This window comes from Pimephales promelas, chromosome 10, assembly GCF_988280905.1.
Source record: "Pimephales promelas chromosome 10, fPimPro1.hap1.1, whole genome shotgun sequence".
NCBI lineage: Eukaryota > Metazoa > Chordata > Actinopteri > Cypriniformes > Leuciscidae > Pimephales > Pimephales promelas.
Window position 1 is genome coordinate 15,625,108 of NC_142778.1, and position 71,797 is coordinate 15,696,904.

The window sequence follows — 71,797 nt, forward strand, 5'->3', positions numbered from 1 at the left end:
AGACAAGCAATAAATCATTGTACAGTAGGGATGGGAATCTTTAGATAGCTCATGATCCGATCTACTTTTTTTCTTATTAATTAATCTTAATAACTCTTAAAATATGTATTTAATTACATGTGTAAAAACACATACTTTAAAAAATAAATATAAAAAAACATTTAATTAAACCAATTACATGTTAAGAATTTTAAATAGGCTATATAAAATAATATAGCTTAAAAATATAAAAGCTAGAAAATAAAGAGAAACAAAAAAAAACATTAATACAAGCAATAAACAAAGAGTGGTCTCAGTATTTAAAAGTAGGCTGTCTGAATGTTTTTCATTCAAGAGCTGGAGTGATTTTCCCTCAGTTTAGATACGATAAGCTGCATTCACACTAATGCATATATCTCTTTTGAAATTGTAAATGTGGTTTGTCCTGTTGGTTTAAGATATAACTGACCGTGTTTACATCAATTTTGCGTCATAAAAGCATTTTGACATGCAAGTACATTTACCAATGAGTCGCTCACAGCCGCATGCACGAGCGCTCTTCACAAAGCATGCGTTAGTATTTTAAAATGAAAGCAGCCTTCTCAGTGATTTTCATGGTGTTAATATAAGCCAACTGCATTCCAAAATACACAAATAATGCCTCTGTGAAGCATTTGTAAAGAAAATACCCGCGGGAGAGAACGCGCACTGCAAGTGTAACGTTATAACATCAAGCAAAGCGGCAAAACCTGTTCAATGAAGCCCGCGAATGTCCTTGTAATTTGGTTCAACCCCGACCTTTATAAAATAACGTTACTATGTTTTGGAAGGTTCGAGCGGTGTCGTGTGTGTGAGTGAGTGAGGAAGAGAGAGAGCGAGAAAATAGAAGCAAGCAGATTCAGAACACGGTTCGTTTCTAAAGCACGCGCAGAGTCATCACGCATCTGTGTTTAAAAACTAAGCTCATACACGATTCTGAAATTCTCTGAATCGATCCAGGATTGTTGAGGAGAGGAGAGAATAAATAACACAATAAACTGTTCTTTTCTGGACGCCAGACCGCATAGCGTGGCAAGTTGATGCTTTATCTTGCAGACTGCTTTTCTCTCGCGTGTCAAGTGACCAGTGTAATCGCAGCTCTTGCGATTACAAAATCGCGTTTCATCATATCGCGATTTTATCGCAAATGCAATTAATCGTTCAGCCCTACTGTCCAGTACGTGCACTCCGCACCTACGTCGACAGAACGCGGTGTTTTAGGACCTCAGACCAGCTCTTTGTCTGTCTTGGGGGGAGCCAGAAGGGAAGGGCTCTCTCAAAGCAACGGCTGTCTCACTGGATAGTGGATGCCATTGCTTTGTCTTACCAGCAGCAAGGTCGCCTTGGTGTGACGGCCCATTCCACTCGGAGTGTGGCCTCCTCTTGGGCTCTAGCGCATGGCGTCTCGCTAACAGACATTTGCAGAGCTGCAGGCTGGGCGACACCAAACACCTTCGCGAGATTCTATAATCTTCGAGTCGAACCGGTGTCCTCTCACGTACTCGCTTCCGCCAGTACTGGACCCGCTTAGGTGTCTTCGCTCGTTCGCCATTCCACTCCTCGGACTGGATAAGTGCGATATTCCTCAGTAGTCTTCCGTTGAAGCCTTGAGTCCTCCAGCACCCATGATGCGGGCACCACTGCTGTTGCTCTGGATGCCGGCTAGGTGCCTCCATGTGCACGGTTCCCTATGGTAACTGTCTCATGTGTATTTCCACTGTAAGCCTCTCTGAGCATGTGTCTTCCCTTGGCAAGCCATCTGCCACCCCTGGAGTTAAATTCTAGTAACCACCTGCGGTTGGTGCTCCAGTGATCTCCATATGCGTCCCTATGCGGCCATATGTGTATTCGTAAGTCCTCCCTACGGTAGGCATCTGGTAGCATGTCCCTCCCGGGATATGTTTCCCAGTGTACCTTGGTATTCCTGTGTCAAAGTAGGATCTCCTGGTGATACCTGGTTTCAGGGGTCTAGACTTTCGCAGGGCACTGGAAGACAGCTATATTATATTATATCATATGGAACCGATCCAACTGATATTGATATTATACCGCAAAGCAATGATGTCACTGATCATTACATGGTGACTTGCATAATACGTACTGCTGAAATATGTCATGTTGCGCCACGTTATAGACCAGGCAGAACAATCCTTCCAACCACTATAGATGTATTCTCAAATAGCTTACCTGATCTATCGAAGCTGCTAAGTGAACCCAAACAAACAGATGAATTAGAGGAAATGACTAGCAGTTTAAGCACCATTTTTACTAGTACATTAGATATTGTTGCACCAATTAGATTAAAAAAGGTTAGAGAGAAAACTAAAGCACCATGGTACAACAGTGCTACGCATGCTATCAAGAGAGAAACTCGCAACTTAGAGCGTAGGCCTAAATGGAAACAAACTAATTTAGAGGTCTTTAGAATCGCGTGGAAAGACAGTATGTCACGTTATAAAAAGACACTAAAAACAGCCAGGGCTGAGCATCTCCGCAAACTAATCGAAAATAACCAAAATAATCCAAGGTTTTTATTTAACACCGTGGCTAGACTAACAAATAAACAGACATCACCAGAGCAAAATATACCGTTACAGTTTAGTAGTAATGATTTTATGAATTACTTCAATGAGAAAATAGAAAGCATCCGAAACACAATTATAAATGTACAATCCTCTATGGTGTCTTATGATTCAGCTTCAATTATGGCCCCTCTAGAACAACTACACCGCGTTACAACGATAGGACAGGAGGAGCTAAATAAACTTATCATTGCTTCTAAACCAACAACTTGTTTATTAGATCCAATACCCACTAAACTACTGAAAGAACTATTACCTGTAGTGGAAGAGCCTCTCCTCAATATTATTAACTCGTCTTTATCTTTAGGTCATGTTCCAAAAATATTCAAGCTGGCAGTAATAAAACCTCTCATTAAGAAACCGCAATTAGATACAAATAACTTGGCAAATTACAGACCATTTCAAATCTTCCATTTATGTCCAAAATACTAGAAAAAGTTTTGTCCGCTCAATTGTGCTCTTTTTTGCAAGAAAATTATATCTATGAAAAATTCCAGTCAGGATTCAGACCGCATCATAGTACAGAAACTGCGCTAGTTAAAATTACAAATTATTTACTTTTAGCTTCTGACCAAGGCCGTATCTCAATACTAGTCCTACTTGATCTTAGCGCTGCGTTCGACACTATAGATCATAAAATACTCTTGGATCGACTACAAAACTACACTGGTGTTCAGGGACAGGCATTAAGCTGGTTTAGATCGTACTTATCGGACCGTTATCATTTTGTCTGTTTAAATGGGAAAAAATCTAAGATAACGTCAGTAGACTATGGAGTACCGCAAGGATCGGGTTTAGGCCCACTGCTATTCTCAATATATATGCTGCCACTTGGTAATATTATAAGAAAACATGGAATTAATTTCCACTGTTACGCGGACGACACTCAATTATATATTTCATCACGACCAGATGAAAACACTAACTCATCTAAAATGACAGAGTGTCTCAAAGATATAAAATGCTGGATGACGTGTAATTTCCTGCTATTAAATTCAGATAAATTCAGAGGTATTACTTATTGGTCCAAAAAACTACTCTCAAAACCTCTCGCAATACAACTTTAATATAGACGGATGTCCTGTTACTTTATCCACTACAGTAAAAGACCTGGGTGTTATACTAGACCGCAACTTGTCTTTTGAAAATCATATTTCATATGTTACAAGAACAGCCTTTTTCCACCTTAGAAACATTGCTAAGCTACGTAACATGCTATCTATCTCTGATGCATAAAAATTAGTTCACGCATTCATGACCTTGAGACTAGATTACTGTAATGCTTTACTAGCCGGTTGTCCTGCATCCTCAATAAACAAGCTACAGTTAGTACAAAATGCAGCTGCTAGAGTTCTTACTAGGTCAAGAAAATATGATCATATAACACCGATTTTATCATCTCTACACTGGTTACCTATTAAGTTCCGCATCAATTACAAAATACAGCTACTAACCTATAAAGCCCTAAATGGTTTAGCACCTATGTACAAAGTACTTAACGGACCTTCTTTCGCCCTACAATCCACCGCGTTTCTTAAGATCACTAAATTCAAGGCTTCTGGCCATTCCTAGGATATCAAAGTCCACTAAAGGAGGGAGGGCGTTCTCGCATTTAGCTCCAAAACTCTGGAATAGCCTTCCCGATACGGTCCGAGGCTCTGACTCGCTGACACAGTTTAAAACTAGATTAAAGACGCATCTCTTTAGTCAAGCATTCACATAATGCTTACTTTTTAGTCCTCTGTTATGCCATACGGAACCGTTTGCCACTGAAACGCATTTCCGCGACAGTGGGGCTCGACAGCCGTAGTCAAACGGGTCGGCGCGTATGGTTGGGTTACGGAGAGTTTGTGAGATAGTGGTTTTCTAACACCGACTCCCGTATAATGGAAATCATTATGAACATCAGCTATGCTAATTATTTCCCATCTGCCTTTCTGCTGTTATCTCGGGACCCTTGTCCCGAGAAAAATTGCGTTCGTCAGGTCCAGTTTTGTCTCCAGCCTCTCACGGGGATTCGGATGCCCCAACGCCTGCGATGAGAGGACCAACGCCTGTGAGGAGACAACTCAACGCCTGCGATATGTTATGGCGCCGTTTTATGCATAAACAATATTTATATTTATTGTTTATATATAAACAATATAAATGTAAGCCAGAGGAGAACTGGCCCCCGACTGAGCCTGGGTTCTCCCAAGGTTTTTTCTCCATCCAATCTGATGGAGTTTGGTTCCTTGCCACTGTCGTCTTGCTTTTGGCTTGCTTTGGGCTTGCTCAGTTGGGGTTATTTAGTGTTTAGCAATATTATTGATCTGTGTTGTACTACTTTCATGTTATCACTGTGAAGCTGCTTTGATACAATCTGTATTGTGAAAAGCGCTATATAAATAAATGTGACTTGACTTGACTTGACAGCTGTAAGATGGCGTGATGGCATTGACCCCCAATCTCCGTCACTTCTGACGTAACTCGAAGTGACTACGAAAAGGAACGTCTCGGTTACGGATGTAACCCTCGTTCCCTGAGTAGGGAACAGAGACGTTACGTCTCCCTGCCACGTCTGCTGTACCGCTGGGTAGACGCCTGAGTTCAGTCTTGGCTCCTCAGCGAAGACATACTGCGGTTGCGTTCACTTCCTCCTTTTATACTCACGGAGTAGGGCGGAGTACGCTATGAAAATTTCCGCAGCCCCAAGGCATTTCATGCCATTGGCTCGTGATTAAATACTCGAAGAGGATTGGCTTTCTATGCGAAACCCCCAATCTCCGTCACTTCTGACGTAACGTCTCCGTTCCCTACTCAGGGAACGAGGGTTACATCCGTAACCGAGACGTTTTCCTGTCCAAAAATCTGCAGCTGTCAAAGGAGCTGTCAAAAAAATAAAGACTGAAAAGATGTGAGATTTTTCCAGAAAACCAATTTAACCTATGTTCCCTGTAGTTTTTTTGTTGTTGTAGTCACATTTTCAATTTCTCTAGTCTGACAAGATATGAAGATATTAGCCTATTTTATTTTTTTCCAAAATCAAAAGTGAACTTACTGTATGTTCCATGACTGTAGGTTTATTTTTTTTATTTATTTATTTTTTAAATTTTTATACTTTTTGTTTGCACATTTGGTACTGCAGAGAGCAGACAGAGTTTCAAGGAGTGTTTTATTAATAAAATTGTTTCAATTCGCTCAAATTTTGAGGCTGGTTATTTGTCACCTGTGGTATCGATTTAGTATAGATACCGAGGTATTCGATTCTGGTATCGTACCGAAGCCAAAATTGTGGTATCGAGCCATCCCTAGGACTCACCGAACGTGAACTGGCAGAAGGTCGGGTTGGGCATGTGAATTTTATGTGCCCCGGCTGCCCGCAATACATGCACAAACCGTGTTGTCTCCGACGTTCTCTCTCCTCAGCAGTGATGTGGGAAAATCCGATCTGCATGGGTACATGTTCGGTGGGTATTTCATGTTGAAATCGCTGTAACGGCCGAGCTGATCGTCGAGAACGAATAAGGGTATCAACTTGGATGGCCAGATCGATAGATTCAGATAAAGTCTTCCCCTCATCTCGACAAGCCAGTTCGGATTGTAGTTCGATGGTAAGACCCTTGCGGAAAAGAGTTTTCAACATGCTCTCGACCCAGTCAGTTTGTGCTGCAAGAGTGCAGAAGGTCAATGCAAAATCGGCTGCTGTTCGTTTCCCCTGAGTGAGAGATAGTAGTTGTTCCCCGGCGTCAGACGAATGTTCAAAAACATGACGGAATTGTTGAATGAACTCACTGAATGAAGCGGAAGATGATCCAGATGGACTCCAGACAGCAGTTGCCCATTCCAGTGCTCGCCCCGTTAGAAATGAACAAACAAACGCAACCCGGCTTGCGTCGGTGCTGTATAATAATGGTTGTTTCTCCACAAAGAGAGTGCACTGAAGAAGAAAACCCTTTCATTTCATCGGATTACCGTCAAACTTCTCCGGAGCTACTGATGAAGCGGGGCTTGCTGGAGGGTTTATCACCGGAGTGCTGGCAGGTGTAACAGGTGGATTCGCTATGGCTGATTGTAATTCATTCAAACCTTGAACCAGTTTCTCCGTGAGTGAAGTCAGGTGACTGAGTTGTTGGTGGTGGAGGTCCAGACGGGAAGTTTGAGATGTGAGTTCAGAAGAGATTTGTAGTACAGCTGCTGGATTCGTTGAAGGTGAAGTATTCTGTAATGAGACGCTAGTCGGAGTGGAATCCATGTGCAGCTTTATTAGAGATTGGTCAAACAGGCAAGGGTCAGAGAACAGCAAAACAGGGTTTTCAGAGAGCAGGCACAGAGAGTAGTCAGTGAACAGGCAGTAGATCAGGGCAGGCAGCAAACAACGATAATCCAAGACAATCCGAATCAAGACAGGTAGCAAACAGGCAGAGGTGATAAAACAATCCAAGGTCAATACACAGAACAGGCAGATCAGGGAAATCCGCTCAGTCATTACAGGCCATGGCAATGCAATACTTCGCACTGAGTCCGTATTTGAGTGTGGCTTATATAGAGAGTCTGATGAGGTGCAGGTGTGTGTGTAATCAGTCCCAGGAATGAAGCATTATGGTAAACGTAGTTCTAAAGAGAATTAGTATTCTGGAGACGGCTCCCTCTGCTGGCGAAGAGGAGGCGATGCGGGAGCCTGCTCCGTAACAAATACGAATACATGTACCGAATACACGTATCCTCACTCTCATAAGCCAACTTAATAATAAGTTTAAATAGGATTTCAGTAAGTTGGCTCTCACAAGCCAACTTGATAAAAGTCTGATTAATTTTGAGTGTTGAACTGGAAACTCTCCAGAGTTGGCTTTCTAAATATGTGTGTTCAGTATCTATTCAGAATGACTTATGAGCAGAAACCTTTTTATGTTGGGTATGTTATGAATGCATCACTTGCCAAAATTGGGGCTGACTTGCAAGGATTATGAGCCCATGCAATCTTGTATACTGCTAATTATTTTCTCTTAATTCTACATTGTGGTGGTGAAGAAAATCCAGAGATTAAACTTTGAAAGTAGTTTTTCCTGTTTATTTAAATCATATTGTTTACTGAGACACAATACATTAAAAATACACATATACAAATATACAAGCCAAACACTAATAACATTTAGAGTAGAATGGTTTGATGTTGTTGTTTTTTTTTGTTATTGTGATAATAAATGTTGCCTTCTCACAAAAGTCTTTCATTTGTAAAACTTATCTTGCCATCATGTTCTTTTTACTATTTTTCTCAGGTTTAAGCAGAATGATATAACATTTTGGGGTGAATATACACAACAACAGGCCATAACTGGAAGCTAAAATGGCGAAAATCTCCACAGCTACAGTGTATTTCCCCGGTGAGCTGATATACGCCGGCACAAATGCAATCCATACAGTACAGAAGATCAGCATGCTGAAAGTGATGAATTTAGCCTCATTGAAATTGTCTGGGAGCTTTCGAGCAAAGAAGGCCAGCAGGAAGCAGACCACTGCTAACAGACCGATGTAGCCCAGCACCAGTACAAACCCCACAACAGACCCTACTGTGCACTGCAGGATCACTCGAGCGCCAAGCTCACCTGCACTCTCTGTGGGTAGAGGGGGGGCTAGCAGAAGCCACAGCAGACATATGACAGCCTGAACCAGTGTGCAAAGGAAGATGCCTGCCCTCTGCTGGATGGGCCCAAAGTACTGCATCAGGTTAGATCCAGGCAGAGTGGCTCGAAAAGCCACCAGCACCACCACAGTCTTACTAAGGACACAGGCGATGCAGATCACAAAGCTCACTCCAAAAAGGGTGTGCCGTAGCATGCAGTTCCATGGCGCAGGCCGACCAATGAAAACTAGGGCGCACAGGAAGCAGAAGGTGAGCGACACCAATAACAGGAAGCTCAGCTCAGAATTGTTGGCCCGCACAAGGGGTGTGTAACGATGACGGAAAAAGGCAGCCAGAACAGTTGTGGTCAGTGTTGCCCCAGTCACAGATAAGACTGTCAGGACAATTCCCATGGTATCTTGCAAGGACAGAAACTCCACAACCTTTGGGATGCACCTTGTTCTTTCATTGTTTGACCAGAACCGCTCAGGACATCTTGTACACGCTGTAGAGTCTATGGAACATTATGCTACAGATGAAGAAATGTAACCTTACATTTAATAGACCAGCATTTCTCAACTGGTGAATCTTGACCCATAACTGCAATCTTGCCATTATTTAGAAACTGAATGTTTTTACATATGTGATGCGATCTGGGCAAACCCGTAAGGATGTCGCATTGGTACGTTTTCAGTAAGGTCTAAATATAGATTGAATGTCAGTTTTTTTGTCAAAATTGGGTTTTTATTAAATTATTATTCTATAACAACTTGTTTATCATGTCTGAATATATCTTGGGAAAATTCACAAGTTTAGTGCTGAAAAATACTAATTTATAATGGGTAGCTGAAAAAACTGTGTTTCTCTTTAAGAACATGCAGGCGGAGCGGAGGGACAAAAAACAATATCTCCCGTTTGGTTGTCCTTCTCTTAACACTACAAAGACAGTTCACCTATCAAAAATAAACAACTGAACAGAATAAAGTCCAGTCATGGGTAAACTACAACAGCCCGCAAGGTTGTATTTATTTATTTTTATCCAGCGTGTTATCATGTGGTGTGATGCGGAGCACAAGAGAACAACAGAGTTTGAAGCTGCTCTTTTAAAAAACCTTGCTCTCCTCTCAATCGACCAATTTCAAAACGGTTTTCACAGGTTGAATTTAGAGTTTGTAAGCTTTCGAATCACACCTAATCTATGATGATTACTGAAATATGTGATATGAAAAAAAGGTAATAAAAAGGGAGCGGCAGTCGTCCCGCTAGCACATGACCGTTAATTAAACCTGTTTTTCTCAAAATTCAATTTCTGAAAATCATAGCGATCAGCCGACTTCAGATAACCATAACTTTTGTTACAGACAAACGATAAAAGAAATAAAAACAGATTTTGAAAGGGCTTGAACCCAGCTTTAATATGGTCTCAAAACCTGTAATATGTCATATTTCACAATGTGGTGGGTTTTCCCAGATCGCATCACATATGTTAATAATACCTGTCTCATTGCTGATTTCCCCTGCTGCACAAGAGAGGCAGTCAAAACAGCAGATGGGTTTTCCTTTTTGTACAGCCTTTCTAGTGCCCGGAGGACAGCTCACACTGCACACTGACACAGGAACCTGAATGATGGAGGAAGAAACTTAATCAGACTTAAAAGCAGCCCTCTACCAATACTATTTCTGTCACATCAGCACAACAAGCACATAAAGAACAGCGGAAAGATCACACATATGCAATACAGATACAAAATCATAGACTCATTCCCATAGCATATCTCTAATTTCACACCAGAGGTCTGCCCATTGAAGAATTTGACTATGTCATATTGACTATGTCCCTTACATAAAGAATACTGGGTAGACAAAAACTAAGTAATTAGGGTCTTGGCTCATGATAATAAGCATGTACACCTCATACATAATACCAACACTCAAGAAATACCACAAACAGATTAATTGTTTTAATTTAGGAGGAGATGCCTGCCATTAAATCTGTTCTTTTGTTTATTAAGTGCTGATTTGTTTACCCTTTTTTCTCAAGATTGCAAAAGAGTCATGCAGACCCTTCATGAAAAACAAAACAATAATAACAAAGCAACAGTCGTCTTCTTACATTTCACACAAAATAAATAAATAAATAAATAAATCTAAAATATTTATAAACACAGCCAACATGCATTGAGACTCTTTCTTTGCTCTATTTGCATCTACTAAGCCACAAACTTTATTTGCATAGGTAACAGCATATCAAACCAAAATTCTAAACATATTCTCAATTAATACATAAATAAAATATAATAAATATTTTTTGTCATAATTTTGAATATTTTGTCTATTGTTTCATATTTTTCAACAACTGTCTTTTACTGCTTGAGAATCTGATTGTGTAATTAAATAATTGTCACTTGACAATATATTATTTATACAGTATGACTTAGGTGTGCAAATACTTTTTTGGGGCATGCCCACTGTATTTGAGAAAAAAAGAAAGAACCAAGGTCACAGGACTCTTACCTGGTCCGCCCAGCCCCCACCCCAAACCACTTTCTCAAGGTTTATGTTCAGCTCCTGGCCTGGTCCTTTGGCAGCATCAAACTGTCCAACCTGGACGAAATCCACTGCACCACTTTCATCTACATACCAGTTCATAATGTCATAAGAGGCAGATGGCTCGCCATTATCTTCAAAATAAAACAGCTCACCCACTGGTGTTGTAAAGTTTACTACATTTAAGTAGTACAGAAGCTGTGAAAGGAAAATGTACAGTAATTTAAATTATTAATTAATTAATTATTAAATAAATAGCCTATCTATAACAAATCATTTAAAATGATTTACTGATGATTTAATTTTTTGTCTTTTGTCTGTACCTGTCTGGGCTTTATTTGAGTTATATCAGGACATTCTCCATCTTTGAACGGCCCTCTACCAGGCTGACAGGCCATCATGTTGTGAATAGCATTGGCAATAGCATACACAGCCTTATACACATTGTATGTGACTCTCAGCTGTGAAACATCTGTGTAGATGTGACCATGTTTCTCCACATTCTCTGAGCCTGTGCACTTTGGTCTTTTAAATGAAGGCTGCCAGTCCTGTGCCAGCGAGCAACCAAATATTTCTTCCCATACATCTTTTACAAATGGTTCATTTGGTTGCTTCACAGGGCTCAGCTGGGCAAGATAAGCACCAAGACCCCAAATATCAGCTCGGCGCAGGGCAAAGCCAATGGTACCGGCTAGAAAAGGAATGCTTGCTGGGTCAGAGTACTGAATGGAGGTGCTCCAGGCCTCTGTGGCTATCCACTGCCTATTTGTCACATTCTGCACCACCACTTCTTTGAACACAACTTCAAGGTCTGGGCCGATGGCAAATGTCACCACCACACGAGCTGTGGAACTCTGGATCCTCTCCACAGTCCGCCTGATCCTACTCTGGGAATGGGATTTAGGAATAATTTCCACATAGTCCACACATATGCCTGTACCTTCAAGCTCTTTCAAGAGCAGTTGCAAACCACTTTTTCCATATTCATCCTCCCCTGCGACCACCCCTACCCAGGTCCAGTCCAGCAGGCGTAGCAGACGGGCCATGGCCTTGGCCTGGAAGGCATCGCTAGGAACAGTGCGCAGGAAAGAGTGAAATCTGTGACTGTCACTGAGACAAGCACAGGATGCAAAATAACTCACCTTAACAGAAAAAAACACAGGACAAGAGTTGGGAGGAAAGGGCATCATTTTACTAAAATGTATGAATTTCTAATATAATAAAAAAATTCTGCAAAATCTCAGCAGTAAAATTTAGAACATTTTATTATACCATTGGGATATCAAACGCTCCCAGCGTGTCAGCCACCACTATTGAGGCAGAGGAACGAGCATCACCGACAATGACAGGCACCATTGGATGTCCGTTGCACTCAGCACTCGACACTCTCTCCTCCTGCCCTGTTACCAGAGCTAAAGCAGCACTCAGTGTTGTGCTCTCAGCTAGGCATGTATCGGCTACCAGGTATCCCAAAGTAATGTTTGGTAGCAGAAAGGGGTCTCGATTAATCTCCTCCACGGTGAAGATCATAGCTTTGAGCCAGCGGTATGAACGAAGGTCAACACTGAGGGAGGAATTTAAAAAAAAAAAAAGTGTTATATTGCATTCAAGGAGGAACTGAATAAATCTCACAGTTTGTTAATATATGATGAAGGAGATATTCTTAACATTATGTTAAAATATACACTAAACATGTTTTGGCAAGCAACCCAATTTGTAACTGGCCTATAAATGAACTGGTTTTCAAAATAAAATTGAATCAACTATACTGCATTAGATATCACAAAAATATACATGAATTCATAAAAGAAAATAAAAAAAATAAAAAACAGAAATTGTTGTGTTGGAAATATTTTACTTTTAACAATTTATTATAGGTGAATTATAGCTAGAAAAAATGGTTAACAGTTGCTCTACAACATTGCCTTTTAGTTCATTTAAACACTCACATTATACTCACCCCTGGCAGCGAGCACCATGCTGTATTTCAGTAAAAGCATGATCAGGCTCTGGTGATTCAACATGAACTGGAAACAGACCACCTATTATTACATCTCCCTCTCTATACAAGCTCTCTGAAACAAATCTGTTCTGCATACTACATGTCAGGCCTGCATCACAAACCCTGTCCATCTCAACTATGAATCTCACCAGCCACAACCATATAATCAATCCCATCACTTTACACAATCAAAGATAGAGAGAGTGAGTGTGTGCAGAAGAGCAGACTGACACGTTTTCTCTGCAAAGGAATAAGGTTTGGAAGGTAACTCCCCTTTTGTAGACTTTAATTTGCCTAGGGCAAAAGACCATGGAACATGAAAAAAAAAAGTGTGTGGGGGATAATTGCTTAAAGCCCTTGCTGAGAGTGATTTTCCTGGAGGATGAAAACTTCTAGAACAATTTTTAGAACTGATATTTTGAAGATGGATAACATTAGAGCAAAGCAAGACATACACTTTAACAACAGATACAAGTGTTTGCCTTAAAGGGAAGGGTGTAGGAACAGATAGATGGTATCATTGGTCACAAGTTAAACTCGCTTAGTGAAGGAACAAAATGATGAGATTGAGCAATGTTCATCGATTAATTTTAAAGATTGGGAACAAAGAAGTGATGTTGGTCCCACTTTATATTAAGTGGCTTTAAGTACATTGAACAATAAGTACAATGTATTATTGTGTCCCTGTTGTATTTTAAAACACTTTTGCTGCTATTGAGGTGTGATACTGGTAAGGTTAGGGACAGGTGTGGTGGTATGGGTTGGTTTAAGAGTAGGTTAAGGTGTGAGGGATGGGCCAGCTGTGTAATTACAGATGTAATTACATAAAGTATTTATAGCTGTAATTACATGCTGGTATTTTTAAAATATAAGTACAATGTAAAAGCATGTATGTACACAATAAGTCCATTGTATTGAAGAAATACAAATTTATTCAATGTTTCATTAAGGTTTAACAGTATTTTGAACTGAAAAATGTATACAGTGTTTACCATTTTGAGGCCAATAAGATTAAGCCAAGCATTCCAGGTGTCACACATTAGCTTTTGTCTTTATGCGCTTCCTGGCTATTAAGTTCAAGATTCAGCTTTGCTTTTGTAATGGTAAAAGTGTGACCACGCTGGTCAGACTGATTAGATTAGCGTCTCTGGTAATCTGCTGAATCATTTACATTTGCTTTGTTTCAAGAGACTCCTCCTCAATGTAACTCCTCCAGATTAGCATCTCAAGGCACAGAAAACTGCTATGCTGATGAACTGAGGTGTCTGTTGAATCATATACATTTACTTTTGTTTCAGTTTCTCCCCCCCTCAATGTAAACTCCTCCCCTCTAAATGTATAAATTGTAAGGGAATGTTTTCCCTTAGTTAGACTATCTTAGACTATCTTTGAGATGACTACAGCTACGCAATAAAGAACTTCTGCGTGTAAGATACCTCAAGAGTCTCCTGGTCTGTTGCGTGGAAGAAGAAAAACTTCACTACAGATGGTGCCGTGACCCGGATAGAGAAATCTTACCTGAATCAAGAACTGCAACAAAAGATTTCAACAGAGAAATCTTACCTGAGTTCCAGAACAAGATCAACAAAGTGAACTGAGTTCCAGAACAAGAACAAAAAGAACTTTTCTGACTGAGTTCCAGACTGAATCTTTTCATACAAGCAACGATTCGGTGAGTTTCACTCTATTCAAAGAACCAGACCAGTACCAAAGTTGTGCCTCTGCGCCGTCAGAGAAAGAGTTTTCAGGCAGCTGTAGTGTTTGATTAACTAAAGTTTATCCTTTAAAAGTTGTCTTTTAAAGATGATAGATATCCTCTGTTGTCAGGCAGGGAAGATTGACATTAAATGTTAATATTTTGGGATCCTCTGAATAAGTCAGGGAAGTTGTAAGATATCCTCTGAATGAGTCAGGGAAGTTTTGTGTAACGGAATAGTGCCTCTACGTTGCTAGAGAAGATATCCTCTAAACTTAGGGAAGATTAACATTACGTGTTAATATTTGGTGATAACCTCTGTTCACAGAGAAGGATTAGCATTTTTGTGCTAGTTATTGTGGTCTTATCCTCTAAAAGTTTAGGAAGGTGAAAGATCCTTTCCATTTTCTTTCAGGGAAGATTAGCGTAACATGCTAATAGTTTGTGTTGTTTGTTTGTTGTTGTTTTGTGGTGTTACCCTCTAAAAATGTACTTTAGAGATGAAAGTTTGAACCTCTGTACAAACAGGGAAGTATTAGCATAAAGTGCTAGTAATATTGTGGATTTCCTTTGCTCTGTCAAAGAAGGTTTACAAGGGGGTTTTCCGGATGCAGCGGTTGAGTGCAGACGTGTATTCGTGAGCTCCCGGTAGTGGTACCTAGCATCTGCCTTTAATTTGATTTAACCATTCATCAATTTAATTTGTTTGCGAGAGGCAAAGCCATTAAGATCACTTTTGTATGGCAAGCTACAATTTTCGACATAAAAAGCAAAAGAAAACCACAACTCAAACTTCACGGCCCTCGCACGCGGTAATCACAGGAAACATGGCGGACGGGGAAGAAGAAACATCTTTCAGCAAACTTCTCGCTGCCATTCAAGAAACTAAAGACGATCTCACAAAGCATATTGACAAGAAAACAGCCGACATACAAACGACACTGACGAAAATCGAGTCTTCACTCTCTACGCTGGCGGAACAGGTCGAGGAGATACAGACGCGAGTGAGTACAAATGAAGACAATATCAAAGATACGCGCGACCGTGTTGGCGAAATGGAGAAACTGATAACGCATCTCAAAACCAAAACTGACGACTTGGAAAACCGCAGCAGGAGGTCTAATATTAGGATCATAAATGTTCCGGAACAAGCAGAGGGTCGTGATACTGTGGGATTTTTGGAAAAGTTTATACCGGAAATTTTGGGGAAGGATAACTTTACCTCACATGTCACTCTGGAAAGAGCACATCGAATCGGGAAGAAGTCTGACAGACCGCGGCCCATCATCGCCAAATTCTTAAACTTCAGAGACAAAGAAAAAACCCTTCGACTGGCCAGAAGTAAAGGAGACTTGACATACGAGAACAAAAGGATATCATTCTACCCAGATTACAGCGCAGACCTGCAGCGTAGAAGAGATGAGTTCCGTGACGTGAAGAGGACATTGCGAGAGAAGGGAGTGGAATACGCGCTGATCTTCCCAGCTCAGCTTCGCATCAAGCATCTTGACACAATTAAGTTTTTCTCCACTCCAGCAGAAGTCCAATGCTTTTTGAAAGCCCTTCCAAGTGAGTAATACAGCTATTCAAAGTGACAGCAGTACACAGTCCATCCTTATAGACTGATGAGAAATGTTGTGATTCAAGCTACGATATGATAATCGAATCCGGTTGTCTTCAAATATTTAAAGTAACTTGGACTTTGACTGATTGTAAACCACGTGCAGGCTAATTTACGTGATGTTATGGTTTGTATCAGAATGGTAGAATCAGATCATACTTTTAATTTTCTCTATAACTTGCATATTTCTACCTTATTTCTCATACTGTAAAAATGCAAACGAGCCTATATACAAACTGTTATGAGTGGCCAGTTTTTTATTTTTTATTTTATTTTTTATTTTTTTAATGAGCCACACCTGTTGCTTAAGAGAGTTAACGTTACCTACCTAATGTGTTTTTGTTACAAGGGTTTTATTAGGCGGGTTTTTACTTTAATGTTTTGGGGGTTTGTATGGTTTCTCACTAAAACTCAAATTTCTGCTTACTCACGTAATCTAGATCACTCTCAGGTTCAGATTCCATCCTTAGAACTGGTTAGAATGATAATTATCCTTCTGAGACATCTACATGAAAAATTTATATTATGGGTAAACTAACATGCATATCTTGGAATATAAGAGGGATCAACTCACCAATTAAAAGGAAGAAAATGTTGACATATTTAAAGAGGCAAAAGGTGGACATTGCTTTTATTCAAGAGAGCCATCTCACTGACTCTGAACATTTAAAACTGTGCAGAGACTGGGTGGGTAATGTTTTCTATTCCTCTTTCTCCTCAAAAGCAAGAGGTGTTGCTTTGCTCATTAATAAACACCTGAACTTTAAATTAAATTCGGTTGAAAAGGATCAAAACGGCAGATTTTTACTTGTAGATTGTGAAATAAATAGGAACAAGATGTCCTTAGTGAATATATATGGGCCCAACTATGACGACCCGTTGTTCTTTAACAATCTGATTATGAAACTGGCTACAATTGGGGGTCAATGTGTTGTGGGAGGAGATTTCAATCTGGTTTTAAATCCTCTTTTGGATCGATCATTACCCAAAACATCTTCACTATCAAAGGCAGCAACAGCACTAAACCAAGGAATGAAAGACATAGGCATAATTGACGTATGGCGAAATCGTAATCCAAACCAGAAGGATTTCTCTTTCTTTTCACCTACCCACAATACACACTCTAGAATTGACATGTTCTTGATGTCACAAGGTATGATAGCTACAGTTATAGAATGCTCCTATTTACCAGCTACCTTCTCAGATCATAATCCCATAAAACTCTCATGGTTGGTTGACACTCCGCAACCCACAACCCGCAGGTGGAGATTTAAAAATTACATGTTGAAAGATCCTGAGTTCATTTCATATATGACTACTAAAATTGAAATATTTCTAGATGCCAATTCAAATTCCTCCTCGCATGCCAATATTTGGGAAGCTCTTAAAGCCTACATGAGAGGCCAAATTTTATCATACAGTGCCCATAAAGTAAAACAAATTAGAGAGAGACTAACCAACTTGGAAAGAGATATTAGAAAGCAGGAACAGGAATATATTGCCACCAAAAAGGAAGAACACCTTAACACATTAAAAAAAACAAGGTTGGAGTATAATAATCTATGTACCAGCAAAGAGGAAGCTGCTATGGCCAGAACTAGATATCACTATTATGAATTTGGAAATAAAACAAGTAAACTCCTGGCATGGCAAATTAAAAAGGAAACATCTGATAAATTTATACACTCAATATTAACAGAGGATGGCAGACTCCTTGATAATTCACCATCCATTAATGCAGAATTCAAACAATTTTATGAAAATTTATATAAAACTGAGCAGGACGCTGATAACATTGGAGCAAAAAGGTTCATGGATGGAATAACCCTTCCCAAATTACAAGATGAGGACAGAGATCTGCTAGATGCAGATATATCAGAAATGGAGGTATTCAAAGCCATTAACTCTTTACAAAATAACAAGACTCCTGGGCCAGACGGCTTCCCTGTCGAGTATTACAAGGCCTTTTCAAAAAAATTATTAACTCCACTCACAAACATGATTACAGAAGCTCTACAAAATAAAAAATTACCAGACTCATTGGAAATTGCAACAATCACACTGCTATTAAAATCGGGCAAGGACAAACAGAAATGTGACTCATACAGACCCCTCAGCCTCTTAAATGCTGATTATAAGATATTATCCAAACTAATCGCCCTAAGACTGGAAGATGTTATTCCAAAGATAATTCATGCTGACCAAACAGGCTTTGTTAAAAACAGATATGGAGCAGACAATGTGCGGCGACTGCTACATATACTGAACACTGCGCAAAAAAATCAAAATCCTATGTTAATAATGTCTATGGATGCAAACAAAGCATTTGACAGGATTGAACCAAGCTTCTTATTTCGAACTCTAGAGGCTATGAGCTTCGGAGAGAAATTCATTCAATATGTGAAAACACTTTTTAATGCCCCAAAAGCTAATATTTTAACAAATGACATTCTATCTAACACTTTCTCACTATCCAGAGGATGCAGGCAAGGCTGTCCAAGCTCCCCCCTACTCTTTGCACTCGCAATCGAACCATTAGCCATCGCCATCCGATCTAACACTTTCATAACAGGAATTAAATTCGGCACAAATGAACATAAACTTTCTTTGTATGCAGATGATCTTTTATTGTATATAACTGATCCACAATCATCACTCCCTCCTCTATTGAAATGCCTCAAAGAATACAGTGCAGCCTCAGGATATACATTAAATTACACTAAAAGTGAGATTTTACCACTGAATATACAAGACAATAATATTAGAACACTCACTGACCCATTAAAATGGTGCAGCGTTGGGTTCAAATATTTGGGTATACAAATTGGTAAATCGAATGAGCATATTTTCAAACAGAACTATATGAAACTATTGGAACAAACCAAATGTATCCTTCAAAGATGGATTGATCTTCCACTGTCTCTCATAGGAAGAATTAATACTATTAAAATGAGCATTTTACCCAAGTTTCTCTACCTATTTCAATGTCTTCCGATTAATGTTCCCAAAAGCTTCTTCAAAGAACTTAACAAAATTTTAACTCCTTTTATATGGCAGAGAAAAAACCCTAGGGTCAAACTTGTCTCTCTTCAGGCTCCATATTCAAGGGGAGGGCTCAACTTACCAAATTTTAGGAATTATTATCTTGCTTCTCAGTACAGATCGATTTGGATCTGGCTGCATGCGGAGAATAGTGAGGTTAGATGGGTCCCAATAGAACAATATGAGATGAAATCCGTGGCTTTAAAGGATATTCCATTCATAGGCACAAAAAAATGTTTAACTGCACTCACAAACAACTCAATAATACTGAACACATTTGCTGTTTGGCAAGAATCTCATTCACTTCTCAACACAAATATTTCTTTTCTTCGAAGGGCACCTTTGTGGGGCAATCCCAATCTCTCACATCACATAGCTGACTCAGTGTTGCGGGCGTGGAAGGAAAGAGAAATCCATACAGTTGCTGACTTATACATTAATGATACTTTTGCTAACTTCCAACAACTAAATGAAAAATTCAAACTTCCTAAAGAAAGTTTCTTCAAATTTCTACAAATTAGAGACTGGATTAAGGAGAAATCCAAAGAAACATTCCCATATATCCCGAAAGAAACTCCTCTTGAATTCCACCTATGTAATAAATTAAATGAATCAACAAAAGGAATAATATCTTCTATATATGGTATCATTAATGGAAAGTTACCTATTTATGATAAAATATCTACAAAAGGGAAATGGGAAAAAGACCTAAACTGTACATATGAGGAGGCAGATTGGTGTCTTTTATTGGAACAAGCACAGACTGTGCTAACCTCCACAAAGCACAGGCAAATTCAATTTAATATATTTCATAGGACATACTACACCCCTTACAGGTTACATAAAATTGACAGCAACATTTCTTCCAAATGTCAGAGATGTAAAATGATCGATGGTGATCTTATACACATGCTATGGAGTTGCCCAGTGATAGAAGAATTATGGAAACGTGTCATTGAGTTAACATCAAGGGTAATAGGAAGTCAAATTGAACAGGATCCAAAACTATGGATCCTGGGGGACACAAGCTCAATTGATGTGAACTACTACAAAAAATATTTCATCTTACTCGCAAGTACTGCAGTTAAAAAATGTATTTTGATCAACTGGAAATCTGAAAATTCACCATTAGTAAAACATTGGATAAATGAGCTTGTGTCTTACTGCACACCCGAAAAGATATTATATAATGTGAGAGGGAAGCATGTAGCATTTAGGAAAATTTGGGGCCCTTTCATAGACATTTTGCCTTCCCTAGACTTGACTCACCATGTTAGTATGAGCCCTCCTGGACCTGACTCGAATTAGCCCTCTGTGGGTCTATCCTGTATAACTTCCTTATTGATGTAGTTATTGTGAGTAATATTTAGGCATGTGAGTATACAGATGTGATATATGTATAAACTGTATAGACTGCTTATATAAATGAAAAGAAATTGAAAACCATACATGGGAAGAGGGTGGGGGGTGGGATGGGAAATGTTTATGTGATATTAGCTTTTCTTTTAATATTTGATTTTATTTACTTTTTATTTATTTTCTGTCTGATGTTTAAAATTTGAAAATGTTCATTCATTGTACTTAAGATGTAAGTAATGTATCAAACTGTAGATCTTTTGTACACGCTATTAACATCTTGTAAGTAAATGTTAATAAAAACAAATCTAAAAAAAAAAAAAAAGAAGGTTTACAACAGTCGATCTGTGTAAACAAGTGTAGCCTCTGTTGATCAGAGAAAGTTAGTTGTTTTGTGTGATAACAAAGAAACTCACAAAATGGTTGTGACGAATGCTAGGTTGGTTCCTACAACTGAGAAAAGTGGCCTTGCCTCTCCATTGTGGTCAGATAGTGAATTTAAGTCATTGTTAGGAGAGCACATGGACTCCATAGTGACTCAGTCAGTCAGAGTGAATTTGACAAAGAAATTTGGCATTCACCCAGAAAAAGTATGGTCTATAGATGAGTGTAAAAAGTGCTAGGAGCAAGTATTCGCAAGAACAATGTGAAAGCTATTATCTGTTGTTACAAAGAATACAGTTTATCCATTGGACAAGAGCAAGCTAGGTGTATTGCTAAGTTAAATGAACAGAACAAACAATTGCAGACTCAATTGTCCTGTTTAAAGACAAAGGTGGGCAATAACCAGGCCTCAGCCAAATGTAACACTGAAGACCAACAGTCAGATGAAACTTTTCCTGACTTACAAGCATTGTTTGAAAGAGATGTATACATCCCATCAGTAACAGATAAGCATGTAAATTCAGTGAAGGTGTGTGCTGCTAGAAAAAGACAGCAGGGAATTGAACAGTCAGAAAGTGTCCCTTCCAGTGCTTCTGTTGTTCAAATCCAAACTGTTGTTACAACGCTTGAACCTAGAGACATAGAGAGATTGTCCCAGAGTTTACCGCCAGCACGCACACAGTTCACTGAATTTAGAAGAGCATTGGTCAGCAAAATGCGTCTCTACGACATGTCGTTAACAGAAGTCACACAGTTAATGTCTCAAATTCTAACTGAATCTGAATTCAACAGTTTTGAGTCTGCTGTTACTTCTGAACTGCAACATGCCAGAAAAGATGAATTGAAAGAAGGTGTTCTGAAAATCCTAAAGAATATCCTAGGACCCAAGATAGATTGGTCTAGAATTACTAACTGTGTACAAAAGAAAGAAGAAACTGTGAATGAATATACTGAGAGGTTTTGTCAGTCAGCTGTAACGTACAGTGGAATAGTGGATGATTCTGAAAGTGTACTCAATGACAAAGGACCGCTGGTCCGCATCTGGTCAGATAGCCTTATAGCTGACTACAGAAGAGCTTTGCCATTTTTGGATCTGACTTGGTCTCACAGAACTCTTAGAAGTAACCTGGACAGGTTAACTGCTTGGGAAAGAGATTTTGATGTTAAGGCAAGAGTACAAATTGCAGCAGCCTCTTTTAAGGTCAGCACAGAAAACCCACAGAAACGTAAATGTCCTAAGAGAGAGGGCAGGTGTTATTACTGTGGTCACCCGGGACATTGGAGCAGAGAGTGTAGAAAAAGCAGAAAGAACGTTAACGAAGTCAACCTTTTTGCCCAACTTCTCAGTTTGCTTGCTACTCTGAAGCCGCCATTCCCCACGTCTTTAAACGGGTGGGGCAGCTTGTTGACGTGTTAACCATTTGGACTGTGAGTGCTTAATTTCCCCAGTAACTTACAACAGAGATAAAAAAAAACTTATGTTTGTTTAACGGAACAGAAGGAAAGTGACTGTCTCAGCTTTTCCTTTGGGGGACTGCTTTAAGTAAACTCACAGCCTTAAATGTTATTCTACAGTACAGGCCTTTCAGCAATAATAGTGTTAGGTCAGACTGTAAATGCCCACACGCAGTATTAGCACTAATGAATGAAGCAAAGGTCAATTTTGTCACCTTTTCCCATTGGGGAAATTGATTTAACTATCCTCACCCATTCTCACGTATGATGTCTACAACGACTGATGTTTTGTTAGAGGATGAAGGAAAAATAACTCATAATTGGGTTACGCAGATCAAAGTACACATGTCACAGGACAGGTCAAGCCATTAGAGCCTAAGTGGCATGTGCCACATCAAGTAATGTTGATCGGCAGTATTGTGTCAAGGTAGAAAAAGCTTTGTATTATGTGTCGCATTGAAAAGGGTTCTGTCACATTGCAAAGTGTTTTGCAAAGTTCTGCCACCCACAGGGACATGATATTGACACGAACCAGTGAGGAGCCAAGGGAAGAACCAAATGCAACAGGCTTTGGGGGCCAACCCTTTCGGTGAAGACTCCCTCATAGGTTTCCCCCATCCATTTAGTCCATCCTCACCTCACTGTTTTCTTTAGGTGTCAAGAATTAAGGAATAGGGAAAGAGGGAACAATAGCAGACTCAGTGTTTACTCAGCAGGATACAACCCTTGTCTTTGAAGAAATACTGCTCTCTTGTTTTTCTTTTTCCTCTGTGCAGATACCACTTGATGGCTATCCCGAGACCCATACGCACAGACGTCTTCATCTGCGTATGAAGCCACCACTTCCAGAGAACAACGAGACCCGCTGCCGAGCCAACTATCACCAAAGTAAAGAAGAAAAATACACAACGCAGAGAAAAGACTTACGGAACCTTCAGTCATCCATCAACACTATCAAGATGTAGTAACCACCAGGACATCGCACAAAGTGAATACTCCACAATCCTCGTTTTTGCTGGAAACCTTGCAGGCCACAGCCGAAGATGGCTGCATTGACTCTCTTGTGCACAAGCATGATGGTTAAACAGTCTTGATCTTTCAGAAAAAATTACACCAGATGTAACTGAAGTTTAATTTTTCCGTAAGAGCTTCACGGACCCTAATTGCATGTTTTCTGTGTCAGCATGTAATTACAGAAAAAGCAAACACAGAACATGAGTATGTGCCTGTAACTAGCACAAGTTATATGAATGAACTTTCTTAAGTGTTTAAATTTGTACATAATGTGAGAGTTATTAATACTCTCAAAAGGGGGGACTGAAGAAATACAAATTTATTCAATGTTTCATTAAGGTTTAACAGTATTTTGAACTGAAAAATGTATACAGTGTTTACCATTTTGAGGCCAATAAGATTAAGCCAAGCATTCCAGGTGTCACACATTAGCTTTTGTCTTTATGCGCTTCCTGGCTATTAAGTTCAAGATTCAGCTTTGCTTTTGTAATGGTAAAAGTGTGACCACGCTGGTCAGACTGATTAGATTAGCGTCTCTGGTAATCTGCTGAATCATTTACATTTGCTTTGTTTCAAGAGACTCCTCCTCAATGTAACTCCTCCAGATTAGCATCTCAAGGCACAGAAAACTGCTATGCTGATGAACTGAGGTGTCTGTTGAATCATATACATTTACTTTTGTTTCAGTTTCTCCCCCCCTCAATGTAAACTCCTCCCCTCTAAATGTATAAATTGTAAGGGAATGTTTTCCCTTAGTTAGACTATCTTAGACTATCTTTGAGATGACTACAGCTACGCAATAAAGAACTTCTACGTGTAAGATACCTCAAGAGTCTCCTGGTCTGTTGCGTGGAAGAAGAAAAACTTCACTACAGTATCAAATTATTAATTTCAAGGTACATAGTACTTAAAGCCACTTAATATAAAGTGGGACTGTGATGTTTAATTATTTTTCTGATTCCATTTCAGGAATCAATTCCATTGACATTGATTAGAGATGGTTGCAAGTTATTATGTATTATTTACAAAACACTACCTCACAAACAATGAACACCCACTTACTGATTTTCAACCCCAAGGGATAGGACCCTTTTAACATCAAATTTTATTTCTGGTTATTATTTTAGCTCGGAACTGAAGAACTTAATTAATTAATGAGTTCAGGCATGAGCAGAAGACTTATTAGTTTTTTTCTTTTCTTAGATGATTGGGGTTAATTTAAAATGCTCACACATAGATGTTAAACACACATAGTATGCAGGGACATAACATGGGATGGGGTTCTTTGTTCTCTGTTCTTTGTTTTGTTTTTTCCTTCTCTGTTTCTGTTCTTCTTGTCTATTTTTCTTGGTCTGCTATTTCTTCTCCGCACTATTACTTCTATAGATTGGCCACCTGGGAATGATGGTGTGGAACTTATGGCCATAGTTCCAGTGGAGGGAGATGAAGACTAAAATTTCATCTTTTAATATAATTGTATTAATAATATTATGTCTCTGTATTATTGTTCTTTATTAATATTCTTAATGGGTGTATTATCTTATGGAGTTTCAAAAGCATGAGTTTGAAGGCATGAGAAGAGATACCACATGTCAGGGGAAAGCTATATATTGCTTAGAGGTATGTGTACAATGTAACATATTCACTCAGTATAAAAGTTTCGACTGATGCAAGTGTATAACCAATGAAAACATAAAGGATAGGTCTTAATATGGAAGTGGATTCTGACGTATGACATATACGTTCTAAGTTTCCCATTCCCAAGTTCAACATGTTTGTTACCTTACAGGGAAGCTGAAAGGTCATCTGTGATGTAAAGCTCAGTTGTTTCTGTACTGCCTTTAGAGAAACATGTAGGCGTGAGAGGAAAGAGAAATACGGAAATGCATAGACCTGGCATGAATACAACATCTGAAGTTTCTCTCCTGACATATATAAAGAAAGACCTTTCTTGACAAGATAACTAGTTTCCCGTTCCAGAGGGAACCGGAAACAAGAGGTTTCTGTTTTACTCACCAACAATACAAAAGGAAAAAATAAACAGAGAAAAATTTTGGTGTTTCATTGTTAAAAAGGCAAAAAGTAAAATAAATCAAGCAAGATTAAAGATTCATCTGACAGTACGCAGGTTTCACACTTTTTCTGCATAGATATTAATCAGTGAGCTGGCCGTTAACAAAATTAAAAGTTAATCAGGCTTTAAAGGTGATCTATGCGTTAGCGGCCTCTAGCTGTGATGTTTCAGAATGCAACAAGAGCGCTCGTGCTTGTGTGCTTGTGCGTGCTCGATCTCAAGAGCGATCATTCACTTCCGGCCACATGGAGACTTTCAACGGAGAAAGCATCACACACAATGCTGGAAACTAATGTAAACTCCCACTGCAGTTACAATAATAGCCTACTTTTATAAGCTTGACGTTGAACTAATGCTCTGTGCTCGTACCATAATGTTACAATAAACTGCATTTAGCCGACATGTGATGTTATATAGCATAAGTCATTTCACTAACTATTCGTGTATCTTTCACAATCAGCAATGTCAATAGGTGAATGTATAATATGATAACGAAAACGGTTAGTGAACTAGACTAGTGAGCAATATCAGCGTTAGTCAGTAGATCTAGTATAGGAAATAAGTTACATCCTAAAGCACCGACTTTTTGTTATCCTGGAACATTCTTTTGTATTCATTTCATGTTTCATGTTGCTAGTTTACCTTGCTATTTAACTTGAGTTTACTATGTTGTACTAATATGAAGAGTTCAGACGCAAAAGCCTCTAAATGCCATTTGAAATTTTCTTCTTTAATGATGATTTTTATCAAACTTCTATATTTAAGTTCAGTAATTTCACTTAAATAACAAATTAATAGGTAATTATCATTTCCATTTAAGTGAAATCACTGAACTTAAATATACAAGCTTGATAAAAATGATCATTCTAGAAGAAAATTTCAAATGGCACTTAGAGGCTTTTGCATCTGAACTCTTCATATGTTGCCGGTGTGATCCGCGTTTTCGTCCGGAGTCGATCAGATTGACGTTTTGCCTGACGAGCTTGGGCAGATAAAACTTTTTTTTTTTTTTTTGATTTTTATATTTTTTGGAGTTTGTGTTTGAGTCTGTGTTGTGCTGGAGGCAGGACGTTTTGGGGTGTTATCACACTCCATGTCGTCAGCTGAAGTGCCATTGGTCGCATAGACTGTATATAAGGATAGAGAGGCTCAGGAGCGCGCATGCACGTCACATCTGATGGTTTTCGCAGGAAATCCGACCCGGAGACCTCACATCTAAATATGAATATTGGCCTTCAGAGGTAATAGCAAAATCCAAAAAGTGGATCATTTCAATGTGTGATTACAACCCCTTCAAACACAGGCAATAAAAAATGGATTCATTGTATAAAAAAAGTTACATATAGGACCTTTAAAGGGCTAAATTTTGGCAGGAGGAGGAATTCCTGCTGGACAGCCAATAGGAATGTTTAAAATATGCCCGCTACCACCCCCTTATTAGCATTTTGTGCAACTAGTTAACTAGTCAGCCTTTCTGCTCTCACTAGTACTACTAGAAGACATTTTGAGTGTCACTAGTTAACTAGTAAAGTTAAAAAAAACTTCAACTAGTTAACTAGTGGATATTTTGGCTTTCACTAGTTAACTAGTAAGGTTTACAATGTTTTTGCTAGTTAACTAATAGACATTTTAGCTCGTACTAGTTAACTAGTGTGACAATTTTTGCCTTACTAGTTAACTAGTTAGGTCCAAAAAGTGTCAACTAGTTATCTAGTGGACATTTTGGGCTTTACTAATACTACTTATAGTTATAGCCAAAATGCTCACTAGTAAACTAGTGCAGAAATTTGCCGTCCGCCAGCTAACTAGTAAGCTGAATTTATGTTTGACTAGTTAACAAGTTAAAGGTTTTGCTGCTCACTAGTTAACTAGCACGCCTTTGTGCTTCACTAGTTCGGTCCAGATGGCCACTAGTTTGTCAAAAAGCCAACTAGTTGAGACTTTTGGTCTACTAGTTTGCCATTTTGTCGAACTAGTTTGAACAAAAGTCTTACTAGTAAGATGAAAAAAATGTGTGCTAGTAGGATATTGAAGGGCTTTCCACAACAGAGAGTGTCCAACTCACATATGGTCTGCATTTACAGCCATGAGACTGCAAATCTCTAAATTGTAAACAATATATTAATAATCCGGTACAGTAATGATTTGCACGTCTGTTTTACTTTTTCAAAAAAAAAAAAAAAAAAAAAAAAGCAAGAGTAATAAAGTTGTGAAAAATTATGTAAAGTGGATGTGAAAATCAGTATGACTGAAGTAGAAACAAGTTATTACCAGCCATTAGTGGCACAGGATTGATTTTAAGAGCCCTCCGGCTATTTACAGTTATTTTCCAGCACATTATGTGTGGAAATGGATGCTGTTCTCTGCTGTGCATGCTTCAACATGCCAGTGATGGCATAGAGTACATCTGTACTGTTGGATTGATCAGTGCAAGGGACAATAAGAACAGACTTGTGTGAATGTATAGGTCCCTTGGTTCACGGCATTTACATTAATGCATTTGGCAGACGCTTTTATCCAAAGCAACTTACATTGCATTTCAAGGTACATATTTTTATATTCTTATCAGTTATTGCATTCCCTGGGAATCAAACCCATGACAGCAACCATTTCACCCTGTAGCCCAAGACTGGTTGCCCACTGAAGCTAAGCGGGGCTGAGACTGGTTAGTACCTAGATGGGAGACCTTCTGAGAAAGCCCGGTTGCTGCTGGAAGAGGTGTTAGTGAGGCCAGCAGGGGGTGCTCACCCTGTGGTCTGTGTGGGTCCTAATGCCCCAGCATAGTGACGGGGACACTATACTGTCAAAGAGCACCGTCCTTCGGATGAGACAGCCCAGTGCCCAGTGGCCTCTGTCCATCATGGCCTCCTAATCAACCCAATCTATACCAATTGGCTTCATCACTGTCTCAAATCATCCAGGTGGATGCTGCACACTGGTGGTGGTTGAGGATATTCCCTTCTCTATGTAAAAGTGCTTTGAGTGCCGAGAAAAGCGCTATATAAATGTAATGAATTATTATTATTATTATTATTATTATTATTATTATTATTATGACCTTGGTGTTGCAAGCCCCAATGCTTTACTTTTTGAGCTACAGGAAAAGTTACAGAAGTCACGGGATCACAGAAAATCAGGTCAACACCAAGACAAACATATTATAATCTCTTGATGTGAGATTATAATTTGTGTTCTGTTCTCACATGAGGTCTGGCAACATAACTGAGGTTTCATTAGAGAGAAGTATTTAAACTCTATAATCAAATATATCTTTAATAATTTTCCAAACTTATGTCTTGTGGATACATTTCTATCAAACACCCTATGGGCAACTATAACATTCTGTACGTGTCACTTTTTTTTTTTTTTTTTTTTTTTTTTTTACAATTCATGTCTATCAAGAAATGCACACTTGCTGAATATATGTTTTGAAAAAACATTATTTACATAACACTATTTTATAACTAAACATTTCAGATCTCCAGGCAGAAGTTTCAGCTTTGTCACAGATTAGCTAGAGAGAGAGAGAGAGAGAGAGAGAGAGAGAGAGAGAGAGAGAGAGAGAGAGAGAGAGAGAGAGAGAGAGAGAGAGAGATTCATCTTTTACTTTATTAAAAGAATGTGGTCTTGATGACAAAAGTTTTTATTTACATTTTTAGAGGTTTCCAATGAGTCTGGTGCAAGTGTCACATCATTGTGATGTCTAGCTGAAGAGTTTTACTGGAACATTAGTGCTCTCTAGTGGCAGAATAACACACTTGCATGTGTGTCTGAGATTAATACAATATTTACTTCCATTCATTGTCACAGGCCAAGACAGATTATCACCCCATAAAGCGATTCAACACACATAGTTTTATTACATTCATTAAATATGTTAACACATAAGTGAATGTTATAAGGCATTAAAAAAACATGAAAGAGTACATCATGACATGGTAAATCGTTTTTGGGACATGAGAAACTTTTTAGAATTCCTCTCAGGCATGAAAATTATTATGTAACATTTAGGAGCAAAAATACACAAAAGTACTCCATAACTAGAAGCTAAAATGGCAAATATCTCCACAGCAACAGTAAATTTCCCAGGGGAACTGACATAGGCTGGGATAAACGTGATCCAAACAGCACAGAATATGAGCATACTGAATGTGATGAATTTGGCTTCATTAAAATTATCAGGCAATTTTCGGGCTAAAAAAGCCAGGATGAAGCAGAAGGCAGCTAAGCAGCCAATGTAACCCAACACACAACAGAAAAGGGCAACTGAACCCAGGTGACATTCTAAAATAATCCGATCGCGGTACAGCCAGGTGTTCCTTACTGGATATGGTGGTGCTGTGATAAGCCAAGCCACGCAAACTCCCCCCTGCAGAACTGAACATAAAAACACACCCATTCTCTGCTGAGGGGGGCGAAACCAGAGTGCTGTGTTGTTACCAGGCACTGTGGCTTTAAAGGCCATAAGCACCACTAGAGTCTTACTAAGGAGACAGGAGAGGCAGAGGGCAAAGCTCAAGCCAAAAGCAGTCCGTCTAAGAGGGCATGCCCAGCGTGATGGCTGACCCAGGAAGGTTAGCGCACATATGAAACAGAGAGTGAGAGAAATCAGCAACAGAAAGCTCAGTTCCGAATTATTAGCTCGGACCAGGGGTGTGTCGCGATAGCGAAAGAAGATTGCAGTTGCTGTCATAGCAGCAACCACACCCAGAATCGCTATAGCTGCCAGGGCCATGCCAAAAGCCTCAGAGTAGGATAGGAACTCAATCTGCTTGGGAACACAAAGGTTTCGATGTTGATTGGACCAGAAGTCTTCAGGGCACAGCATGCATTCTGGTTGATCTAAAAATGGACGCATAAACACACAGAAAGGTACATTATCTAAAAATGCATTCAAGGGAAAGAAGTTTAATTGGTGATTTGTAAGGATTGGTTTAAAAAAAAAAGGTTACCTGATGCAAACAGACAGTCAAGTCACATTTATTTATATAGTGCTTTTTACAATACAGATTGTTTCAAAGCAGCTTTACAGAGATAAGAGGGAAATGCAACAAAGTTTGTTTCCAGAAGAAATAGTGTCATAGTCCAGCTTAAGTAAGTTCAGTGATTTGTAAAACTCTGTAAAAAAGTTATTAATTTAGTTCATTTAAATATATAAATATTATTTGTGAGTTATACCAGTCATTGTATGTGTATCAGTCTGATAATACCGGTAATATTGCTGATGCTGCCCTCTGCACAAAGCACACAGTCATAGCAGCATACAGGCTGACCCTCTCGTGTAACCTTTCTGAATCCCGGTGGACAACTATCAGAGCACACAGATACTGGTATCTATAAGAGAGAGATAAAATACATTATAATCAAAATATCTGTGTGATTATAGAGACTAAATAGCCCAACTAAATATAAAAATAATTTATAAAAATAAATTCCCAAGTTCTAAGCAATTGAAGAACTAATACAAAATGTATGTCACGTTTGATAAAATGTCTGCTAAATGAAATAAAGGTAATAATGAAAACAAATATTATCAGACAGTATTTAAAATAAGCACCATAAAATTCTGATGATTAGTAACAGAGTATGACACTCCATAATTATACCTCCTTAGTTCCTCCATGCCAGATGATTTTGTCCTGGTTAAGGAGTAACTGCTGTGCTGTCGAAAGAGATGAGTCAAAGCGACCCACTGTAACATACTGTACCGGACCCTCATCCAATCCTCTCTGCCAGTTCACTATGTGATATGACCCGACGGGGTCTCCATTCTTATCAAAGTGGATCAAATCTCCAAACATGTTTGTGTAGTTCACTGTCCTCAGGACCTCAACAACCTGGAGAAAATTAATGCATAGAAAATATGACCTTGGCATTATGTATAATAATAATACTATATATATATATATATATATATTGAAGAACAGTTAAAATATAATAATAAAAATTACAATATTATGCCAAATAAATGTTTCTCTTAAAGGTTACATTAACACTGCAAATGCACACAAGCATGTATTGTTTTACCTGCCAGGGCTGTAGATTATGAATATCAGGGCACTGCTGTATCAAGGCAGACCCAATCTCTTTTTGACACAGAAGCAGGTTATGCAGTGCATGTGCCACCGTGTAAACAGCCTTGTGCATGTTGTATGTCACCCTGAGCTCTGACACATCATTATAGATACTGTGAATGTCCTGGGCCCTCTCCATGCCGGTACAGCTATGGGTGTAGTGCACTTGTTCAGTTGTGGAGGGATGAGGAAGGCTTGTGTTCAATAAGCACTGGAACTGTGTTTCCCAGAACTCCCTTGCAAAAGCATTGTAAGGCTCAGCCAGGGGCTGAATGCTTTCAAGGAATTCTTTTAAGCCCGGTATCTCAGCTCGGCGGATGGCAAAGCCGATAGTGCCACTTAGTGAGGGGTAGTTCTCTTTAGTGGAGACGAGAGTGGAAGTCACCCAGGCTTCACTGGCCACCCACTGCTTCCCGGTCACATTTTGCCTAACTATTTCATCCACTACCGGCTTGATGTCCTCCTCGATGGCAAAAACCACCAAAACACGTGCTGTAGAATCTCGAATGGTCTTGACGATATCCTGCAGCTGTTGCTGAGTTGGCAGTTTGGGTATGATCACTCGATAAGCCACACACACACCCAACTGTGCTACTGCAGTGGTGAACAGATCTATGCCGGTGCGCCCATAAGCGTCATCGGCCCCTACTGTGCCCACCCAAGTCCATCCGAAGTGCTTTACCAGACGAGCAAGTGCGCTGGCCTGATAAACATCACTGGGAATTGTGCGAAAGAAATAAGGGAACTGGAGCTTATCACTCAGGCAAGCACATGAGGCAAAATAACTCACCTGAAGCAGAGATATGGACAGACATTTAGAGAAAGATTGAAAGAGGAGTGAACATAGAAAGATTTTCAGTGGCAAAGAGTACACAAATACAGAATTACTTAATTAAAAATAATTTTGTCTTGCTGATCTGCCCTCACCAGCGGGATACGGAACAGGTTGAGTATTCTGGAAATGGCCATTGACAGGGTGGATCCAGAGTCCCCAATAATGATGGGGATTCTTGGGGAGGAGCATTCCCCCAAACTGCTTCTCTTCATGGGTTGAGAGACTACAGACAATGCACTCCTCAGAGACAGAGCAGTCAGCCCACATGTGTCATACAGCCTATAGCCCAGTGTAATGTTTGGCAGAAGGGTAGGGTTTCGGTTGATCTCCTCAATGAAAAAGATCATTGACTGAGACCAGCGGAACACTCGCATGTTAAACCTGAAAGAAAGATCAACCTTCAGTTAATTTTGATTGATTTCCTCAATGAAAAAGATCATTGACTGACACCAGTGGAACACTTGCATGTTAAACCTGAAAGAAAGATCAACCTTCAGTTAATTTCAAAACTCAAAAATAGATTATTCAATCACAGGCTAATACAAAGACAGAGCATTTAGTCTAAACAAAATGTCTCTGACACAATAAACTAAAATAAGCAATAATCAGTTTTGCTGTCTGATATAAATAGGAACTACATCTAATTTTTTTCATTACCCTGTACATTTTCTTTTGTCTGGCTGACTTCTAAAGTTCAGCTCCTGGTCGACGCCTTTGGAGTGGATGGGAAACATCCCAGCTAGAACTACATGGCCCTCCTTATAGACCACAGTTGAGTCTAGGTCCTTCCAGAGTTTACAGTCTGCCTCTGAGTTGCTTTGAATGGGGTAGAGAAAAGAAAGTACCAAAAGTACAACCTGGAGAACTGGCACCTTCATCTCGATCTCTGCACAGTATTCGTCTAAGCCACAACTGGAAACTGGGGATATGGGTGATGGACTTTATAGAGTTAATGTACTGAAGATACTCTCTACAGGGACATTAAATGTGGGCACATACACAAATGTGGACATGGCCATGCATACACACGATATATGCATACACAGTGTGTTAGCCTGATATCGAAGTCAACCTATATATAATACCCAATAAAATATAAAAAGAGCCTCTGCTAGAATCTCTAATATCTTCAAAACAGTATATTTCAATTATAATATTCAATAAGAGAACAAGAAGGGAAAGTCCCTGAAACAGAGGGTTTGTGACATTCAGAAATATAAAAGATAAAAATTTGGGGAAAAAAACCCCCACAAATTTTAAATGAAAGTTTCTTTAAATGAAAATAAAAATAAATTAATACATGTGTATGGCTGGGTCATTCTCAGGAAACCATTTTTGCTATTCTTCACTGAATTTTGTTTAGACTATACATATGTTGAAAAATAAATTAATACATGTGTATGGCTGGGTCATTCTCAGGAAACCATTTTTGCTAATCTTCACTGAATTTTGTTTAGACTATACATATGTTGACCTCGTCAAACTCAATATTTAAAATAATGATGGGAAACAAATCGATGTTTTCGATTTTGCAAATCATAATTTGACACGCACATGTTGGATTTCCATGTTTAATGGGGACATCCTGTAGACATAATGATTTTGAGAATTCACAAACTATATATGTGACCCGTGTTGGCAAAATGAGTCGCAATGAGCATATTTTCAAAAATGAGATTGGCATTATCGCATTCTCTATTCAAAATGAAGTACGATTTGTTGGAATCAGACAAAAAAATTAATGAGCTACACCTGTTTGAAAGAGAAGTCAAGTTGAAAATGTTCCAAAACAAAATAACCTAGAATCTATACCTTACAATTCCTCATAAAACCACCACATTTGGCAATAAACCAAGTCAAAAGCAACCAAGTCACAAACCAATGAGCTCAGACAGACAGCTGATTTCGCTCTTCGAGTCCCCAGGCAGACGGCCAGATCAATCGGTCGCTCTATGGCAGTCCTGGTGGCCACAGAGAGGCATTTATGGCTAAATCAAAGTAACATGCAAGTAAAAGATGAATCTGTTCTGTTAGACTCCCCTGTATCCCCTGTGCGTTTATTTGGTGATGCTTTGAATTCTGTTACTGAGAGGTTCCAGGGAAAAAAAAGACTGTCAGCAGCTTTTCAGAAATGTATTCCCCTAAAAGTAAAATTCTAGGGGCTGCTGGGCGAGGAAAGTCTCAGCCACCGAGTAGTTCTGGCTCAGTGCAACAAAAAAAGAGTGTTGCGTCTCGTGCCCCCCCACAAAATTGAAGGGGCGAGGTGGGGCACTCTCATGCGCAGTCTTTGCAGGGCAGGGCTGATCTGAGGACAGTCTCTGTCTCCAAGAAGGCTGCATCGAAAAAATCCTGACGCGATCAACCTGAGGGTGGTCCCCATTGTGAAAGACTTGAGTACACCTCACAAGACCACGGTGCCCTGTCTTTGCCGGTGCCCTCAGGGGTTTGTTCTGCTAACCCTGCCGTTAAAAGGCGTAGAGAGTCTCGGCGAGCGATTTCCAGAGGGATGCTCGCCCCCTCCGAGGAGGGCTGCGGAGTGCCCAGACCAGCTGTTCCCTGCCGGTGCGCCGCTACAGGGCGCTGCATATGTCACACAGTAGAGTTTCTGGCGGAATGGAAAATGCTTCCCAATGTATCTCAGTGGGCCCTGAATACTATAAAAAATGGGTACACTATTCAGTTCAGAACGCGTCCACTTTAGTTCAGAGGGGTTCTTCCCACAGTGGTTGGCCCCGAGCAGGCTCTGGTCTTAGAACAGGAGGTAAAAACTCTGCTGCTAAAAGGAGCTATAGAGCAGGTTCCTCCCCCCAGCAGGGAGTTAGGATATTACAGACGGTCCTTCATCGTTCCAAAGAAAGTACTTCATCGTCCCATTTTAGATCTGCATCTCTTAAATTGCACAGTAGGGAAGCTCAAATTCAACATGCTCACTCTCAAACAGATCGTGTCACAAATCAGATCTGAGGACTGGTTTGTCACGATAGATCTAAAAGACGCTTACTTCCATGTATCTATCCTACCTCAACACAGGATGTTCCTGAGATTCGCTTTCGGGGGCAAAGCATACCAATATCGGGTTCTTTCGTTCGGCCTAGCATTGTCTGCAGGGCATCCGCATTCTGAATTATCTCGACGACTGGTTACTTCTAGCTCAATCGGAACAACAGTTAGTTCGGCATCGAGATGCTTTCTCCATTACAGAGAACCACTTTTCTCGGTGTAGTGTGGGATTCGACGACGATGCAGGCACAATTGTCAACCTGCTCGTTTTGCGTTTTGATTCTCGCCGCAGTAGATCAGGTCAAGCTAGGCCAGTCATCCACTGTAAAACAGTTCCAGAGACTGTTAGGTCTCATGGCAGCTGCGTCCAATGTGATACCTTTTGCCTCTTGCACATGAGACTGTTACTGTGGTGGCTCAGAACCAAGGGATTCTCCCCGAGGGGAAATCTGCTCCACATGATCATGAGTGACCTGATCATGTGGAAAGATCCTTGGTTTATGTCCCAAGGTCCTGTGTTGGGAGCTCCTTGTCGTAAAATAATGCTAACGGCGGATACGTCTCTCACGGGTTGGGCAGCTCAGAGTCTGTGAAAGGACCATGATCGTCTATGGCACATACATTGTCTAGAAATGTTGGCAGTGTTTCTGGCTCTAAAACACTTCCTCCAAAAACTAAGTGGTCACCATGTTCTTGTCCGAACAGACAACACATCGTTGGTCTCTTATATCAACCATCAGGGGGGTCTGCGTTCTCGCCCACTTTAAAAACTGGCACGTCAAATCCCTCTATGGTCCCAGGGGAAAATTCTTTCTCTGAGAGCTATTTATCTCCCGGGGTATTTAAATCAGGGGCAGACATCCTGTCGAGGCAGGGGCCGAGGACCGGGGAATGGAGTCTTCATCCCGATGTGGTGGAGCTCCTATGGGAACATTTCGGTCGTGCCGAGGTAGACCTATTTGTTTCCCGAGAGACATAACACTGTCCACTGTGGTTCTCTCTCAGCCATCCGACGCGATGGTACATCCGTGGACGAGGTCACGTCTGTACGCATTTCCCCCGATTGCTCTGCTCCCGGGAGTTCTGGAGAGGGTTAGCCGGGACGGGCTCAGTCTTCTGCCAATAGCCACATTCTGGGAGAGACCTACTCTCTCAGGTGAATGGGTCAACCTTCACCCCCCACCGAACTATGGAGGCTGTGGGCTTGGCCTCTGCGGGGGCCCATCATTCCCCACTCAGGATGCACATAAGCACTTTGTACAGCACTCTATTGGAGCCTTTCATATCATAATGCAGTGACGCAATGAAAGCTTATTAATAGCCTTTCTTGTTCTGTCCTATCTATCATATGTTGCTGCCTCATTAAACATCTGTGCTATACATTTAAAGGGGTCATGAACTGGCTTTTTAAATGTTATTATATTGTTGCCTGAGGTCAACTTATAACGTTCGCTTGGTTTTTGCATTCAAAAACATCAAAATGAACAAGTAATAGGCTATTTTGTACCCTGGTTGTGAGCCTACCTAAAAAACAGTCGGTTTTTATGGGCGTGTCGCACTGAAGACTTGAAAGTAAACACCCACTGCTGCGAGTGGAGAACAGTTTTGCATATTATAATGAGTTTAACTCACCCGTCGGTGTATGTGGGGGAAAACGTCCTATGTTGTCAAATGGCAACCGGATTCGCCCATACATGTTCAACCCAGAGTCCGTGTGTTGCACAATATTCCTGTCAGATCCAATATAGACGGCACAGCACCGTTCTTTATTCTTAATCGGTCTGCAAATCCAGTCTTGTTGACAAAACAATCCTCAGTGAAATGAAGCGAACAGACTACGATATTTTACCTCATCAGCTGGAACGTCATTAAAAATAAATTTTATCCATGCAGTCCTATTGGAATCCACAGGAAGCTTATGCAGCGACTGTCTTGCACAACCAGGCACTGCACAATATTCTGTATTGCTCGGTAGCGATCCAGTTTGTCATCACGAGGTAAGCATGTACATGTATGATACTTATGTGTGCAATGCGCGAATCGGTGGTGAAGCAGGCGTTGATCATCTTCTGTGGGGGTGGTGTTTTATCCTCTTTGTCGTCATAGTTCCCCACTTTTAAAAACGAGTCGTTTTTAGAGGCTGTGTCAATAAAAGCTTTTATTGGACTAACAAGGACGTTTTCAGTTCTGAAACTTACAGGAAATTCTTTTAACCCTCTGAGACCTAAGGGTATTTTTACAATAAATTTTCCGTCTGGTGTCATTTACTAAAAAAGCTTGTAAAATATCAACCCTTTGGTGCACAGACAATTGACACACCTCTTTTTTTTCAGGACAAATTGAACTTTCAGCATATTTGTGCTACATTGATGTCACCTGAATGTAAAATAAGTTATGGGACCATAAAGACAAATGAAAAAATAAATCGGAAATGGAATCACTCAATTATTTATTGAAATCACACACAAATAAATAAAAGCTAAGCAATTTTCCTCTGGAAAATAGTTTGTTCATGTCTTTGGAGTCCTGGAGCACAGGAATAAACATTATAACTTGTACAGAACAAAAACTATTGACATTTTTCCAAAAGAAGTCCAGGCGTTTGGGGCCTCATGAAATTCACTGGTGCCAAGCCTCAAAACAGTTCCTATCAGCAATCACACAGAGGGCCACATCACAGGTTTTGCATTTCTATTTAATTTATTCTTTTATTTATTATGTTCTTTTTATTCTTTTATAATACATTTATACTACTATAATATTTTTTTACAGTAAATAAATAAATGGCACTTCAGCTGGGTCTATCCTGGTAATCTAGTTCCTCATCTGTCAAAAAGCTCTGTTCTCCTGAAAATCCTTCATCCTGCAATGCACCAAAATAGACAAGCGCTTTATTTACGTCCATTTCGCTGTGTTTCTCTGTGAATCGCGCGTCTCCGTGAGTCTCTCTATCTCTCTACACTATATCAGCGCTTGGTTCATGCGTAATGACGCACACCAATGTTTACAACGGATCAGCCTGTAATTGGTCAAAAACCATCACGTGAAAACATCACGTGATATCCAGGATGTCCGCTAGCATCGAGCTAGCGGCAAAAATGACCGAATATTTATGAATTATGGGCTTCAAGATTATCAAAGTTTGACATAAAGCGTTTGGATTTATTGCTGAAAACCTCTGAAAGGAAGCACAAGTTCCAGGCTGGATAGAAAACCTTCTGTAAAGGCTAGAAAGACCCGAAAGACACCCCCGTGATGGCTAGCTCGTTAGCTTTCTGCTGGAAAAAACGGTAAGAAAATCGATAAATCTGTCATCGAGTTATGTAAACATTTATCGGAGGTGACGTGTGGCATCGTCGACGACGCCGTCGGGCTCAGGGGGTTAATATGATGACCTCTTAGATATCAAAAGCTCAAGGAAAATTTGATTTCTCAGTTCATCACCCCTTTAAAACATGTTGTCTCAATTTTATTGTAGCCATGGCTATATCTAAAATAATTTATCTTTTGACTAAAATAATTTATCTTTTTGAATTTTGTTATCATGTTTTTCATGAATGTATTTTACAACAATACTAAGAGCAATGTGTATTATCCACTAATCTAGTTTATAATAGCATTTTTGTCAAAAATTATGATCATATATTTTTTGGATTCGTTGTTTATTTTTATAATGAAGTTGTCTGTATTAAGTAGATAGTGTTTAAAACACAAAAGAGTGATTATTAGTTCAACATAGAGTTATAGAAATTCTACTTGATCTAAAACAAACTGCACTGGTATCGTATCGGTATCGGTATCATTTGATACAAAAGATTTTTGGTATCGGATCAGATCGATTCTGAAAAAGATGATATCGGTGCATCCCTAATAAACACGTGTAAGAAAAAGGAGTGAGAGATGGAATGATGTAAATATGGAGAAGATCCATCTAACTATGAGAAGAACTAGCAGCATTTCATTTTCACATTTCTTTGAATTGAATAATAAGTTGTGGAAAATTAAAATCGTTGAGGGTTCCGGAAGTGGCAAGTGGAAGTTCTTAGAAAATTATCTTTCTCCATGACCACATGGCTAGTTTGGTCAAGGCCAGGGGCCCAGAGGCTTGTTGAGGACTCCTGAAATTGTCCTTGGTTCTTTGTGAGAGAGTCTTTTTTTCTCCTCCATGAGGCCGTATCTGGTTGAAAGCAATGACTGCTGGGCCCTCAGGGGGCCCGTGGAGGGTGTTCCCCAGTTTCACCTGAAGCAGTGTTTGAAAAACTAAGAGAGGGAGGTCACATGTGGACTGTGTCTAATAAAGCCTGGGAAAGAGCCAACCCTTTAGGGTTGACTGACCAATAACAAAGGTGACATGTCTGAGAGGGAAAATGGCTCTTAGTTGATTTATGGTCTTTTTCCCCAGCGTGCTTAGATTTTGAAACAACTTAAAGTTGCAGCTTAGACACATCTTCAGTGAAGGACCCAGGGTCACAGGGTGTTTCGGTTCTTTGATCTTCACCCTCACATGGGTGACCCGACCGGGGTTGATCAGTCCCCGGTTTGTGTCCAAGCAGCGCACTACTCCATACTTGTCCCCTTTTGATCCATAACCACCTTGAGGCTTTTTCAGTGGCCTCACTGATGTTTTAGTGGCTCTTCTTTCTCACAACCCTCTTAGACTGTTCATTCATGCTCAAACAAATCCACATTGCATTCTAAGAGAAGGTGATGTACATCAAAGTGTGAGTCATTAAATGAGGATTAAAGGGGTGGTTCGGGATTTTGGACATCGGGCCTCATTTCAAAGTGAGCCTTAGTGTTATTTATCAGTAAAGACATTTTTAAAAAAAATAATCCAGTCGTCCCAGTTGCTTAGTTGGCCGGTGCTAGGCTAGCGCGAATCATTGGTATCTGTATTAGCATGCCATTAAAACCAGTTGCATGCCAGTTTTAACCACTCCACAGTTCACCAAAAGCACATCAATTATAACGCCAGACTATCGATGTAAATGTCTGTTGAGGGAATAATGTTAGAAATCAAACTACCCTTTCATCGCATTGCAATAGTTATACTTTGTTCCCTCTATCTATCAGCATAGTCTACAGCAGCGGCGGAGTGATATGTTACCTTGGCAACCGAGAGAGCCGGTCCACATGACAATCAATCACGCACGCAAGTGTATTTACCTGCCGCTGATACTCGTCATCACTACAGAAACAGAGTTTATTTCAATAATAAAACAACAAGACATATAATTATGGCCACGTTTGAAAGCAATGTTTCGGACTTTGAAGACGATGAAGATGAGGAATGTGTGTTATTCAACGAACCATACATGTATGAGCCGGAATACACAGATGAAGAACTAATCGAGATGGATGCTAAAAGGTCAGAAAGAGAAAAAAAATCTGTAGAGACAGCAGCCCCTGGAGATGCCATAGAGAACCGGGACAGAACATCGGGAGACTGGTGGTGTCAATGCAGAAAATGTATACAAATGCCGACGGAAGACGAGTGTTTTTGCTGCAGGGAGTGGGACTTAGTTACACTATAGTGTCACTCTCCACAATGCATTGAACTGTAACGTTATCTCCACTAACGTTGTCAGTGTCGATCTATCAGTTATGAAAGAGTAGCTTCATTAGCTGGAGGTTAGAGTAGACTAACTAGAGTTATTACCTGTTCATCTGTAGCTGTTGGTGCATCGGGAAAGATGGCTGGAACTGCATTCAAACTCAGTGACTTGTTGTCGTTTCTATCACTTTGTACAAAGTCATCCGATCTAAAATGATCGCTACAAATTCGGGCCTTTAGTAGTGTCTCTGTCGGTGTATCCATACTTGACGTTCCGACTGTAACGTAGTGCGATTCTGTTGTGTTTACTTTCCGGCGCAGCTCTACTCCCGGAGCAAAGTAAAATTCCGCCACTGCTGAGAAACGTCTCAGGTTACGTCTGTAACCATAGTTCCCTGAGAAGGGAACGAGACGATGCGTCACTGTTACGCTTTTGGGAACGCCTCCAGCGTGACTGCGTCTGAAGCATCTATGTCAACTAGTCCAATAGGAAACATGACCGTCATGGGAGGATGACGTCATGACCAGGAAATGATAAAAGAGCACCCGGTGCAAACCGGCATTAGCTTCAGAAATTGCCGAAGCAAGCCGATACAGGGATGCAGGAAGTATGGCAGGGTGACGCATCGTCTCGTTCCCTTCTCAGGGAACAATGGTTACAGACGTAACCTGAGACGTTCCCTATCGAGGGAACTCGCGATGCGTCACTGTTACGCTTTTGGGAACGAGAATACCCAAATCGCCAGACTTTCAAATGCCTGAGTGTCAGCCTGTTGTCACACCACCCTAAGCATTATTAAGCACATGTGAACCTGGGGCAGCCTCCAGGTCCAGGCTATAAAACCTGACAAATGTGAGAGGAGAGGACCAACCCGCCGCATCACAAACATCTTGTAGAGAGACTCCAGATAAGAGAGCTTTAGAAGCCGCCATACTCCTAGTAGAATGGGCCCTGACCGCCAAAGGGCAAGGCAGGCCAGAAGACTCATAAGCCAGAGAAATAGCCTCAACTATCCACTTGCTAACTGTCTGCTTTGAAGCAGGAAGACCCCTCTTGGGAGATCCAAAGCAGACAAATAACTGATCAGATCTCCTAAAAGCAGAAGTCCGATGCACATAATTGTCCAGTGCTCTCACTGGGCATAAAAGGTTCAATCTTTCCTGGTCCGGAGAAGAAAACGGTGGAGGACAAAAAGCCTGTAGCACAATAGGCCTCGGAATCATGGTGGGCACCTTAGGCACATAGCCTTGTTTAGGGTATAAGAATGCCTTGACCATCCCTGGTGCAAATTCAAGGCATGTAGGGGAAACCGAAAGGGCCTGAAGGTCACCGACTCTCTTAAGGGATGAAATAGCTAACAGAAACACTGTTTTAAAAGTGAGAAATTTCTCTGAAACCGAATCCAGGGGCTCAAAGATAACCCCAGATAAGCCTTCAAGAACAGTAGCCAGATCCCAAGCCGGCACCCTAGTACGAGTTGCAGGCCTCAGCCTCAGTGTGCCACGGAGGAAACGTGTAATCAAGGGGTCTCGACCGAGGGAAGTACCCCCCACTAGGGCATGGAAAGCCGCAATGGCTGCCACGTAAACCTTGAGCGTGGAAGGACATAGACCTGACGAGAAACGCTCTTGTAGACACTCGAGAACTGTGTTGACTGAACAATTAATCGGGTCCCACTGGCGTTGGCGACACCAGGAAGTAAACACTTTCCATTTAAGTGCGTAAAGTTTCCTCGTAGCCGGAGCTCTGGAGCTTAAAATGGTCTCAGCCACTTCCGCTGACAGACCACTACTCATGAGTTGGGCCCCCTCAGAGGCCACACCCATAGTTTCCAAATCTCTGGCTGGCGGTGAAATATCGTGCCCCCTGCCTGAGACAGAAGGTCTCTCCTGATGGGCATCTCCAGGGGAGGCCTGTCGAGAAGATGAATGAGGTCCGCAAACCAAATACGACTTGGCCAGCGTGGTGCTACTAGCAATAGACTTATCCCATCCTGGCGGATTCTCTCCAGAACTCCTGGGAGCAGAGCTACAGGGGGAAAGGCATACAGACGCAGCCTCGGCCATGCCTGAACCATAGCATCCAGCCCCAGGGGGGCTGGTTGAGTGAGGGAGAACCAAAGAGGACAGTGCGTCGTGTGCTGAGACGCAAACAGATCCACTTCCGCCTGGCCATACACCCTCGGGGTGGAGCCTCCATTCCCCCGGCCTCAGCCTCTGTCTCGACAGTGTGTCTGCTCCTACATTCTGGGCCCCTGGAATGTATACTGCCCTCAGTGAGAGCAATTTCCCTAGGGACCACAGGAGGATCTGGTGCGCCAGTTTGCACAGTGGACGCGAACGCAGACCCCCCTGTCGATTTAAATAAGAGACCACTGATGTGTTGTCTGTCTGGACAAGCACATGATGGCCCCTCAGATCTGGGAGGAAATATCTCAAAGCCTTGAAGACAGCCATCATCTCCAGGCAATTTATGTGCCAGGAGAGATGATGACTCCTCCACAGACCCTGAGCTGAACGGCCTTCCATTACCGCTCCCCAGCCGGTGAGGGAAGCATCTGTCGAGATAGTCACTCGATGGCAAAGAGCTCCCAACACCGGACCCTGGGACAGGAACCAGTGTTTCCTCCATATAATCAAGGCTTGGAGACACCGCCGCGTGATCTTGATCATACGAAGTGGGTTCCCCCTCGGGGAGACGAGAACCGAACTGGATTCTGTATCCTCTCTCTATCATCTGCAGGACCCAACGATAAATATTTGGCAGATTCCTCCATTCTGTCAGAAATTCTACTAGGGGAACCAGCCTCTCGAGGCTGGCCTCTGATGTATTTAAAACACCCAGCCCGGGGGCCTGGAACATAACGGCAGAAACCAACCGGAGTGACTGTTTTTGAACCCCCCTCAGAAGGTTCCCGTCCGACGAAACGTCGAGTCGACGTTGCGCCAGACGTTCTCTGGCGACCACTGCGCCCCGAAGCACCAAGGGTGGCGGGGTGGGCAGAATTGTCCCCTGAGGACCCCGAAATGAACCGGGCACCGTATACTGAGGTGTACACCGGTTCACTTCGGTTGGGGCAGTCCTCACTGGTCTGACACCCGTGGCGTCAGGACCTTTTCTTTTGCGCCGAAGCCTTCTTAGCCTGAAGAACGGTCCTCAGATCCGGCTTCGACTTCGAAGGCTTTGGCTGAGAGTGTTTCGTCTGCCTCCAGTGTTTTTGTGGAGGTGCACGAGACGCAACACTCTCTTTTTGTTGCGCACGATATGATGAGCTTGACGGCTGGGGCTGCTCAAGCCCAGCAGCCCCAGGGGGTCGGACACGGCGAGGGAGAAATTTTTTAAATGCCTCAGACTGTTTTTTAGCTTCCTGAAATCTCTCGACGACCTCATCAACAGCGTCGCCGAAGAGACCATCAGGATTAACCGGGGCATCTAAAAGAAAGGAACGATCTCGGTCCTTTAAATCAGTCAAATTCAACCACAGATGTCTCTCAGTGGCCACCAGGGCTGCCATAGACCGCCCAATTGCTCTAGCGGTCTCCTTAGTAGCCCTGAGAGACAAATCTGTGGCCCGACGAAGTTCTCTAATTTCATCGGGTCCAACTCCCTCACTTTTATCCAAATCCCCCAGCAGCTCAGCCTGGTATGCCTGTAATATAGCCATAGAATGGAGGCATGCACCAGCCTGACCTGCTGCCGTATAGGCTTTGCCCACTAACGTAGATGTTGTTTTTAATGGTTTAGTGGGTAAAGCTGAGGCCTTCAGAGACGATACCGAACCGGGTGACAGATAGCTCGCGAGCGTCTGTTCAGCCCGGGGCATCGCCTCATAGCCGTACTCTTTCAGCCCCCTTATACCCGAATAAATATGAACTTGAGGGCTGAAAACACGTGCAGAGTACGGCTTATTCCATGTTCTTGATATCTCATTATGTAAATCGGGAAAGAATGGAAGGCCTCGTGGTGGAAGTGAAACACTAGATGAAAGAAAACGCTCGTCGAGTTTGCTTTTAGGACGCGCGTCCTCTCTTACAGCTGGCCAATCAATATGTAATTTTTCAACCGCTCTAGTAATTACTTCCACCAACTCATCATATGCGGGAGAAACAGATGGCGAGTCTTTTTCTCCCGTGTGTGTGCTTAAACTGTCGATGCTCAGTACATCTACCTCCTCGGAGCTAGAGCACTGAAGCATCGGGCTCTCTCCCCGGGCAGAAGGAACCGCAGCGCGGGCTTCTGACACCGGAGCGAGAGCACTGGATCGTTCAGAAAAGGAAGGCGATAAGGCCACAGGACCCGTCTCCAACCCCTCTGAAAGATCCTTTTGCGATCCCCAGGAATGCATTCTCCGCGCTGCCTCGGCAGACGCGGGTCCTGCACCCTGAGGATTGCGAGCCTGGCCGCTCTCATCAAACAGCGCCAGGCGGGAGCGAAGCATGCGGAGCGAGAGATTCTCGCAGTGTTGGCAGTCAGCCTCCTCGAAGGCTGACACCGCATGCTCCACTCCCAAACAAATGACACAAAGCTCGTGAGTATCCCCACCCGTTAAATAGCGCGGGCAGGGAGAAGCACAAAGCCTGAACATTTGTTTCGCCATAATTCCGTTTCCATTAATAATCACAGACAACAGTAAATAAGACAGACAGAGACACAGATCGCTTGCTGAGGCAACAGAAGCTAATGCCGGTTTGCACCGGGTGCTCTTTTATCATTTCCTGGTCATGACGTCATCCTCCCATGACGGTCATGTTTCCTATTGGACTAGTTGACATAGATGCTTCAGACGCAGTCACGCTGGAGGCGTTCCCAAAAGCGTAACAGTGACGCATCGCGAGTTCCCTCGATAGGGAACTAGTTCCTGTAAATGTAATGCGATCATTGAAATATATTTTGATATGTCAAACTACATTGAGTAGTTTGATTTCTAACATTATTCTATCAACAGACATTTACATCGATAGTCTGGTGTTATAATTGATGTGCTTTTGGTGAACTGTGGAGTGGTTAAAACTGTTTTAATGGCATGCTAATACAGATACCAATGATTCGCGCTAGCCTAGCACCGGCCAACTAAGCAACTGGGACGACTGGATGATTTTTTTTTAAAAAATGTCTTTACTGATAAATAACACTAAGGCTCACTTGGAAATGAGTCCCGATGTCCAAAATCCCGAACCACCCCTTTAATTAGGTAGGATGCATGATACAGGTGAGGTTACATTGACCGGTAGCTGATTGTAAAATAAAATACATACCATAGTATACACATAATCATATACAAGAGTTAGTCTACGATTAATGCAGCAAAATCTGTTTTAAAGAGGGATTCTGTCTTCCAATTTGAAGGGGGTGTGCTGTAAATAATGCAGATCCGGTCAACTGCCAGATTGCTTCAGTTCTGGATTCCCTGCAGGAAAAATTATCAACAGGCACATGCCCCGCCACTCTCAGGGTTTATGTAGCTGCTCTTTCGGCTCGCCACACCTTGGTTGACGGGGTGCCACTCAGGAGACATCCTTTCCTTGCTTGCTTCATTCGTGGGGCCAGACGACTGAGGCCTCCCGTAAGAACCAAGATCCCTTCATGGTACTTATCTATAGTCTTAGAGGGTCGGGTTGAGACCCCCTTCGAACCTCCAGAGTCAGCTTCTGACAAACTTCTGACCCTAAAGATGTTTTTTCTTTCCAACGTTTTTTTATTGAAGCATATGATTTAACATACAATTCAATTGTACATTATGAGATTTTTTATAAACCAAACTAAAATATATGAATAAGAAAAATAAATAAATAAAATAAATAAATTAAATTAAATGAAAAGAGAAACACCAGCGTTTTACGGCATTAAAACAAGACAAGGCAAAACCAAACAAATAAAGATACAAAAAACTATGGCACATAAACACCATCAGGCTGACCACGGCCCCCCCATACTATCTTGACCCTCTATCCGCACGGCTAACCCTTCCCCATGTGTCTCCACCCCATCCACCCTTCCACATCAAAAGACCTTCACTCAAAAACCATAACACCTGTGGGTCTGGCCCCTGAGGGGGCACAGTACCTAGAGGCCAGCCTGTCAGCTGGAGTAGTGTAGACCATACTCAGCTCTAGAGCTCCCTCCACGAGGAAACTGTATGGCTGAAAGTGGAATGTGTTTATTAATTGGTGTAGGAGGCGTAAGGTTGACCCAGTTAACAACATCTCGATGCTGAACCACCTGCTCTTGAGACCGGGCCAGAATCAGCCAGTCGTCTATATAGTTGAGCACCCTGATGCCCTGGAGCCTAAGAGGTGCTAGAGCCACATCCATACAATTGGTGAATGTGCGGGGAGAGAGAGCTAGGCCGAACGGAAGAACCTGACATTGGTAGGCTTCGCCCCCGAACCTCAGGAACTTCCTGTGAGATGGAAGGATGGATATATGAAAGTATGCGTCCTTTAGATCTATCGTGATGAACCAATCCTCAGATTGAATCTGACTCACGATCATGGGAATTGTGAGCATCTTGAACTTGAATCTCCTCAGAGAGCGGTTCAGATATCTGAGATCTATGATCGGACGCAACCCCCCATCTTTTTTGGGAACTATGAAGTAGCGGCTGTAAAACCTGGACTCCCTGTCTAGTGGAGGAATACTTCTATAGCCCCCTTTGCCAGCAGGGAGTTTACTTCCTGTACCAATACCCGACCCTGCGCCGGGTCGACTACAGTCCAGACCACCCCGTTGAATCTGGGTGGGTGGAACCCGAACTGCAGCCTGTACCCGTATTGTATTGTGCGCAGCGCCCACAGGGAAATATTCGCTTGATTTTTCCATGCATTGAAATATTTTACCAAGGGAACCAGGCTTTCGAGCCTGGTTTCGGGTATTAATTGGGATTCGTTCTCGACCGCCTGAAACGAATCTCCGGCAGGACTGGACCGAAAAGGATTCTCGATTGGCGAACGCAATCGCTGCCCGTCCGCAGGCTCGTGGGGCGGACAAAGCAGCTTGCGATAGCTGGAAACCAATGTGTCCCGACACGTACTCGACAGCGGGAGAACAACATCGATTTCCTGCGGGCTCCGCAAGGGAGACGACCTCGGTCGCTCCATCACCGGTGGGGCTGCCCACAGAGATCCTAGCACAGCTAGGACCTCTTAGAGGTTTTCTTAGCCTGCAGGACGGTCCTCAGGTCGCCCCTGCTTGGCTTGCGGTTTAGATTGAGAGCGCCGTCTATGCCCCCAAGCTCCTTGAGGGGGGGCTCTAGACGCGACACTCTCTCTCTGAAACTGCCTGTAGGTGGAGGAGCTGGTACCTGGCTGAGGCTGCGGCTGCCCACTGGGGGCAGACTTCTTAGAGACTGAGCGGCGAGGGAGAAATTGTTTGAAGGCCGCTGATTGTTTTTTCGCCTCCTGAAACCTGTCGACAATGGTATTAACGGTGTGGCCGAACAGGCCAGAAGGCAAAATCGGGGCATCAAGGAGAAAAGCCCTGTCTTTCTCCTTTATGCCCGTCAGATTTAACCATAAATGTCTCTCCGAGACCACCATTGCTGTCTCTTTGGTGACTCGGAGAGACAAATCAGCAACCTTCCTCAACTCCGCCACATCCTCCGGAGTTGGTCCCTCGCCCTCATCAATATCTCTAAGAAGGTCCCGCAGCCATATATGCCCTGCGAAGATGTTTCTCTGCACGGCTTGGTGGGCAGCACCGGGGCTTTAAGGGATGATGGCGATTCAGGTGATAAATAATTAGCTAAGGGTTGTTCAACCCACGGCATCATCCCATAACCATTCTCTCGTGCCCCCATGATGTTACTATATTTCAACACAGTGGGATTGGAGACACGAGAAGCATGGGGTCTTTTCCACGATTTACACACCTCAGTATGAAAATCGGGAAAAAATGGTAAGCCCCGATGATGAGGCTGTTCCCTGTGCTGCAGGAAGCGCTCATCTAGTTTGATTTAACTTGCACTTCCTGCTTTCCTTGTGGCCAATCGATCTTTAAATGAGCCACTGCACGGGAAACAACCTCTACCAGCTCCTCATATGCGGGGACACGGGATGGCGAGTCATCCCCGAAATCCCCGCCCCCTTCGATGCTGAGCACGTCCACCTCCTCGGAGGTAGACAGCTCAAGCATTGGATCCTTGACTCGCGCAGAAGAAGCCGCTGGGCGGGATTCTGTGCGAGGCTCGAGGACATCGGAACTGCCCAATGAATCCCGAGAAGGTGATTCAGCAACCTCGGGATCCCTGGACAGATCCATTTGCGAGCCCCATGAAGAGCATCGCCGCGCTGCCTCGGCGGACACGGGTCCCGCACCACCGCACCAAAACTACTCTAGCCAATTCAAATTGAATGTGGCGTGAGCCTTCTTAAGGAAGTAAGTCCAAATAAACCAGTAACTCAAGTTACTTCCCCACACCTTTTGGTGGGCTGTTGAGAACTCCTAGCTGTGATCTGTGATATAGCTTAGTAACTGACACAAAGAATGTTGAGGTAGAATAGTGAAACGAAGAAAAAAAATAAAAATAAATATATACATACAATTAGTAAGAGTGTGAGTGCTAGTAATATAATATCCATGGAAGCACAGACAATATCTATAGCTAAGAAGGAAAAACTGTCAGATTCGCATCATCTGTATAATATAGATATCTGCATATATACAGTGGTGTGAATAAGTGTTTGCCCCCATGCTAAAGTTGCCTAAAAAGAGGAATAAAAAATCATCTTTTGGATATTGATCTTAATGCCTTAATTAGAAAAATGAGGAAAACTCCAACATTTAAGAACACAAATTTTCTTTGTGAATGAATAATGTATCATAAATAAATAAATAAATGTTTTTCTTTAAAATACAGGGTGCATAAGTCATTGCACCCTATGTTAAATTCCCATAGAGTCAGGCAGATTTTTATTTTTAAAAGCCAGTTATTTCATGGATCCAGGATAATATGCATCCTGATAAAGTTCCCTTGGCCTTTGGAATTAAAATATCCCCACATCATCACACACCTTCCACCACACCTAGAGATTGGCATGGTTTTACTTCAGTTAGCCTAATAGCTGGTTTGATTTGCATTGAAAGATGATCTTATGGAAAGTACCCCATGCCAATCTCTAGGTGTGGTGGAAGGTGTGTGATGATGTGGGGATATTTTAATTCCAAAGGCCAAGGGAACTTTATCAGGATGCATATTATCCTGGATCCATGAAATAACTGGCTTTTAAAAATAAAAATCTGCCTGACTCTATGGGAATTTAACATAGGGGGGCAATGACTTCTGCACCCTGTATTTTAAGGAAAAACATTTATTTATTTATTTATTTATAATACATTATTCATTCACAAAGAAAATTTGTTTCCTTAAAGCTTGGAGTTTTCCTAATTTTTCTAATTAAGACATTTAGATCAATATCCAAAAGGTGTTTTTTTATTCCTCTTTTTAGGCAACTTCAGCACGGGGGCAAACACTTATTCACACCACTGTATACATATATACATACACACACACCCACACATGCATATCGGAGATTGTCTTGGTTTCATTCATGCTTCATAGACGCTACGCTGAAGGGCGTTCCCCCAAAGTGTCACTTTGACGCAGTTTGAGTTCCCTCGATAGGGAACAAAACTACTCTAGCCAATGGGCTTTATGCCCAGCTGCACTACAGTACTTCCTGAACTTCAGCCAGCTACTTGTTTCCTGTCTGCAGTTATTGGCCAAATTGATTAATCCAGGTGTGCCTGACCTCAGTTGTCATGGCAACAATAATCAGACACACCTGAATTAATCAATTTGGCCAATAATGGCAGACAGGAAACAAGAAGCTGGCTGAAGTTCAGGAAGTAGTGCAGCTGGGCATAAAGCCCATTCAAAGTGAAACTTCTTAAGGAAGTAAGTCCAAATAAACCAGTAACTCAAGTTACTTCCCCACACCTTTTGGTGGGCTGTTGAGAACTCCTATCTGTGATCTGTGTTTAGTAACTGACACAAAGAATGTTGAGGTAGAATAGTGAAGCGAAGAAAAAAAAACTATATATATATATATATATACAATTAGTAAGAGTGTGAGTGCTAGTAATATACTATCCATGGAAGCACAGACAATATCTATAGCTAAGAAGGAAAAACTGTAATCAGATTCGCATCATCTGTATAATATAGATATCTGCATGTATATACATACACACACACCCACACATGCATACTGTTACATGGGTGTCCTGAGTTTCCCCCGTCACTGTGTATTTGGTTTAGTCCTGTGTCTCAGTTTTCCTGCTCCTCGTTAGTTTTCAGCTCCTTCACCTGTGTCTAGTTCATTTGCCCTAGCTGTGTCTTGTTCCTCTAGTCTGTTCTCTGTGTATTTAAACCATGTTCTCCCTCATTCTTGGTCGGTTCTCGTTTGTATGTGGTGTGTTAATGTTTCCTGGATCCTTGTCTGAATTATATTAAGTAAAGATTATTGAATTTGATCTCTTGACTGCTGTCTCTTCATCTGCCAGCACCACACCCGTAACACATACACACACCCATACATTTTTAGAAGAAAAAAAAATGGAAAAAGTTTAAATATGTATAACCAAACACTTAACTGGGTTGCAACTCCAACAGCGGCAATAACACATTGAGTCTCTTCATTAAGAGTGAGCCATTACCACACTTTAAAGAACTATCTGAACAACTATCAATACTGTAGATAAAATATCAGAAAAATCAAAACAAAAACATAACAATGCAAGCCTGAATCCGTATGAGGCAGGACATAACATTTTGCAATTATTATTCTGATGAGAATGGTGGTTTTACAGTCAGATGGTAAGATGCCAGCTGTGTGTGTGTATAAGCATGTAACTCACATGGATAGATGACAACTAGTGTTGTGCTAGCGCTAGCCATGAAAGCCAGCCAGCAAGCACCAGTAATGTACATAACCACCTTTCTGAGTGTCTTGATTTACTGCATCCGCATTGATAGCATTAACTTTAAGCATCCTCCTGTCTCACTTCAGTCGAGAGGTGTTTGGCATATTCCTCCACTTTCTTGGCATCTATGAACGAGATCTGCGTGCCGTTGTGGGTTATCAGGAGTCTGGCAGGATAGAGGAGGCTGTAGCTGATCCCGGGCCCCGCAGCAGCTCCCTGGTGCGGTTGAATAATGCCCTCTTTTTTGCCATGGCAGGCGGGTAGTCCGGAAAGATTTGAATCCTTTTATCACCGTGGTAGAGCTGTTTAGCCGCTGCAGCCTTGCGTAAGATGTCCTCAAGCGTGTGGAAGTAGTGTAGTCTGAGTACAAAGGGTCTAGGAGGCCGCTTCGGTGCGCTCTATCAATATGAGGCTTCTCATCTAGGGATAGCACCTCTTGCAGCAACCCGGCGATAAAATCTCTCGGCCTAGCTCCCTCAGACCCCTCAGGGACACCGATTACCCGGATGTTGTGTCTCCTCAAGCGCCCTTCTATGTCTTCGCATTTCTCAGTTAATTTTTCTACTTCAGAGCTCAGGCGGGTGATTTGACGTTGAAGTGTGGTGACATCGTCCGACTGCTGTGAGGCAGACTTCTGAATCTCTCCAATAGTGATACTATGCGAGGTCGCGGTTTTCTCCATGGACGTAATGGAAGTCTGCTGTTCTTCTTTATTTGCAGCCAATTCGCCTCTAAGCACGGTAAACACCGTCTGTATACAGATATCGATAGTGGCGCATATGTCGTCTTTAATCTGGGTAATTTCATTTCGCAATGCAGCAATAGCTGCCAATACCGCCCGGTTTGGTGGGTCCGCCACCTCATTCAGCTGATCGGGCTCCGCCACCTCAGCTGAGTCCGAGGGTTGATCAAGGCCTAGTTCTTGTTGGTCGTTCTTTCTGGATTTTCCCTTTTTTGACATCGTTTTGACATCTCCCTTTAAGTTTAGTTTACCACTCTGTGTCTACTTATCTACCAGTTTGTGTCTACTTCTGTCACTTCAAAACACTTTTAAGCGGATACAGGAGTTTAGTGTATTAATAAAAGAAAAGTTACTGGAGCCATGTAAAACACGTCTCACTCCTCCATTGCTCTGCAGCACCCCCCAAGATGTTTTTTCTTATGGCTATAACCTCTCTAAAAAGAATCGGGGACATGCAGGCTCTGTCAATATCGCCATTCTGCTTAGACTTTGCCCCAGGAATGGTGAAAGTGATTTTGCATCCTCATCCTGAATACCTGCCTAAAGCACTGTTTTCGGCTGTACATCCGGTCACTCTTGAGGCCTTCTGCCCTCCGCCGTTCACAACGCCGGAACAGGAGAGATCTCACAGACTGTGTCCAGTCTGTGCTCTTCAGGCCTATGTTCACCACACTAGCCAGTGGCGTAAGTCAGAGCAACTATTTGTTTGGTATGGGGGCAGTAAGAAGGGTGCTGCCGCTACTAAACAGACAATGTCATTGGGTCAGGGATGTTATTGCTCTTGCCTATGAAGCGCACTGCCAAGCTACGCCAAGGGGTCTAAGGGCTCACTCCATCAGAGTGGTCGTCTCCTCTACTGCTTTGGCAAGGGGTGCCCCTTTACAATATGTTTGCGATGCGTCACACATTCATAAGGTTCCACTCCGGGCTCTCGCGTCCTTGAGTCGACATCACAAGCTAATGTCTAGGGCTTTCTTGTGTTCTTGTGAGCACACCTACACAACTGTAAGGAGTCCAGACACCTTCAAGCACAGTGGCGTGGGTATTCTCGTTCCAAGTGTGCTAAGCACTGTAGCATCGATTGTAGCTTTTGAAAGGGCACGTTACGGGTTACTTGGCTGTAACCCTGTTCCCTTTAAAAGCAGAACGAGATGCTGCGCTACTTTGCCGTGCTGGTAATGTCCCAGGACAGCTCAAAATATCCTGACGATGCACCTGCGGCTCATCTATTTACAGCCTTGCGTCGCGGGCTATATTACTTCCGGTCGGTCGATTCCATTGACGTGTTTACTCACTATATTCACAGCAGGTCACAATTAAAGACGTTCCCAATACACTAAGCAGCACAGCATCTCGTTCTGCTTTTTCAGGGAACAGGGTTACAGTCAAGTAACCCGAAACATTTTGTGATCTTTCAGAAACTTAATTTATTTATTTTTTTTCAATAACCATTCATAAACTTAAATTCATAAACCATTCACCCACTTATCCAGGCCTATAGAGGACTTGTGGAAAGCATCCTAACAAATGGTATCATTGTCTGGTTTGGAAGCACCACCCAAGCAGAAAGGAGAGCTCTCCAGAGGGTAATAACGACAGCGGAGAAGATCATTGGATCGGACCTTCCTTCTATGGACACTTTATTCACACAACGCTGCAGGAAGTGAGCTAAGAACATTCTAAAGGACACACACCACCCTGCACACTCTATGTTTAAACCTAAACACTCAATATACAACTTGAGATATAATAGACCGGACAGTATTATTTCACACAGGGTGCGGTTCTATAACAGCTTCTTTCCAGCTACTGTGAGACTGATGGCGAAGGACATGGCAGAAGGAACGAATGTGTCTGCCTCATTTTTCTATTATAGTAAGAGTATAGATAAGGGTAAGAGTATATTTATTATAGATAAGACTTATTATAGTAAGTTTGTTTTTAAATATTTATATTATGTAGTATCTTGGGACAGTGCAATATTCTTTTTGTTTAGCGTGGAGCAATCTTAAATGTAATCTTAAAGTAACAATTGTAGGGGTGGGGGGTTGCTTAACATGGGATTAAGATGCTCGTCGTTGACGTTGAACGTATTTTTTAAGTCTTGATTTCTTAAAGTCCATTGTGTGTGCTGTGTAGTTTGTTAGCTGTTTTAATGTTTATCTTTTATGTTTGATTCAACGAGCTCTGCTACAAAAATTCCTATGCACCTGTATAGCTGTACCGGTACAAATGGCAAATAAAGCTTAACTAACTAAAGCTTAACTAACTAATAAAGCTTAACTAAACAATATTTTCTCAAAAATACAAGCATGCACATACATGTTGCTCTCATATTATGGTATGGCCCTGTTTGTGCTTAATAGAGTGTAATTACACCTTTGCCAAAAATATGTTTATAAGCAACTGAAAAAAGCACAAATGTCAGGTCATGTCAAAAAATCTCAATGACCCCCAAAAAACCTTAGACATCAGAAGGTTAAAGCTGTTCAGTTTGTTTTTGTGCTCTCCATGGGCTTTCACAATTATCCCCCACTCACTTGTTTTCCTGTTGCATGTTCTTATGCCCCAGGCAAATTAAAGTCTACAAAAGAGGAGTTATCATCTACCTTTTTTCTTTGCTGGACAAGCGGGAGCCTGCAGTTCTGCACTTAGTGTCTCTATCTCTCTGTTTCTCTTTCCATCCCCCACCCCCCTCTCTCTTTCTCTCTCTCTCTCTCTCTCTCTCTCTGTAAAGTGATGGGATTGATTATGTGGTTGTGGCTGGTGGGATTCATAGTTGAGATGGTCAGGGTTTGTGGTGCAGGCCTGTCAGACCACATGACAGACCGCCTGTCATGTGGTCTGCAGGGCAGATATTTTTCAGAGAGCTTGTATAAAGAGGGAGATGTGATAATTGGTGGTCTGTTTCCAGTTCATAATGAAGCACCAGCACCTGATCATGCTTTTACTGAAATGCAGCATGGTGCTCGCTGCCAGGGGTGAGAATAATGAGAACATTTCAAATGAACTAAGGCAATTTGTAGAACAACTGTTAATACATTCAAAATGTTTTCTAACTTCACCCTGACTTTAACCCTGAGACATGATTTTTAATTTAATAAACTCATTTAGGTTGTTTGAAACAATATTTTCATTGTGCATATTCCAACATACTAGGATTTCATAACACATCAGGATGTCCCTCCATATAGATTATTACTTAACTGACCCAATTCAATTATGTCTCACATTATAAAACTTTTTCATTTTACATTCTGTTTTAGTGTTGACCTTCGTTCATACCGCTGGCTCAAATCTATGATCTTCACTGTGGAGGAGATTAATCGGGACCCTGTTCTGCTACCAAACTTTACTTTGGGATACATGGTAGCCGATACATGCCTAGCTGAGAGCACAACACTGAGTGCTGCTTTAGCTCTGGTAACAGGGCAGGAGGAGAGAGTGTCGAGTGCTGAGTGCAACGGACATCCAATGGTACCTGTCATTGTCGGTGATGCTCGTTCCTCTGCCTCAATAGTGGTGGCTGACACGCTGGGAGTTTTTGAAATCCCCATGGTATAAAGAATTGACACTTTGAGACCAAATAATTGATTATGTTTATGCGTTCTTTGTTTTGCGGTGACTTTTAGAAAAGTGTTGCATAGATTATACTTATAAAAGCTTTCTCACTGTAATCGCATTACAATCTAAAGTACTTTTTCCAATATATAATGAACTTGGTTATTTACTTTATAATTAACTTAAAATCCATATTAAGAGACAGGGAAGTTGAACAGAGGAGTCTTACATTTATTATATTTTATATAATTTTACCATTTTCTGTCACAAAACACAAAAATTGTGAGAATTGTTTAAAAAAAGAGTAAACATTTTTATGAATTTGCCACTGTAAATGTGATCAAAATCAGCCAGTAATGGTGTCAGTTAGAAATGACAATGTAGTGTAACTTTGGCATGTTGAACTTAGAACACTAGTTCACTTTAGAGTGTTAGCAACTGTTATTTGTACACAGGTCTATTGAAAACAGTATAAATTATTTAAATGGTTTATATACATGTTGCAATTTAGCTACAGTGTCTCTAAGCATAAAATGTGCTTTTTTAACACATCTTTTCTTCAGATCTTGTCTCTGTGCTTTGTCTGCCCAGGTTAGTTATTTTGCATCCTGTGCTTGTCTGACTGACAGTCATAGATTTCACTCTTTCCTGCGTACTGTTCCCAGTGATGCCTTTCAGGCCAAGGCCATGGTCCGTCTGCTGCACCTGCTGGACTGGACCTGGGTGGGGGTGGTTGCAGGGGATGATGAATATGGTAAAAGTGGTGTGCAGCTGCTCTTAAAAGAAATGGAATATTTAGGGATTTGCGTGGACTACTTGGAATTCATTCCAAAATCACACTCACAAAGCAGGATCAGGCGAACTGTAGAGAGGATCCAGAGTTCCACAGCTCGTGTGGTGGTGACATTTGCCATTGCACCCGACATAGAAGTCCTATTCAAGGAAGTGGTGGTGCAGAATGTGACCAACAAGCAGTGGATAGCCACAGAGGCATGGAGCACCTCCATTCAGTTCTTTGACCAAGCAAGCATTCCTCTTCTAGCCGGTACCATTGGCTTTGCCCTGCGCCGAGCTGATATTTGGGGTCTTGGTGCTTATCTTTCCCAGCTGAGCCCTGTGAAGCAGCCAAATGAACCATTCGTAAAAGATGTATGGGAAGAAATATTTGGTTGCTCTCTGGCACAGGACTGGCAGCCTTCATTTAAAAAGCCAAAGTGCACAGGCTCAGAGAATGTGGAGAAACATGGTCACATCTACACAGATGTTTCACAGCTGAGAGTCACATATAATGTGTATAAGGCTGTGTATGCTATTGCCAATGCTATTCACAACATGATGGCCTGTCAGCCTGGTAGAGGGCCGTTCAAAGATGGAGAATGTCCTGATATAACTCAAATAAAGCCTAGACAGGTACATATCTATATGTATGTATATGTGTGTGTGTGTTTTATGTAAGCGATTTTTTTTTTTTAAATTAATCAATGCATATGAATACTGTACTCATTTCCTTTTACAGCTTCTCTACTACTTAAATGCAGTAAACTTCACAACACCAGTGGGTGAGCTGGTTTATTTTGAAGATAACGGTGAGCCATCTGCCTCTTATGACATAATGAACTGGCATGTTGATAAAAGTGGAGAAGTGAATTTTATCCAGGTTGGACAGTTTGATGCTGCCAAAGGACCAGGCCAGGAGCTGAACATAAGCCTTGAGAAAGTGTTTTGGGGTGGGGGCTGGACTGACAAAGTAAGAATCCAGTGCCTTTTCATTCATTATATAATTTGATATGTTTTAGTATAAATATTTGACTTGAGAGATGCAAATACAAACAAACATTAAGCAGCTAAATCTGGGGCTTGTACCATTATGGTAGTTGAACAAACTCAGGGTTACGGGATTAGTTTAAATTTGACAAAACCAAACAAATTCAGTCATGCTTTCTGGTACTATGAAACTTTCTCTGCCAACTCAGGCTTTGATTCTGAGTTCATTATGCGCATGCACATGAAAGTGTGACATCTGTAGCAAACAGCTAATCACATGCCTTGAAACATAAATAAATTGCAATTCACCAGTCAGCAAGATTATTTTCTCTTTTATGCTGCAGATTAAGAGATTAAAAAATATGAATTACATAAATGCATAGACAGCAAGAAAATAATTTGCTGTATCATTGCAAGTGAAAGTTATAAAGTTTATATAGTTAATACAGTTAATATATAACTGTATATATATATATATATATATATATATATATATTTATATATACAGGAACAGAAACAGAAAAAAGCATTCAAAAATTTAATACATACTGTTTGGATAAATATATAAAAAGTACTGAATGTGTCATTCCAATGGTACAATTCTGTTTTTGATGCAAGGTAAGGGGTCCTGGGATTTAAAACCTGGCCTCCTATACAAAAAAAAAAAGGTAACACTTTATTTGAAGTGGTGTGCATAAGACTGACATGACACTGTCATAAACATGACATTACACCTGTCATGAACATGAAGGAATCTTTATGAATGTTTATGACTGTTGTCATTAAGCGCCATTCGGTAAATTATTACACTTTTAATGCAAAGTTGACATTGTTTATATTGTCTTTGTTATGACAACTTCACATTAACAAAGACAAAAATGTCTTTGTTATGACAACTTGACATTAACAAAGAAAAAAAATGTCTTGATTATGACAACTTGACATTAACAAAGACAGAAATGTCTTTGTTATGACAACATGACATTAACCAAGAAATCATAACCTGTCAAACTGACATCTTCATAACTAGTCCAACGTGTTCCACTTTACTTGAGGTAAGGGGAAATATTAATGACACTGTTGTTTGACAGCATTTGACAGTGTAATAACCCTTAATGACATCTTTATAACTAGTACAATATGTTCCACTTTACTTGAGAACAAGTATTCATGACAGAGTTATGGTGTCATGACGGCCAAAGTCAAAAGCAACCACATATGACAGGGTAATGTAATGTTAACGCAAAGCTAAATTACTTCTTTAAGTTTGATAATTAGACCTGTTATGCAACATGACATCATGACTTTTGCGTAAACATACACGCCATGTGGCGTGTTACCTCTACGCATTTTGAGCTATCCACGTGTATCCGTGTGTATGTCTACGCCATTAACGTCCGAGTGATTCCGCGTGTCTGTACACGCCGTCAAATGTCCCAGCGAAAACGAAGCAAAATGTGGATCTACATCTGGGGAGCGATCTTTTTTTTTTTCCTAGGATGGTAGGGGAAGACTCATAAATGCCATTAACCCTAGTGACGGGTATGTTTAGGGACAGGGTTGAGGTCATATATTTATATATAAAGTAATAACGTTAAGTCAACGGCATTCATAAACACGCTGAAAAGCAATTATGCGTGTTGATAGCACGCCAAAAATTAAAATACGAATTGGCGTGTCAAACACGCTACTTCATGAGATCAGTCTATGTTATGTCATATTTGTGACATGTTATGATTTCTTAGTTAATGTCAAGTTGTCATAACAAAGACATTTCTGTCTGTGTTAATGTCAAGTTGTCATAATCAAGCCATTTTTGACTTGGTTAATGTCAAGTTGTCATAACAAAGACATTTTAAACAATGTCAACTTTGCATTAGAAGTGTCATAATTTACCGAATGACACTTAATGACAACAGTCATAAACATTCATAAAGACTCCTTCATGTTCATGACAGGTGTTATGTCATGTTTATGACAGTGTCATGTCAGTCTTATGTCATGTCAGTCCCTTCAAATAAAGTGTTACCAAAAAGAAAAAAAACCCAAGTGGCATTCTTTGCTACCATTTTGTGCTATATATACTTATTCCACTTTTATTATTTTCTATAAGGGGCCCGTAGGGCTCTGTTGCCTTAGAAATAGAGGAAGAAACAAATCAGCAGGCAAAAAAAAAAAAAAAATGCATGTAAATGTATCCATCATCAAACCTCTCAGTATGGAGCAGATACAGCCCTTTAATGGACAAACCCCTGCTGAGAGTGAAAAGATATGTCCTGCGAATGATTAAATGATTGTGTGTATAAGAGTGTACCTGTCTTTTATAGAAAGTGAGGAAGGCATTTGTGTGAGGATTATATTTATTATATATATCCTTTCTGCATTTCTTTATGTGCTTGTGCTGACAGATATTGTGTTGTTAGAAGGATGATTAAAATCTAATTTTTTTTTTCCTGTATCATTCAGGTTCCTGTATCTGTGTGCAGTGTGAGTTGTCTTCCAGGCACTAGGAAGGCTGTACAAAAAGGAAAGCCTGTCTGCTGTTTTGACTGTCTTCCCTGTGCATCAGGAGAAGTCAGTAACATAACAGGTATTGCATAGATTTAGTATTAAATTATCATTTTAACTGACTGGAAATAATTTTAACTTTGAACAGTATGCTAGACATTGCAATAGCTATGTAGGTAACATTAAGAAATCTGTACAATGGAAAACCAACATTTACTATGTGCAATAATGTTCTTTAGACTCTACAGAGTGTACAAGATGCCCTGAGCGGTTCTGGTCAAACACTGAAAGAACAAGGTGCATCTCAAAGGTTGTAGAGTTTCTGTCATTGCAAGATTCCATGGGAATTGTCTTGACAGTCTTATCTATCACTGGGGCGACACTGACCTCAATTGTTCTGGCTGCCTTTTTCCATCATCGTTACACACCGCTTGTGCGGGCCAACAACTCGGAGCTGAGCTTCCTGTTATTGGTGTCGCTCACCTTCTGCTTCCTGTGCGCCCTAGTTTTCATTGGTCGGCCTGTGCCATGGAACTGCATGCTACGTCACACCCTGTTTGGAGTGAGCTTTGTGATCTGCATCGCCTGTGTCCTTAGTAAGACTGTGGTGGTGCTGGTGGCTTTTCAAGCCACTCTGCCTGGGTCTAACCTGATGCAGTACTTTGGGCCCATCCAGCAGAGGGCAGGCATCTTCCTTTGCACACTGGTTCAGGCTGTCATATGTCTCCTGTGGCTGCTGCTAGCTCCCCCTCTACCCACAGAGAGTGCAGGTGAGCTTGGCGCTCGAGTGATCCTGCAGTGCACAGTAGGGTCTGTTGTGGGGTTTGTACTGGTGCTGGGCTACATCGGTCTGTTAGCAGTGGTCTGCTTCTTGCTGGCCTTCTTTGCTCGCAAGCTCCCAGACAATTTCAATGAGGCTAAATTCATTACTTTCAGCATGCTGATCTTCTGTGCTGTGTGGATTGCATTTGTACCGGCGTATGTCAGCTCACCAGGGAAGTACACCGTGGCTGTGGAGATTTTCGCCATTTTGGCTTCCAGTTATGGTCTGTTGTTGTGTATATTCACCCCAAAATGTTACATCCTTCTGCTTAAACCTGAGAAAAATACGAAAAAGAACATGATGGCCAGATAAGGTTTAGCAAGACTTTTGTGAAAAGGCATAATTTTTAGAGCAATATTTATTATCACAATAACAATAACAAAAATGTGAATTTAGTTTAATTAAACATTCTACTCTAAATGTTATAGGTGTTTTGTTTTTTGTAATTCTATATGTGTATTTCAATGTTTTGTGTATCAGTAAACAATATTATTAGAATAAACAGAAAAAACCTACTTAAGCTTAATCTCTGATTCTGCTTCACCCCCACAATGTGTAATTTAGAGGAAAAATACCATAAAAATAGCAGGACACAGAGTTTCATGGGCTCATCAACTGTTTCCCCTCTCCCAAACCCATAACCCAAACAATGTATGGGTTGTACATATGCACATGCACATACAGCAAACATCTCCTCACTATCTGCGAGCTGCCTGTCCCCTGAACACACTTTAAAAAAACACGGTCTCTGTAGACACCCCAAGCTTCACAAATGGCAACAAAAACAAGCTGGGTCAACCTGCGCCACGAAACATAACAAACAGTGTTCCAGCCAATAACCGACAAGAAGGGTTTGGGGGTGGGGATAGTGCGCATACACATGAAGGGGGGTGTGGAGGAGAGAGAAGCATGAAGAGGGTAGTTAGAATTATAACTCTTTAAGTTTATTATGGCCGACACACAACCAAAGAGACGACATTCCGATGAGCAGATTGCCAAAATGCAAAGAAGAGGGAAAAGGAGAAGGAACGTGCAAAGATCCGAATTTACACTGAAAAAGCCTTTGAAAGGTGGAGAGAACTCCGCTTCCAATCCAATATTCAAGTAGCTCTGTTTTTGCTGTACAGGTGGATAAATCTAGATTGGTTTTATGTAAACAAGAAGTGACGTCACCCAACATCGCTTAGAGCACCTGTTTTAAACACTCTATATATAATATGATGATTTTATGTACAAACCCAATTCCATAAAAGTTGGGACACTGTACAAATTGTGAATAAAAACAGAATGCAATGATGTGGAAGTTTCAAATTTCAATATTATATTTAGAATACAACATAGATGACATATCAAATGTTGAAAGTGAGACATTTTGAATTGCCATGCCAAATATTGGCTCCTTTTGGATTTCATGAGAGCTACAAATTCCAAAAAAGTTGGGACAGGTAGCAATAAGAGGCCAGAAAAGTTAAATGTACATATAAGGAACTGCTGGAGGACCAATTTGCAACTTATTAGGTCAATTGGCAACATGATTGGGTATAAAAAGAGCCTCTCAGAGTGGCAGTGTCTCTCAGAAGTCAAGATGGGCAGAGGATCACCAATTCCCCCAATGCTGAGGCAAAAAATAGTGGAGCAATATCAGAAAGGAGTTTCTCAGAGAAAAAATGCAAAGAGTTTAAAGTTATCATCATCAACAGTGCATAATATCATCCAAAGATTCAGAGAATCTGGAACAATCTCTGTGCATAAGGGTCAAGGCCGGAAAACCATACTGAATGCCTGTGATCTTCGGGCCCTTAGACGGCACTGCATCACACACAGGAATGCTACTGTAATGGAAATCGCAACATGGGCTCAAGAATACTTCCAGAAAACATTGTCAGTGAACACAATCCACCGTGCCATTCACCGTTGCCGGCTAAAGCTCTATAGGTCAAAAAAGAAGCCACATCTAAACGGGAACCAGAAGCGCAGGCGTTTTCTCTGGGCCAAGGCTCATTTAAAGTGGACTCTAGCAAAGACGAAAACTGTTCTGTGGTCAGACGAATCAAAATTTGAAGTTCTTTTTGGAAAACTGGGATGCCATGTCATCCGGACTAAAGAGGACAAGGACAACCCAAGTTGTTATCAGCGCTCAGTTCAGAAGCCTGCATCTCTGATGGTATGGGGTTGCATGAGTGCGTGTGGCATGGGCAGCTTACACATCTGGAAAGGCACCATCAATGCTGAAAGGTATATCCAAGTTCTAGAACAACATATGCTCCCATCCAGACATCGTCTCTTTCAGGGAAGACCTTGTATTTTCCAACAAGACAATGCCAAACCACATACTGCATCAATTACAACATCATGGCTGCGTAGAAGAAGGATCCGGGTACTGATATGGCCAGCCTGCAGTCCAGGTCTTTCACCCATAGAAAACATTTGGCGCATCATAAAGATGAAGATGCAACAAAGAAGACCTAAGACAGTTGAGCAGCTAGAAGCCTTTATTAGACAAGAATGGGACAACATTCCTATTCCTAAACTTGAGCAACTTGTCTCCTCAGTCCCCAGACGTTTGCAGACTGTTATTAAAAGAAGAGGGGATGCCACACAGTGGTAAAAATGGCCTTGTCCCAACTTTTTTGAGATGTGTTGATGCCATGAAATTTAAAATCAACTTATTTTTCCCTTAAAATTATGCATTTTCTCAGTTTAAACATTTGATATGTCATCTATGTTGTATTCTAAATATAATATTGAAATTTGAAACGTCCACATCATTGCATTCTGTTTTTATTCACAATTTGTACAGTGTCCCAACTTTTATGGAATTCGGTTTGTATATTAGACTTTTAACAGGTTTACATGCTGTCTTAGTCATTTTAGTCCATTTTATTCCTCTTATCTATTTTATGTGTGTATTTCTTTAAATGATTATGAGGCTGCCTGTCATGTGAGCGATCACCTGACAGGATATAGGAAGTTGCCAGGATAAAAGAGCCAGCATGGCAAACCAACTCGAGCTGTGTCCCAATGTGAAGGCTGCAGACTTCCAAGGATCCAGCCTATTCATCCTTCAAAGGACGCACCATTTAGACTTCGTGGGATTTCCTAATTGTGCAACCAGGTGTTCCCAATTAGCTACCGCTACGGGCACCAAGCAACGGTGTGAGAGTAGGCTACCGATGCCATCCTGATTATTAATTTAATAAAACTGATTAAACAGCTATGGAGACAGAATTGGCTATTGTCATTTTTTTTGTTTTATATTTTACTGAATATTTTATGTTTTATATTTTCCCGTCTTTAAATGATGGGGCAATATATATATATATATATATATATATATATATATATATATATATATATATATATATATATATATCAGAGATGGGGACTCGAGTTTGAGACTCGGACTCGAGTCACACTTGAGTCGCACAAACAGCTGACTTCAGACTTGACTTGTGACTAGGGCTGGGAATCACTGGCTACTTCCCGATACGATACAATACGCGATACATTGTTCACGATACCGATAATATCACGATATGGCGATACTGCGATAATCGATAAATTATCAGTAATAACTCACAATATATCATGTTTTAAGAAATAAAAAGATTTTTTTAATTAGTAAAATGAATTTCCATTTATTTATTTTTTGGATAAAACACAATAACAAATACAACTTGTGTCTTATCAGTTGCAACAAAACAGTCAGACACTATTTTAGTGTAAAATTGCTGCAATCCGTAGTCTTTGACAACTGGTAACACCATTTGGGTGCAAAATAGTTGTAAGGCTGAGGTCAGATTCAGTGCAACTGTAAACAATACTGATTGTCCTTCATAAATATGAACAGTGACACTACTAAGTGCAAGAAACAAACCTTTGGGCTACTGCTTTCAAATAAAAAATAAAATAAATAAAAATATCAGGGATAAAGTGCATCTAAACTGTACCCAACTTAAAGTGCATCCAAAAATAGACATTTTTCAGAACAAAATAGAAAACAGCCTCTTGAGATGTGTTTTATATGTTCATGTTTTTCTTGAGAAAGAGGAGTTGGTCAGCATGTTCAGGAGTGAGTGAACTTCTTTGGGCACTGATGATGTCTCCTGCAGTTGAAAAGACCCTCTCAGCTGCTACACTGGTCCCAGGAATACACAAATGCATATGGGCCAGCTTGGAGAGGAGAGGGAACACATGTTGCTGAGATTTCCACCACAACAGTGGATCTTCAGTGAGAGGCAGAGAAGGAGCATCTTGATATTGTTTAATCTCCTTCTCTGCAATTGAGGTTGCTGATGTAGAGACATCAGAGGTCTTCTTGAAGGTCTGACCAAGAAGATCAACAAGTGCAGACTTTCTTTTCTTTGCTGTACAGGTCTCCTCTTCCTCTGAATCCCCCTGAACATCACCACAAGGCACTGGATCATCCTCTTTTAAAGCTGCAGCTTTTGACACTAGTGTTCCATAAGTGTCTTGGACTTCTTCAGGTGACAGAAATAAAAGGGATTTAAATCTAGGGTCCAGGGCTGAGGACATGCGTAGGAGATCTTTTTCCACCTCTGAATGATATCTCTTTGAAAGGTCTTGATTGATGGCTCCCTTAATCTCTCGAACCAGAGGGGAATCTTCTTCAGTGCTGGTTGTGTCTCGCAGCAGTTGGGAATGAAGAGGAGCAACCACTGAAATGGTGGGATTCTTTTCCTCACACATGATATTTGTTGCCACAAGCATTGGTCTAAGTGCTTTCACCATCTCTTCAGCGCTTGAGATGTCATTCTCTGTCAGAGCACAGTCAGTCACATTTTTTTCTCACCTTAAGAAAAAAAAGAAAAGAAAAAAAAAGGCAAAATACAATTTATTAATAAAATGTATCATTATTGTTCTTTATTTTAAAGCAAAAAAAGCATGAACTGTATGATGTAATCTAATGTTTTTATTTGTAGTTAACTTTTTAGTATGCATAAAGTATTTATTCATCGTTGTTTATTCATTGTAATCAAGTAAGTTTCATATCATATATATTAGTATTTATTTACAAACTTATTAATTGTATACAATAAATTATTCACATTTATCACACATATAGATAACAACTTCTACATTGCAAACTTTTCTTACCTCTGGTGATAAGAGGGCTGCACAGACAGCTGGCTGTTGCTCAAGAAACCTGGAGACCATTTCATAGGCACTATTCCAACGAACAGGCATGTCCGTGATGAGCTTGTGAAGAGGGAGGCCAAGGAGTTTCTGGTTTCTTTTTAGTGCTTCTGCTCCAGTTGTGCTTCGATGGAAGAATGTTGAGATCCTCCTAACTTTTGCAAGTACCTTAGTAACAGCAGCTATTTTCAGCGCACGTTGGGATGCAAGATTTAAAACATGAGCAAAACATCTAACATGTTGGTATCCTGTTAGTTCCATCGCTACACGCATGTTTGATGCGTTGTCGGTGACAACCACTGGCTTCTTAGCGTCAAGATTCCACTCACCCACTGTGGCTTTCAGTACATCGGCAATGTGTGTCCCAGTGTGCGTTTCGTGCATTGCTCGGGTTTGCAGGACGTATGACTTCATTTCCCAGTCTTTGTTTATAAAATGTACAGTGAACGTTATGTAGGACTCCGTGGCTCTCGATGTCCACCCGTCACACGTGAGGCCCACTCTTTCTGCCGACTCGAGTGCCGACTCTACTTTAGCCCTGGTCTCGTCATAAAGTGCAGGAATAATTTTTTCAGCAAAATATTTCCGAGAGGGAATATCAAAGCGTGGCTCTAAGATATTCATCAAAAAGCAGAACCCCTCGTTTTCCACCTCGCTGTACGGACGGAGCCCTTTACACATGTAAACAGCGATCCCATTTGTGATTGACTTTGCCCTCGCAGAAGAAGGTGGTAACTTTGCCTGGAAAAAGGTGTTTACGCCGGGGGGTGTCGACTTTGACCCAGTACCATGCGCGGCTTTCTCACAGAGCTCCGGGTGATGCCGCGACAGGTGGCTGTGCATGTTTGTCGTGTTTCCCGTGTAGCGGACTTTTGCAAAGCAGTTCTTACATATTGCGTAGTCCTTTTCTATCTTTGCCCCGTCCGCACTGCTATAAAATCCAAAGTGAGTCCACACTTTGGATTTAAATGTTGCTGGAGCGTCTTTGGATTTAAATGTTGCTGGAGCGTCTTTTAATTTTCTGCTCTCGCTTCGGCTGACCTCGCTTGACTCCGCCATTTTCAAGTGTAGCCTGCGCCTTTTTTTACGCTCAAAACAGCCAAACTCGCAACGCGCGCCCCCTATCTACTTCCGGAGAAGGGTCTCATCAAGGCAAAATGTAATGAATACTAATAGAGCATTTTACAACGGCTTTTAAGATCGATCCTTGGCAAGAGCACATCGAGAATCGATCGCGGGGGTAAATATCGCGAGATATCGCCATATCGATATTTTGGCGCACCCCTACTTGTGACTCGACCCAAAAGACTTTAGACTTGACTTGCGACTCGACCCAAAAGACTCTTCAACAACCTGTTTTCAAGCAATTATTGCTTTTTAAATCTAAATTAATTTTAATGTATTTGTATTTTCTTTTATTGCCGCATACGTTGGGGAAGCGCATGATAAGCTGCATGTCCCTTTGTCATACTGTGCATGAGACAGAGCGTATTTAGGGCACGCCAACACTGGGGGAAAACAATCAAACCGTCTCCATTGACTTTGCATTGCGAGAGGCTGCCTCCTTGTCATTAATGACTATCAACAAAAAACAATACAATGTTTAAAAGCTGCTGTGTGACAAGATGTACAGTAAACAAGCTAAATAACCCAGAAATATTTTGTCTGTCGACCCAAAAAAAACGATTTGTTTCAGGACATAAAAGTGGAACAATTGAGACGTGACATGATATTGTAAAAAAAAAAAAAAAGAGAGAGAGGAGCTATATTCAATTTACCCATTCTTCCTGCTGATGCTTCACGTCCTGTTGCCTCTAATTTTGTCTCCTTAAAGGCTGGCTTTTACAGTTTGGAGCTTATAAAAAAATATTTCAGTTTTTTTTAGCTTGTTTGCTGTACACCTTAGTCACACAGCAGCTTTTAGTTATTTTTCAGTCTTTTGTTATGTCATAAATGGCAAGGAGACAGCCTTCTCGCAATGCAAAGTCAATCGAGAAGGTTGGATTGTTTTCCCCCCGGTGGGCATATGTGGTCTTCAGATGACGCGTTGCGCTCTGTCTCTATGTGCGTGCTGCGCCCACTCACATGACAAAAAAATAATTGATGATGACAACACCAAATCCTCCCGGAGTTGTGCCTTTTGTAGTTAGTTTTGGTTTTAAAAATTATATAAACAGTGCCGGTAAGCGAACAGCTACATGCAAGGTGTGTGGCAACAAAATAAATCAGTCATGAATTGTTTTATTGTTAATGTAGATTGCCATATTGGTTTATTGCCTGGGTTACCAGAACGGTCTATTGAAGGATCAAGGATTGTATTGAAATCTCCTGCAATTATTACTGGCAATCAATCAGATCTGAAATGGCAGAAAAAAAAGACTGAAAAAACATTGGATCATCTGAATTTGGACCGTATATATTTCCGATTGTAATTGGGTTATTTTGTATTGAGATATTGATGATAATATAGTGCCCTTCAGTGTCAGCGATTGTAGTATTATGAGTAAATGAAATCTTTTTATGTATCAATATGCAGACTCCTCTTTGTTTTGTATTATAATTTGAAGAAAACACCTGATTATATTGAGATGATTTGAATAAGTTACAATCGGATTTTGCCACATGAGTTTCTTGAAGGAGACAAATGTCTGCCTGTAATTTATTTGGACAAACACATTTGCCCTCTTTGCCCGCGACCCAATACCACAAACCCACTAACCCTTTAAGGTCAGATGCAAGTAAAACACATACTGGGAGTGTCACTATCATATAGGTATGTGCTTCTACCAGTGAAGCTCCCCTCGCTTTTGGTAATTTCTCTCATGGATAACATTGATGCAGCTCAGTTATTTTTGAATGAAAAATGTGATTTCATAGTGAATTTTGAAATTTTTCACAATTTTCTTGCATTTGACTATGTGTATCTAAAGTTGGGGATGCCAGTCAGCAAGAGGAAGAAGACAATGGATCACCTCTCTCTGTTCCTCGAGTGGTGCAATGGCTGACGGGGCAGGCTCACAGACACCTGCTGGTTTCAGAAAGGCAGAATTTTAAAATCAAAGTTCTTTTTGATCACACTTGTCTTGAACGCATGCCAGAGCACACAGTGTGCTACCCTGTTGTGAGTGCATGCAGCACCACAATAACATTTCCCACAGTCCATCTGAAAGACAGCGAAGCATTAAACTCCAACCTTGGAATTGCAATTCGATATGGTTCTAGGTTTGATAGGGTTTAACTTTTGTTTTACTAAAGCTGATGTGTTAAGTCAGTTAATTTTAGTTCGACCCTGATCCTCTTAAACTATTAGTAATCAACACTACTGCAAAATGTCTCATGTTGTCTGCTGGGTGTTCTGTTATTTTCTTGCAACCAAGTATTTTTTTTTCATAATATTTGCTAACATGGTCTTGCATATAGAAAGGTTCTGATATATACTGTACAATTAATGGTATACCAGCATTTACACCCCCTCCTTCTCTGAAGAAAAATTTAACATGACAGTATTATTTCAATTGGCAACATGCTCAAAAGCTGTTTCGTCTCATGAGTGCTCATGAGTTACACTATTCTCAAATTTTTACAAAGCAAAATTGAAAAACATTTCCTTTTTTGGCATTTCTGCTTGTTTCCCAGAGAAGGATGGGTATGGCATTTTGCTATTACTGTAAGTGTTGACCGCTCCAGAAAGTTTCAGAAGTGTTACAAATTGTGTTGAAGTTATAGTCGTTTGTTACTAGAATAATTGTTAATTATCATTATTATTAGAATTCGATCCAATGATGATAATGTATTTTATTGTCATATGAAAATCTGTTTTAAACATTGGTATACATACAGTATTTTTCACTCAGGGTTTTTACACTCAAGCAGGTCCCAAACTTAATTGATTAGAATATTCAAATGTTCCTATATGGCAGCCGGGCGATTCAGGTTCTACTGTTAAGTCATTATTATTCTGTATTTTGCCCCAACAGTGAAATAATGTAAAATAAAGAGTAAGTTCTCTTCAGTATATGAGGGTCTGATGCTTCTGATTGTGATTTTTTTTTTTTTTATGTTTAGAGACGTGTGAATATATAAAATACAATGAACATGTTGATCTCACAATGGAGAAATTCACTTCTGCATCTTAACCCATCCCCTCAGGGAGCAGTGGGCTGCCACTGTGCAACACCTGGGGAGCAATCTGGGTTAAAGGGTCTTGCTCAGGGAGCCAGAGTGCAGGCAGTTTGGATTGAACCGGGTACTTGCATCCTGCTCAGAGTGCAAGTGTGCTGCTCTAACCACTAGGCCAACACTCCCCCCAAATATGATATTCAAAGCTTTACTCAGCAAACACTTTATTTATGTTAATCAAATTTTCCCTTCGTGCAAGGCCGTGGTAAATAGGAGGTGCTGAGTGTGGTGCAGCGACCCCTTCGAAAAAGTGGCCGTTTTGCCCTCAGATCATTCACTTTAAATGTCTTATTAGTTATTATTAGTCGTATTATTATTATTAGGCAAATCATGTCATAACACGCCACTCTACAATTGGATATTGATGTTTCATTCATAATATGTTAATTATGCTTGTTTGTTTTAAAACTATACAAAACATCTTTACATTGAAGCTAACCATACATAATGTATTCAAAAAACTGATCATGTCATCACTTTTCTTAGACGCAAACTCAGCAGTAAGACTTTGTAATCCAGTTTGGACGCAATTCCATGTATAACTGACAGCAGGTCTGTTCTGCAACATGGAGGCACGCAAATTATTTTTATAATGAACTTTGAAAAGCTTTGTGGAGACAGACAGTAATTTTAATCTATTGACCTACAAATTGCTATCATTACTACTTACAGAAAAAAAATCTTTAAAATGAATGTTCGGCATAACCTAATGTTTGTCCTGTCACCTTTTATTCACCCCCACCCCTGCTATATAATTACATATTTATATGGTAATTTATTATAAAATACTTTATCATCATTGCAGGTTTTTCTGAAAAACAACCCGGGCCCAGAGATTATGGACAGCTAGTAGCAACAGAAACAGCAGCTTTGAGAGCTCCACAGCACACATTCCACACAGTTCCTCTATTATCTTTCATATTTATAACAAATACATCTTGGCTTCAGGGAACATCACAATATGGAAATGAAAGATCAACACTAGTTATCATTTTAGGATTTAAAGATCCTTAATATAATTATAGTGAAATAATGAATTTAGTAGTACCATGCAGATTTGCAGATTTGCCTCTGATCAAGGGCTTTTGTCGTTGACTTGCAAATCGGGCTTAAATCATGTAAGTTAATGTGAACTTGGCATTAGTCTACAAATCTGAATAAGATTCTTATGCATGTTAACTATTCCATGGTAATAAGCTGAAATGTATAAATGACATTATTATTTTGGGAGTGATCATAGAAAAGAATAAAGGCCTATCAGCAATGTAATTACTTGACATTGCATG

At 40.9% G+C, this 71,797-nt stretch overlaps 5 protein-coding genes and 1 pseudogene across 5 annotated transcripts; 2 read left to right on the forward strand and 4 right to left on the reverse strand.

Annotated features, from left to right (window-relative positions):
- Nucleotides 1–7,820: 7,820 nt before the first annotated feature.
- On the reverse strand, nt 7,821–12,909 carry LOC120474842 (extracellular calcium-sensing receptor-like). Its single transcript, XM_089116637.1, has 6 exons — nt 12,710–12,909; nt 12,022–12,313; nt 11,073–11,891; nt 10,717–10,947; nt 9,699–9,822; nt 7,821–8,716 (listed from the first exon to the last, which is right to left on the reverse strand). Exons 1-6 carry the CDS (start codon nt 12,880–12,882, stop codon nt 7,821–7,823), a joined length of 2,535 nt encoding a protein of 844 aa, XP_088972763.1. The 5' UTR covers nt 12,883–12,909.
- Nucleotides 12,910–29,321: 16,412 nt separating this feature from the next.
- olfcw1 (olfactory receptor C family, w1) lies at nt 29,322–33,180 on the reverse strand. Its single transcript, XM_039665427.2, has 6 exons — nt 32,960–33,180; nt 32,395–32,683; nt 31,421–32,257; nt 31,000–31,230; nt 30,604–30,727; nt 29,322–30,235 (listed from the first exon to the last, which is right to left on the reverse strand). The coding sequence occupies exons 1-6, from the start codon at nt 33,178–33,180 to the stop codon at nt 29,322–29,324; spliced, it is 2,616 nt and encodes an 871-aa protein (XP_039521361.2).
- Nucleotides 33,181–44,218: 11,038 nt separating this feature from the next.
- LOC148977345 (uncharacterized) lies at nt 44,219–45,263 on the reverse strand (annotated as a pseudogene).
- Nucleotides 45,264–55,270: 10,007 nt separating this feature from the next.
- Nucleotides 55,271–60,431, forward strand: LOC120474834 (extracellular calcium-sensing receptor). Its single transcript, XM_089116596.1, has 5 exons — nt 55,271–55,500; nt 55,786–56,077; nt 56,672–57,490; nt 57,597–57,827; nt 60,348–60,431. Exons 1-5 carry the CDS (start codon nt 55,271–55,273, stop codon nt 60,429–60,431), a joined length of 1,656 nt encoding a protein of 551 aa, XP_088972722.1.
- On the forward strand, nt 55,793–61,487 carry LOC148977346 (vomeronasal type-2 receptor 26-like). Its single transcript, XM_089116638.1, has 4 exons — nt 55,793–56,077; nt 56,672–57,524; nt 60,414–60,434; nt 60,592–61,487. Exon 4 carries the CDS (start codon nt 60,693–60,695, stop codon nt 61,485–61,487), a length of 795 nt encoding a protein of 264 aa, XP_088972764.1. The 5' UTR covers nt 55,793–56,077; nt 56,672–57,524; nt 60,414–60,434; nt 60,592–60,692.
- Nucleotides 61,488–65,195: 3,708 nt separating this feature from the next.
- Nucleotides 65,196–67,391, reverse strand: LOC148977347 (E3 SUMO-protein ligase ZBED1-like). Its single transcript, XM_089116598.1, has 2 exons — nt 66,662–67,391; nt 65,196–65,953 (listed from the first exon to the last, which is right to left on the reverse strand). Exons 1-2 carry the CDS (start codon nt 67,389–67,391, stop codon nt 65,196–65,198), a joined length of 1,488 nt encoding a protein of 495 aa, XP_088972724.1.
- Between the last annotated feature and the right edge of the window lie 4,406 nt (nt 67,392–71,797).

Bases quoted from the DNA above. Each gene is read 5' to 3' on its own strand.
- LOC120474842 (XM_089116637.1), bottom strand. From the start codon at position 12,882: ATGGACAGGGTTTGTGATGCAGGCCTGACATGTAGTATGCAGAACAGA. The intron at 11,892-12,021 runs GTATAATAAAAT...TTTTCTGTTAAG, and splicing joins GAGCGTTTGATATCCCAATG to GTGAGTTATTTTGCATCCTG. The intron at 10,948-11,072 runs GTACAGACAAAA...TTCCTTTCACAG, and splicing joins CTCAAATAAAGCCCAGACAG to CTTCTGTACTACTTAAATGT.
- olfcw1 (XM_039665427.2), bottom strand. From the start codon at position 33,180: ATGAAGGTGCCAGTTCTCCAGGTTGTACTTTTGGTACTTTCTTTTCTC. The intron at 32,684-32,959 runs GTAATGAAAAAA...TCTTTCTTTCAG, and splicing joins GACAAAAGAAAATGTACAGG to GTTTAACATGCGAGTGTTCC. The intron at 31,231-31,420 runs GTAAAACAATAC...AATTTTCTCCAG, and splicing joins ATAATCTACAGCCCTGGCAG to GTTGTTGAGGTCCTGAGGAC.
- LOC120474834 (XM_089116596.1), top strand. From the start codon at position 55,271: ATGTGGTTGTGGCTGGTGGGATTCATAGTTGAGATGGTCAGGGTTTGT. The intron at 55,501-55,785 runs GTGAGAATAATG...ATTCTGTTTTAG, and splicing joins CATGGTGCTCGCTGCCAGGG to TGTTGACCTTCGTTCATACC. The intron at 57,491-57,596 runs GTACATATCTAT...TTCCTTTTACAG, and splicing joins CTCAAATAAAGCCTAGACAG to CTTCTCTACTACTTAAATGC.
- LOC148977346 (XM_089116638.1), top strand. From the start codon at position 60,693: ATGGGAATTGTCTTGACAGTCTTATCTATCACTGGGGCGACACTGACC.
- LOC148977347 (XM_089116598.1), bottom strand. From the start codon at position 67,391: ATGGCGGAGTCAAGCGAGGTCAGCCGAAGCGAGAGCAGAAAATTAAAA. The intron at 65,954-66,661 runs GTGAGTGGAATC...GTGCTCTGACAG, and splicing joins TGTACTGAAAGCCACAGTGG to AGAATGACATCTCAAGCGCT.